Below are 64,627 nucleotides of genomic sequence, written 5' to 3' on the forward strand. Positions count from 1 at the left end.
AATCATCTAAAAACGAAATTTTTTGAAACCATCTTGGATTGATAACCGATGATTCAAATATGGCTGCATTAAATGCAGAGGAAACAGAAAAATTGTAGATGGTCTTAAGGGCCAACAGTTTGATAATAAAGAATGGTACGTTGGAAAAGCTCAAAAGAAAATTTGGAACTGAAAAACGGATTGACCTAACCATGGAGGAGACCAAGGACAAATACAAGGACTAAACCCTATATTCAAAGAATCCAGGTAATTCTGGATCTGATGAAATCTTTAGAGAATATCTTGCTCCGAAGTTATGTTAAAAGCTTGCGGAAAATTTTTCTTCATCAACCTTCGAACTTAAAAATTCCAAAATGTCGTTATAAATATCCTCTATATTTCTGAAGATATTTTCATAACGATTCTTGTCCACAATTAAGTATCTCTTTGCGATATCTTTATAAAGGAAACTATTTTAGTTTCTATATTCAGTAAAATTCAAGTTTAAATTATAAATGTTTTGAAGAAATGTTGGAAATTGAAGCATGAGTTAGTATAATAAAATGACGTCAGGCCAACGTGATTATATTACAGTAAGTCATGCTAAATTTTTAATGGAAGATGATGATTCATAGACTTTATAATCATTATTTGCCATATTACACGACTCTTACATTCTACTTAATCTCTGAACATATCAAGAACATATATTCTTGATAGTTCTATCCTCAGTAATTCTGGTAATTTACCAAATCAAATCGTGATATTACGCTTAGAACATTAGGTTCATTCGAAACTTCATACCTACAAATTCTGGACCATTACTCGCTTAACTTAGAGTCAAGAGCAGAATAAAAAGGTAAAGAGCTCCGACATATAAGGGAAAATACAAAGCCCGATAACAACACGGAAATTACAAATCGTGTATATCAATGCGTATAGCAACATAAAGACACGGGAGAATTAAAAATACTATAACCCCAAGAGCATAGTAGAAGTAAACAGATTCCTCTGGTGGTAAAAGAAAAAAGAAGCATGACTGCATATATGGTCAATATAATAACAAATATCAATACGGGATTGAGCATATTAACAAATCTTTTGGAAGTATGAATCTAGGAAGAAAGTATAGAAGTGGTGAAGATAATGAAACGGAAGAAGCTAATTTATAGCAAAATTTCCAAACACATCAATCGAGGCAATTCATCGCATTTTATCAAAGAAATCCCAAAATTCCGTAAATACCGGATAATCAAATCTTATAGATTACGAAGATTTCCTTTAATCCCTTGAATTCCGGAAATCAATCGTGACTACGTCAAAAGTTAAGGCGAACATTTAATTTACTCATTCACTCTTTTATGATAACTTCATTTATACTCTTCCTATAATCGAATCGTTTTATCCATATTACCCAATATTGATAAAACAATATTTTCAACTCATATTCATCATTCTTGTTGTAAAGAATGACAATCTCTATCAAATTTCACGACTATGATTTTCATGAACTCCTCTCTATTTTGTCTACCCTAGCGTGGTGGCATAAACCCTCAAGGTTTAAATGAGCTCGATATTATTCATAACACATTTTATATATCCAATTTACTGAAATGACTTGTATAACATCATCATTTTGAATGATCTCCGCATTAATAATAAAATGCACTTCGTAGAAGAACTTGTAGAAATTATGGTTAGTATGATTTTAATTCTTGAAACAGAACAATATTCTATCCGTTGGAATTCACGCAAGGCCCCGAGCATACCTGGGAACGTGAAAACCAAATAAAACGTAAATATCCTCGTCTATGTACGAACAACACCGATTAATGGCAACAACTAAATTTCGGGACAAAATTTCTTTTAACGGGTAGGTACTATAACAACCCTCATATTTCCATGCCTGAATTGACTAATTTGACTATAGGGTTGTTATCCATACGTAATATATAATTAAATTCGACGTTGATCAAATATTTATTTTTAGTCGACACGTTCTGTTAACTAAAGTTTACACTAATTATATAAAATAACTTTAGTTAATATTAATGCGTATTATATTTAAAACTATATGTAACATAATTATTAATTAAATGATAAGTTATTTTAATCATTATATATATATTTTTAGCTTATAAAAAAAATAAAAATAAAAAGAAATAAGATTTTTTTATAAATTAAATAATGAGCCCATGAATTTTGACTAAATATTTTCAAAAATAAAAACTTATTAAAAACATTTTTAACTTGTTTTTATTATTTTGTCAAAATTAGCACCTTTATTTTATTATTTTTTTTTTCTTTTCACCAACTATTTTTTACCTATAAATACATGGCTCCTCATTCATTTTTTCTTGCCAAACACAAAAACTTAAGTTATTCTCTCAAAACCTTGAAGAAAATTTGAGGTACTTTCTATTTTTATTAATTTTTTTCAATATTGTCATTTATATTTATATTTATTGTATATTCTTTATAAAATTCGAAATTAATTATGTTTATATGTTATAATTAGTATTATAAGTGTTATGATGCATAAAAATAATTTTGATAATTTATGGAATATTATTTATAATTAAATACGAATTATGTAGTGTTTAAACGTAAAAACAATGTAAAATTCGTAATAAATACTTTTAACCAAAAATAAAATATATATAATTTTTTTCTGAGTTTTTAAAACTTATATAGATCTGAAAAAATTATAAAAATAATTACTTGGGTTGAATTGGTATTTATTATATAATTAAACTCTATTATTATGTAATTTGAAGGTAAATTAAGAATAAATATAAAATAATAAAAAATATTTTTTTAAATATTTTTCTACAGGTTATTAGACTGATATAAACTTATAAAAATTATAAAAATAATTATTTAGGTTTATTTAGTAATTACGTAGAATTAAAATTGTTTTGTGAATACATTAAGGGTAAAAACAAAAATAAATACAAAAATATAATAAAAACGTTTTCTTAAATTTTTCTACTAATCTATATGATTAACTAAGACTATAAAAATTATGTGTGTAATTTTTAGATATTTAATTTATTATTTAGACATTTTTGAATAATGTTCAATTAATAAAACACTATTATTTTTGAAGTAATTTAGGTATTTATTTAAAGGTAATTATATTTAATATATATAAGACATACTAAGGTATAATAACTAAATATTAAATAAAACTTAGGTTATATTATCACATATATAATTATTAAATACATTAATAATTCGTTGTGTGTATACACCTAAAGTGAAGGTTAATCAAAGATAATGTATAATTCATACGAACTTCATCGCTACTCACGGTCGTAAGTGAATGATGTCTAGATTGCCATTTATGGGTAAGCTTGTGGATCTCGAATGCCATGACTTAGATTCTGGTCAAGAATCCTGGGCCCCCGGTTACATCTGGTCATTCCTGACTTATTTGATAGCAACGAAGTTTGAGTAAAGTTATACAACGTCTTGCTAAAGATTAACCCGAACTTTCTAAAATTTGATAATTACTATAAGTGGAAACTTTCCATAAATAGTAACCTTCCGAAAATGGAAATTCTTTAGTGAACCATTACTATCAATATAGTACTATATACTATTGTCTGTTAGGCAATGTCTGATCATACGTTTTATCTCTAGGTTGAGATCTCGGTCACGTCCTTCGGTTCAATTCTTTCGTGGAATACTCTTTTGTGCTACTAAGGTATTTTCATAGCCCCACTTTTACTGTTTACTTAACTATTTATAACTTTTGGGGTGAGACACATGCTTGCTTTATAACTGTTTTACACTTAGACACAAGTACTAAATTGTTAACTATGCTGTCATGCTTTGATTCATGCTAAATCCCTACCGTAATATCGTCAATTGCTACGTTTAAATGCAAACTTAATTATTGTGAGTAGGCCTATTGAGAGTAACGTCTCTAACCATTCGACCGTTGGTCTTTGGTTACATAATAATGATTCCACGACACTGACAGTACAAGGTGTCATAGGGTAAACTTGTTTAGTAGCGATATTACAAACTGCAGCAACACTTTTAGATTGATATGTCTATATCAATCAACTTTAAACTAAATCTTGTGGTCTAAAACTTTGGATATTATTTATAAACCTGTGAATTTCACTCAACCTTTTTGGTTGACACTTTAAGCATGTTTTATCTCAGGTGATGATTGAGCTAGCTGTTTGCAACTTTGTGATGATAGGTTTGATGCTTGCATGGAGTCCACATCGCATATTATATTTTAGTTCATAAATATTTATTTTACGTTTTAATAATAATGTAAACATGTATTACTGCTTCCGCTGTTTTATTAACAAAGGTTTTATTTAAAAAGTCTCATATAGAGTCGTTCTCGTTTATACAACTGTGTTATGATATGATTGGTCACAATTACCCCTGGTCCATTTTGGGGGGTGTGACATAATTCGACCGCGCGTTGCTGCGGTTGTATTCAATGCGCGGTCAAATTTGGATATACGTTGTTTGGTACCTAATATATCTAGTAGGTTGGATTGTTTGTTGGACGTGTATGTATATGTATGAAATATAGCTCGAAATATTTAGTATTTTTTTAATGATGTCCGTTTCGCGTATAGTTAGTCTCATTGTGTTCGTAAAATTATTTCGAGTTGAACGGTGGTCTCGGAAAAATTTAACTCGTACCGAGCGAGAATATAGGGCTCGTTATTTAGTGTTTTTTTAACGATGTCCGTTTCGCGTAGAGTTAGTCCCGTTGGGTCCGTCTGATTTTTTCGAGTTGAACGGTGACCTCGAAAAAATTTAACTCGGACCGAGCGAGAAGATAGGGCCCGTTAAAGATTCGGGTGGATTAATTTTTTTTATTTTAACAAAATTATATATTTACGATTTCTACCTCTGAAAAAGTGGAAACTTAAGGGACCGTTGTGTAAATTAAGCCGAAATTGAGGGATCCTTTGTAAATGAACTCAAACTCAAAACAACAATCAATTTGAACTAAAACTACGTTTTTTTTCATGAGTTTTAGTATGTAGGTAAAAAATAAATAAATAAATGAATCTTAAATCTGAGACCCTAACTACTTGCCCTCCTTCTCAATTTAATAGTTTTATTTTCTTTTTAGAATTTCACAAATTAATATTTTATTTTTATTTTACTTTTATAAATAAACGAATAATAATAAAATGTAAAAATTTTTATACCCTTACTTTATAAATGTAAATAAAATAAATAATAAATAATAATGAAAAACGAAGATGTAAAATTGAAAAATGAATAAAAAGTGATTATGATGACATTTGTGTTCTTTTATGATGACTATTAAATTTGGATGGATAGTATATAATATATATACTTTATATATTTAACCGTCAAAATTTGACTCTATTAATCGAGTTAACAACCAGTGTCGATTTATTGATGAATTTAACCATCGCTTATAGCCTAAATTGAATTCCAGACAGAATTTAAAACCCATGGAAATTTGATTCTACCATTTTCATGACTTCTCATATTATATTATTAATTTTTATATTTTTTATATTTTTTATATTTTTTTATATTTTTTTATATTTTAATATTTATTTTTTAAAATTTTTTCCTACTTATAGGTCGGAGGTCATTTTGAAAGTAATCTCTCTATCCATTGAACATGACTTTCTCTACTCTTGAGAGTGTTTCACTTCCGGTAGAGAAATAACTTGTCTTTATTCTATGATAGGGTAAGGACTGTCTACATCTCAGTTCCCCCTATACCTCGCATATATGAGATTGGATTTGTTGTTGTTGTTGTTATTGTATATTTAACCGTTAAAGCTTAATAATTTAGCAACTAATTGTACATTGTACATTGATACAAAATTAATCGCATATATTTATTTTTTTTTAACATCAATATGAGATCATTCAAGGGGACTAAATCACTCACTGGATAATCTTTTGTAGTTGCATGCAAGGTTGCAAAATTCGCTATTCGGGGATTAATCGGTCGGGCCTTTAGAAGAATTAATCGGCAATTTGGAGATTAATCGGATGGTACTGTATACATTTAAATATTAAATTTAAAAATTATATGTGTAACTATAAGAAAAAATCATAAATATAAAGATAATTTTTAACATAATTGTCTAAAATTGTTCATTTTGCTTCAAACTATAAAATTTTAGTTTAAATTCATGTTAAAATGTTAACCATTTTTACTTCGACCGACTTTGATTATCAAATTCGATTTTGATCCATCAATTGAGGTTGACCGTTTAATTAAACGGATTTTTGAAAATCGGAACGGGCTGCTTCTAAAAATGATTAATCGGGGATTAATTGGCGAGTAATCGAATTTTTTACAACACTGGTTGCATGACCTGCCCCCAACTAATGCCCTGGAAGAAATTCAGACCAATCCGAAGGTATGGCTGATAAAAAGTCCTGATGCCGCCGCAACGCAATGTGCGGAAGGCGATCTTGAGTGGATTGTAAAGTCAGGAGATAACTTTGTGTGCAATTTTGTAGTCTTCAGGAGTCGAACTCCTGACTTACAACAAAAAGTATCAGACAACTAACAATTAAGTTACAACAGATACCGTAGATTCAATTGGATATATTTATGCTCCATACATATTTTATTTATTGAGATTAAACACATGTGTATTTAATTTTTATCATAAGTTTGGCCTACATGGAAGGATACTAGTGGCTACCAACACCACATGTGAAGAGACTCACATGCTTCCACGTCATTTAGCAGAAACCCATTAATTTAATTAACATTACTATTACTATATACGGAGTACTATATATATGTACGTGTTTTTTTAAAATAAAAACAAGCTATTATAAAATAATAGAAAGAATCTGTATATGTATATGTATGGTTTTTTTCATCGTTTTATTTGGTCTTGTTATTTTCTCGCAAATAAATAAATTATAAATGATACTCCATTCGTCTCATATTAATAGTCTTATTTTAATTTAGGATATCTTAAATTAATAATTCACTTTCATAAATAAATAAGAATTATAAGGTAAAGTTCATTTATACCTTTATTTTTGCATATAAGACAAATAGATAGATAAAAAGTAAATGTAAAACCGTAAATTAAAAAAATAAGTACAGTGTAATAATGAAAATTTTTAAATTGTGTACTTTTTTTTTTTATCTATGAATTGTAAAAATGGGAAAAAGGAGTAGGTTGTAATGTTCTCTTATTGTAAAGTTTTTTCATATATATTTTTTTATTTTTTAGTTATATATAAACTGAAAAGAATTTTCACCTTCTTAAAATTCACGAATGAACACATTTAACACAATTGATACATATAAAAATTGAAAAGAATTTTTGCTTATTCACTAACTACGTTTAACAAAACTAACCAAATATCAAACGTGAATGAAACCAACAAATTGAAACTAACTAAATATATTGCAACATTTATATGCATATCACTTATTATAACTCCGCTATTATCACAAGAAATTCCTTAGGCGATTCAACGCTAAAATTCGATGGAAGAGTAAAGGTGTTTGTCAAATTTATTTCAGCCAATCAGATTACGCCACATTTATTTATTTATTACGGAGTATTAATTAATATATATTTTATACCCAACTAACAATAATATTTCACCACATCACACATCGAGACACATCATACATTGAGACGTGCACACATGGGCTCCCAACATCACACATTTGACTCGTTTGGCTCTGATAGCATAAAGAGTTTTAATAGACTTGAGCCAAATTCAACCTCAAAGTAACTCAAGGGAATGAGGAATTCAAGCTATTATAAGCTACTTAATATTTAGTCCCACGGTTGATGTTGGATGACTATCCAACAGCCTTATGTCACCGCCACGGTTAGAAACATTCCCGTTAGTTGCTAAATAATCATTTAATTCTACGTACAAGACAATACATATATTTTCCATGTGACTTCGAGTTAACCATGGGCTAAAATCGTACTCATATATCCAAATGTATCTGTCAACCCGTTCTTTATTACTCCGTACAAGTAAGGTTTATCCATAGATATATACTCTGTAGATAAATATTTTATTAAAATGTTCTTTAGTGGTGTGTTCAAAGAGAAGTCAACAAATATGATTACTTCTTTTCATACCTGTAATTATTGTATTAATTTTCGTTTGATATTTGTACTAGTCCGTATATTGGTGTTACAAGTTTAGAATCGCCATGGTTATTAATAACGATTTTGTACGATTGTGCAATGGTGTTCTATTTCTAATTTCTTAAACTTGTATAAATGTCGTAAACGACAAATGTTTATAAACGAAGAAGGTTCTCTATGTCCAAGCTGTTCAATAATGGCGAATATTGTTTCTTATGTATACACTATAAGAAAATTATCACGTTTTGGACCATTTATATAGTCATTATAAGATGTATTTCGACAATTTATATTGTCATTATAAGATGTATTTCAACAATTTATATGAAAATCATCACAAGATAATCTAGTAGTTGTGGTCTTGAAATCTTTGTAAGAGGTGAAGATTGGAAGTAGTCATAATCCTGCTAAACTGCGTACATCAGAGTATGAGGTCAGATTATCCGCTTTCTCGAATTAGCCCAACAGGTAAACCTTCTACCTTTTTAGTTAGTGATGTTTAAACTTTACTAACAATACATCTTATAATAACCATATATTAATTGTCGGAATATGATGAGGCTAACCAAAACAAAGACTTAAGTGTTATAATTCAGTAGGCTTATAACTACCTTTAGTGGTTTGATTCTTGATGTTATAATTCAGTAGGCTTATAACTAGCTTTAGTGATTTGATTCTTGATTAAGAATACTAATAATGAAGTGTAAGAACAAAGATGATAATGGAGAGAAAGAAAGAAACACTTTGTAAGTGTGAGAAATGGTGCAAGTTTAATGCTTGCATTCATGGCTATTTATAGCAAAAATATCACAAGTTTAGGTAATACAATAATATTACTTTTGTGTATCAATAATTGACTATCCATTTATATATATATATTTATATATTATAACACTCCCCCTTGGATAGCAATTTTGTTTGTTGAAGATCAACTGTAAGTTACTGCCTCGTTAAAAACCTTGCTAAAGAAAACCCAGTGGGAAAAACTTTAGCTAAGGGAAAAAGAGTGCAGCATGGAGTTGACTCCCCCTCAAGTAGACATCGCTTCGGTTGTTACATCTTTTGAACATGTCTCATGCCAATGTTATGAACGTGTGTTCTGAAAATAGCAGTTGGAAGTGCTTTCGTGAAAAGATCAGCAGAGTTTTTGCTGGATTGAACATATCTCATTTCAATCTCGTTGTCCTTAATGAGATTTTGAGTGTATGAGAAGAATCTAGGAGGTATGTGTTTGGTTCGGTCACTTTTGATATACCCTTCTTTCATCTGTGCTATGCAAGCTGCATTATCTTCATAGATAATTGTTGGACTTTTATCGCGTTCTAGTCCACAAGAATCAGTAATGATTTGTGTCATTGATCTCAACCAAAAACATTCCCGAATAGCTTCATGTAATGCAATCACTTCGGCATGATTTGATGATGTAGCAACAAGTGTTTGTTTTTGAGAACGCCATGATATTGCAGTACCTCTATTTAGGAATACATATCCAGTTTGAGATTTAGCTTTATGTGGATCAGATAAATAACCTGCATCAGCATAACCAACCAAATCTTGTTTTGATTCGTTAGAATAAAATAATCCTAAATCAGTAGTTCCTCGAAAGTATCGAAATATGTGTTTGATCCCATTCCAGTGTCTTTTGGTAGGAGCAGAGCTGAACCTTGCCAACAAATTAACTGCAAAAGAAATGTCAGGTCTTGTACAATTTGTAAGATACATAAGAGCTCCAATTGCACTAAGATATGGTACTTCTGGTCCAAGAATATCTTCATGATCTTCACATGGACGAAATGGATCAGTTTCAACATTGAGTGATCTAACAACCATAGGAGTACTTAATGGTTTTGCCTTGTCCATATTGAAACGTTTCAAAATCTTTTCAGTATATGTTGTTTAATGTACAAGTAAACCATTAGGCATATGCTCAATTTGTAAACCAAGGCAATACTTGGTTTTTCCGAGATCTTTCATTTCAAATTCTTTCTTTAGAAGTTGAATGGCTTCATAGATCTCTTTATTTGTACCTATGATGTTAAGATCATCAACATAAACAGCTATGATCACATATCCGGATGGTGTTTTCTTAATGAAAACACAAGGGCAAGTAAGGTTATTTGTATACCCTTTTCTTATCAAGTAATCACTTAATCGGTTATACCACATACGTCCCGATTGTTTTAACCCATATAAAGATCTTTGTAATTTAATCGAATACATTTCTTTGGATTTTGCATTTGATGCTTCTGGTACCTTAAATCCTTCAGGTATCTTCATATATATATCACTATCAAGTGATCCATATAGGTAAGCAGTCACAACATCCATGAGATGCATTTCTAAATTTTTAGAAACTGCCAGGCTGATTAAGTACCTAAAAGTAATTGCATCCATAACAGGGGAATAAGTTTCTTCATAATCAATTCCCAGTCTTTGAGAAAAACCTTGAGCTACAAGTCTAGCTTTATACCTTGTAACTTCATTTTTCTCATTTCTTTTTCGGACAAAAATCCATCTGTATCCTACAGGTTTCACATCTTTAGGAGTGAGAATGATGGATCCGAAAACTTTTCTTTTATTGAGTGATTCTAATTCAGCTCGTATTGCTTCTTTCCATTGAGCCCAATCATGTCTATTTTGACATTCAACCATAGATGTTGGTTCTGGATCATCATCATTATTCATGATGTCATATGCAACATTAAATGAAAATTTCTCATCAAGATTTTTCATTTCATTTCGGTTCCATAATATTTTTGAATATGCATAATTGATTGCAATTTCTGTATTGACATCATCAATCTCCTCTGCAGTAGGAGTACTGATTTGTGGTTCTTCTTGAACACTTTCTTTTACTTCATTATCAGCTGATTTTCTTTTTCGAGGATTTTTATCCTTTGAACCAATTGGTCTTCCACGTTTCTGACGTGGCAAAGATTCATGAGTGACGTTATTGCCAGCTTTTGAAATTTCAATTCGAGCTGGAGTATTTACTGCTGGCATATATGATTTTGTCACCGTTTTTGTATCTGTAAATGCATCAGGCAATTGATTTGCAAGTTCTTGTATATGCATTATCTTTTGAACTTCTGTCTCGCATTCTTTTGTGCGAGGATCAAGATACTTTAATTGAGGTTCACACCATGAAACATCATTTTCTTTATTTTTCATTTCTCCCCCTAATCTAGGGAACAATGTTTCATTAAAATGACAATCATCAAAACGTGCTGTAAAAACGTCACCTGTCATAGGTTCAATATACCTTAATATTGAAGATGTTTCATATCCAACATATATTCCCAACCTCCTTTGAGGACCCATTTTTGTACGTTGTGGTGTCGCAATTGGAACATACACTGCACAACCAAATGTTCTAAGATGGGAAATATTTGGCTCTTGACCAAAAGCAAGTTGTAGGGGGAAATATTTATGACTTGCACTTGGTCTGATGTGAATCAATGCAGCAGCATGTAAAATTGCATGACCCCATATAGATACAGGGAGTTTTGTTCTCATTATCAATGGTCTAGCGATTGACTGTAAACATTTAATCAATGACTCGGCTAAACCATTTTGTGTATGTACATGAGCAACAGAATGTTCAACAACAATTCCTATAGACATGCAATAGTCATTAAATGCTTGAGATGTAAATTCACCAGCATTATCAAGTCTCACCCTTTTAATGGTGTAATCAGGAAAATGAGCTCTCAATTTAATAATTTGGGCAAGAAATTTTGCAAATGCCACATTACAGCTTGATAACAGACAAACATGAGACCATCTGCTAGATGCGTCTATTAGAACCATGAAATATCTAAATGGTCCACATGGTGGATGAATTGGTCCACATATATCACCTTGAATTCTTTCAAGAAACATTGGTGATTCTTTCTCAACCTTAAGTGGTGAGGGTCTAGTTATCAATTTTCCAAGAGAGCAAGATGTACATGGAACCATTGTATCATGATGGATTTTTATATCCTTTAGTGGATGTCCATGAGTACATTCAATAATCCTTTTCATCATTGTTGATCCTGGATGGCCTAATCTATTATGCCATAAACTGAATACACCAGGATCAATATATTTTTCGTTAACTACCATATGTATTTCTGGTACATTTATATGTGTATAATGTAATCCAGAACTAAGTCTTGGCAGTTTTTCAACCACATGACTCTTGTCAGTGATACTTAAATATTTCTCATTTTCTGTTGTCACTGACTGATAATCATACCCGTTAAGGTATATGTCGGAGAAACTCAATAAATTTCTGCTTGACTTGGGAGAAAATAAGGCATCATTTATTAAAAATTTTGTACCATTTGGTAGTATGAAATTTGCCTTTCCTATCCCTTTTATCAAGTTAGCAGGTCCTGATATTGTATGTATAGTTCCTTCCGTTGGTTTTAGATCAATAAAATATTTCTCGGATTTAAGTATAGTGTGTGTAGTTCCACTGTCTGCTATACAGAGATCTCCACCACTTGATTGATGTTGTATTCCAGCAAAATTCATATTGAACTTCATATATAAGAAATAAATAGTGAGTACATTAATATTACACAATATTTTACACGCAAATAGATAGTACTGAATCATTTAGCAAACATAATGACAAAGACAGACGATATTAAATCGTTTATTTTTCGAAAGACACACAACTTAAACATTCAAGAAATCTTCATATAAATCAGATGGTTTCTCAGTGACTGTTGGATCGACGTTATCCACAAAGTTTACTTCCTTTTCTTTATCTTTCAGCGAATCCTGATACATCTTAACAAGATGTTTAGATGTTCGGCAAGTATTAGCCCAGTGGCCCATTCTACCACATCTGTAGCAAGATTCTTCAGAATTTTTAGAAGAATTTTCTTCAACATCTTGTTTAGTGGGCTTGTTTTGTGGTTGATATTTATATTTTCGTGGATTATTATTTCTTTGACCACCACGGCCACGACCCCGACCACGTCCTCGCCCATTACCATTACCATAAGGATGGTTTCTACCATAGTTATGGCTTTTGGCATGATGATGGTGATGGTTATTATAACCACGACCTTGCCCGCGTCCTTGTCCCTGTTTATAATTATTTGCAGTATTTGCTTCAGGGATTGCAAGTGTACCAGTAGGACGGGATTGCTGATTTTTCATTAATAACTCATCATTTTGCTCTGCAACTAAGAGATATGAATTAAGTTCAGGATATGTTTTGAACTTTAGCATTCTCAAATTTCTTTGCACTGTGATGTTTGCAGCATTCATTGTGGAGAAAGTTTTCTCCATCATGTCTGCATCACTTATTTCATGTCCACAGAATTTAAGTTGTGAACATGTATTATACAGAGCTGAGCTATATTCATTTACTTTCTTAAAGTCTTGGAACCTTAATGTTCTCCATTGTTCCATAGCAGCTGGAAGTAAAATTTCTCTTTGATTATTGAATCTGCTTTTGAGACCTTCCCATAAAACATGGGGATCTTCTACAGTCACATAATTATTTTGTAAGCATTCATCAATATGTTGATGAATAAAGCAACATGCCGTTGCTTGTTCTTTTTCAGAACAAGTGTTGTTTTCATTTATGGCTTCAAGAATGCCCATTGATTTAAGATGCATTTTTACTTTTATAACCCATGGCATGTAGTTGTTTCCAGTTGATTCTAAAGGAGTAAATTTAAGCTTTTCCAGATTCGACATTTTCTATTAAAACAAACAACATGATAATATAGTCACTTTATATTCATAAGTATATAAACATTAAACATAAATTTAATATAACATAAATGATAAGTAGGTGACAGTGTCGACCATATGTAAGCAATCATTAATAAATGTTATATAACATAAATATAAATATTAGTAAACATAAATGATAATTAAGCGACAGTGTCGGCCATATAAATGTTAGATAATAGAAATATAAATGTTAGTAACATAAATGATAATTAGGCGACAGTGTCGGCCATATAAATGTTAGATAATAGAAATATAAATGTTAGTAACATAAATGATAATTAGGCGACAGTGTCGGCCATATAAATGTTAGATAATAGAAATATAAATGTTAGTAACATAAATGATAATTAGGCGACAGTGTCGACCATATATTATTCAGGTGGTATAACCGACCATATATCATTTAGGTGGCATAGCCAACCATAATTAGTATTAAGATTATCGTGCTGATAACGTGTTATAATTCAGTAGGCTTATAACTACCTTTAGTGGTTTGATTCTTGATGTTATAATTCAGTAGGCTTATAACTACCTTTAGTGATTTGATTCTTGATTAAGAATACTAATAATGAAGTGTAAGAACGAAGATGATAATGGAGAGAAAGAAAGAAACACTTTGTAAGTGTGAGAAATGGTGCAAGTTTAATGCTTGCATTCATGGCTATTTATAGCAAAAATATCACAAGTTTAGGTAATACAATAATATTACTTTTGTGTATCAATAATTGACTATCCATTTATATATATATATTTATATATTATAACATTAAGAACATATACTCTACTATAAAAATCAAAATTAACCTCAAATACATACTACTCCGTATATTACTATGACACTCGTAAGTTCTTTGGATAATATTGCATCCCAAAAAGCAATTCACCTTTACATATTTCAAGCGATCTTCCCTCAAAACAAGATTGTAGGAAAACTTGTTCAAACTTTTCAATTAACTTCCAAAAAGTTAAAGAACTCGAAGAAAAAGAAGCAGAAAAATTACTCGAGGTAATCGATGCTATCAGGTAATCGATCCAGTTAAACCTATTTTCAATTCTCTCTGATATACCATCCAAATTACTCGAGGTATTCTTCTTACTACATTAAAATGCTATTATTTCTTTTTTATCTGCTTGAATTATGTTCTACGCAATTGATTCGAGTTTGATTCGGGCTTTACTTTCCGTTTCATTGATTTTTATTATTTGAAGTCGTATTCTCGCTTATAACATATAGATCTGCTAGTATATTTGTTAATTATTGTTTATCATACTGATCATAATGTATTACGGAGTATTACATATTCGAATATGATCAATTTGTTTAGATGTAGATGTAGAATTTGCATTCGGATTATTAAAATAGAACTGCTCTAGTGATCAAAAAATAAAAAATAAAAAAAACAAAAAAAAAACACGAAGAACATTTAGGAAGGGCTTGAAGAACATGAACGAACAGGTAGGAGTTACGGGCTTAGATTACGACTGCATTTCCAAGATCAGATCCACGAAAGCTACAATGAATTAAGGAATCTAATCAAAAAAAAAAAAAAAATCGATCTGTGTTTTATTCTAATCAACAAAAAATAGCAATTCATGGCCGCTCGGATGGCGTTTAATATTCCAATCTCGCCTTTTACTCCGGCCACTGTTGGCCGCCGTCGTCGTCTTCATCCACTACCTGCGCAATCATCCCGTCAATATAACCATCAGAATAATCACAATCCATCATCGACTTTTCCTAATCCCTCGGCTGATGAGGTGTGGGTGTTGGTTGAAAGAAGGCAAAAAGCCAACAAAAAACTCTCTACTAATCACTCGTTTGCAAGAAACCTGATCCACCGTTTTGGTAATCCAAACACACATCATCCTGTATACAAACAGAAATGGGTGCCATCTTCATCGGCTAACCCTAAACCTAACCATATAGAGAATACTACAAACCCTAATACCACAAACCCTAAACAAGCAACCAAACCTACAAACCCTAAAAGTGCAGCCACTTTTCCTAACAACATTGCACTGAACCAACAATCTAGCTCTCGTGTTCACGAACCTTTCTCCCCAAAACATGTCCCGGCATCAGCGCCTATCACATCGGTTATGGTTTTCGGATTCCCAGATTCATGGAGCAAGATTGATCTCCGTTGCTTCATTAGCAGGTATGGGAATGTACACGACATCTTCATACCCTTCACGAAAAGATTAAGAAACGGTAATAAATTCGCTTTTGTTAAATTCATTGACGTTACCGACCTTAACTTCTTGCTTAAACGACTAAACTCCATAAATCTTGGTAATGGGTGGCTAAAGGCTTATAAGGCCCTTGATCGAAAAGCTTCTGCCTCGAATGATAAACCTATACAACCCCCTGCTACAAAACCCATTTCATCGTCTTTACCTAATCATCATACCATTCCGAATAAGGGGTTCACTGATGGGCGTCCGTTTAACAAGGTGGTTGGGAATATGGACGGATACTCTAGTTGTGACAACCCGGAAATTTTTGACCAAATTTAAACTTTATCTTTAAATGATTTAACGTTTCCGACACGATAAGCAAAGTCTATGAAGTTGAATCTCAAAATTTTAGAACTGTTTCATTACATTTGACTGCTCTCGACGATTCATGAACAATTATATCTATATATATATATATATATATATATACATGTGTACAAGTAAAAACGACTTTCCTACAGTAAAACACTATTTGCTACAGTAAAATGACTTTGCTACAGTAAAACACTATTTGCTACAGTGAAACCGTATTTTGCTACAGTGCTACAGTGATTTGCTACAGTAACGCTATTTGCTACAGTGAACACTATTTGCTACAGTAAACATTATTTCCTACAGTGAAACACTATTTGATGTCGGCGAACTAGCAAACAAAAACAGGATAAGGCGGCCATGCGATCGCATGGCAAAAACACTGAAAACTCATGCGATCGCATGAGGTACTGTAGCAGGCCACGTACTATAAAAGCTCGATTCATTCCTTCGTATTATTATTTTTTTATATTATTATTATTATTATTATTATTATTATTATTATTATTATTATTATTATTATTATTAAGATTAATATTATTATTATTAATCTTATTATAATATTATTATTAGTAGTATATATACCTAAAATACTACGACGAGGTTATGAGCGTGTCACCTTCAAAATGGGTTTTTGAGCGGGATAGAGCTAAGGAAATTATGGGTTATTGCCAAGGAGGTTATGGGTAATGTTCGAGGGTATATTTGTGAATCAAATCTAGTGTTTATCATCTCTGTTGCGTCTACGTACTTTCCTACAATATTGAATCTCAATATTGATACGTAAGTACTCATATTTTATCTTTTATACATTAATTGTGTATCCATGTCTAGTGCTCGAGTATATATATTTATGCATGCTTGTATGCTAAATTTTGTCGTTAAACAGTTATGATGAATCACAAAGTAAATACATATATTACTGATAAAAGGTATATGATATGCATGTTTTTGGAAAGCTGGCGAAAAATCAATAACTTTTCATTTAGAAATCGCGTAATTTCGGTGAACGAATTAAAAGATATGATCAACTGAATTATGATTGACATTGATTGAAATTGCTTTTGAAACTTGTTTGTAAGAATGATAAATTGGATTTTTGAATATTACCAGCCAATTAAATGAATCCATATATAAGGCACGTCTCGTTTTGTTGAATTATTGTCAAAATTGACTTTTTGAAACGACTTTGGATAACTTTTGTATGTCGATCTCGAGCATTAGGATTGTGATACACTATGACCTGACTTAGCTTGATAGACATTTATTGACCAACATATGTTCTCTAGGTTGAGATCTACGGTTATTTGGTAATCCGAGTTTCAATCACATTTTGGTGAACGACTTTATATGCTGTTAAGGTGAGTTTCATTTACTCCCTTTTTAAATGCTTTTGCAATATATATTTTTGGGCTGAGAATACATGCACTTTATTTTAAACAATGGACACAAGTACATACTAAATTCTATACTGAGTTTGAACCGAAAATCCCTTAGCTTTGGTAACTAGTAACTGCCGGTTATAAGAACTGGTGGGCGCGAGTAGTAGTATATGGATCCATAGGGCTTGATATCCCCGTCCGAGCTAGAGCGCTAGCCTTTTAACGGACGTATGCTATTTGAGAAGCGTACACGTTGGTTTGCGTGTATTATTAAGATGATTATACAAAGGGTACAAATTATATATACGTTAAGTTTAGTTACCAGGGTGCTCAATTTCGTAGAATATTTTGATAAACGTTTCTGGATGAAACAACTGAAATCTTGTGGTCCACCTTTATATACAGATTATGCGAAACACTAAAACTATGAACTCACCAACCTTTTTGTTGACACTTGTTAGCATGTTTATTCTCAGGTTCCTAGAAGTCTTTCGTTGTTTGCTTATATGTTAGACAAGCTATGTGCATGGTGTCTTACATGGCATATTTATCAAGGAAACGTTGCATTCACCAAATCATCACCATGTATCTTATTTTGACTGCATTGTCAATGAAAGTACTATTGTAAACTATTATTTATTGTCTATATGTAGAAATCATCAGATGTCGAACACCTTTGATTTAAATATTCATTTATGGTGTGCCTTTTCAAAAGAATGCAATGATTACAAAACGTATCATATAGAGGTCAAATACCTCGCAATGAAATCGATGAATGACGTGTTCGTCCATATGGATTTGGAGCGATCGTCACACTAGTGATATCACGAAAGAATTAACTAGCATCGGGTGGTTCAATCGTTGGGACTGCAATGGTAAATTTAGAGAAATCTCCGTTGTGGATAAACATAATGACACCGAAATCCTGAATAAAGCTATTATCGGTACCATCCTCAAACTTGAATATCTGGAACATATCTTATTTTTGTGCGAAATGGAGAATCTGGATAATGTTCAGGTAAAGTATCCTGGTGGGATGGAAGTTATGTTCATCTTTGAGTCCGAGGAGCAAGCTTCATCTATTCTTAATGCGAAACACCATTGTATCCACAAATGGATGACCAACATTCGTAAATGGGATGAAAACCACTCATACCAAGGTCGAATTACATGGTTAAAAATCACGGGTATTCCTGTCCAGTTTTGGAACGAAAATACATTTACTGCCATCGCAAAATGGTGGGGCGAACCTATTGACTTCTCGAATTGTTCTTTAAAAGGTAACCAAAATCTCGTTGTAGCAAAAGTATTAGTTAAGTTACGAGATGCACACTTGGTACATGACATTGTGCGTGTCACATCCGATAGTTCCATCTTTTTTGCTTATGTAATGGAAGAAACCAATGGGATTTTCGAAGTTAATGTTAACCCAGATCACGTGGAAAGTGATGGAAGTGATGGGATATCGGAGTCTGAGTTATCAGGTAATGTCAAATATGAAAATTTTGATGATGAATCAAAATCAGACTTCTCTGATGACTTCTTTAGTCATAAACCGAATTTAAAGACTAATGAGGTTGAACCAGGTGATAATAATTCAAAATGTTGGGTGGCTGAAAGCTCATTTGTTGGTCCTATTAAAGAACATGTGAATGGTACATCCTCTGTTAACAATATTGATAATCATTCTGTTAATGAACATTCAAATGAGGTGGACCAAAAAATGAATGATATTGGATTAGCCCAAATGTCTGCTGAAGGGCTGGCCCAGAGGGCTTGCGGTGATATTACAGGTTCGGGAAATGTTACTGTCAACGATAATTTTGTGTTGGAACAAATAATATTCGATAATGTTCCAAAATGTGGCGAGAACATCGCAACTGTCCAGGCCAACAATTCTCACGGGCCTGAACTTCAAGACGGGCCTCCTCCCATTCCTAAGTTCACACCTGACTCACCATATGTGTCGTATGTTGAAAAAAGGACACTTCTATCCCTAATCCTACAGGTGATAACGATAACATTCAAGGTAATGCTGTGGGAGATGTGGATGTTGACTGCCCTCCAGGTTTTCAACCGACCCCACGATATACGCACGAATTACATAAACGAGATAAAGAAAGTGACAACGAGATCAATGACACCATGAATAATAAAGATGTCAACTCCAACACTCCAACTGATACTAATTGTGTTCCAGCCCAGGCTGAGCCGAATGTTTATGTCATGGGTCCTGTTGATCAAAATCTAGTAAACGACTGTAATAGGGGTTCCAATCGGACAGGTTCAATTAATTCTGAGAAGGAATGTAAGGTTTCAAGGATCAGAGCTCCAAAAAATCCTACTTCTAGTAACGAACAATCGCTATCGAATTGTAGCTTGGGCTTAAAAGATTTTGGCTACTGCATTGGACTTGAGTGGATCGGGGCTCCGTCAGGGAAGTAACTTTACCCTTCTTTCGTTTTCTCTTTATTTATGTGTTTAAAATGAAGATAATATCGTTAAACGTACGTGGGCTCGGGAAACTTGAAAAAGAAAAAATTAATTGGATTAAAAAATTAATTCGTTTTCATAATCCGGACATTTTTGCAATTCAAGAATCCAAAAGAAAACGTGTTACTGATTTTATGATTGAGTTGTTATGGGGTAATAAAAATTTTGAATATATCTTTAAACCATCGGTGGGGTTATCGGGCGGGTCAATTTTAATTTGGAACCCTACTAGATTTTGTGTGTCCGGGGTGGTTGAAAGAGAATTTTTCTTGGGTATACGAGGTCGATGGGTGGGCAAAATGGCGGACTCCATTATATTAAACGTTTATGGGCCACATAATGATCAATTGAAACATAAATTTTGGGATAGTCTTGACAATATTATGCAGGTGGATATTGATGATTGGGTTTTCTGTGGCGATTTTAATGAAGTAAGGCGAAGAGTGGAAAGGAAAAATTGTGAATTTATCGAAAGTAGAGCAAAGATGTTCAACGATTTCATTGATAAGGCTAATCTCATTGAAATTCCATTGGGAGGAATGAAGTTTACTAGGATTAGTGACGATGGTTTGAAATATAGTAAACTTGACAGGTTCTTAGTCTCGAAAGCGTGTTATGCATCATGGGATGGAATTTCTGCATGTACTCTCGATAGGGATTACTCCGACCATTGCCCCATCGTTTTGAAGGATATGAACAATGACTTCGGGCCGAAACCTATTAGGATTTTCAACAACTGGTTCGAAGATGATAAATGTGATGATTTGATAAAAGATGCATGGAAAGTTACCATTTGCAATCCAAGGGCTGATTGTGTATTTCGTGATAAACTTAAGAATGTAAAAGGGGTGTTGAAGGAAAAATGTAATCCTAAATATAATAGTCTAAATGCCGAAATTGACTCACTTCATAAAGAAATCTCTAAGTGGGAAAACATCATCGGTACTCGTGACCTTTCGGAAGTTGAAATTGCATCTTGGTTAGATTCGGAAAAAAGCGGCTTAAAAAAGATAAGGAGAAAGTCGATATATTGAAACAAAAGGCAAGGATTAAATGGGTTACGGAAGGGGATGAAAATAGCAAATTTTTTCATTCGTGTATTAACAGGAGGCAAAACAAAAACAACATAAGGGGTATAAATTCAAATGGCTTATGGATCGAGAACCCAGAGGACATCAAAATGGCGGCATGCACATACTTCAAAAATCGTTTTAGTGAACATAACTCTCGTACCTTCAAAATTCGTGGCCCCCTGAGCAAACGACTTAATGATGAGGAGGCGTCGAACCTTGAATCTTCATTTACACTCTCTGAAATCCATGTTGCTATATTAGAATGTGGGGGTGAAAAGGCCCCCGGACCCGATGGTTTTAACATGAAAATTTTCTCAAAATATTGGGACGTTGTCAAAGAAGACCTTCTCACGGTATTCACTCGTTTTTGAGAGGTTGGTGAGATCTCTAAAGGTTGTAATTCCTCTTTTGTTGCATTACTCCCGAAAAAAAATGACCCACAGGGATTTGGTGATTTTCGTCCAATCAGTTTAATCGGAGCCTTTATAAAGTTCTCTCTAAGGTTTTGACCAAAAGGTTACAAAGGGTTATTTCTTCGGTTATCGGTTTCGAACAAAGTGCTTACATTAAAAATCGTTATATTCTTGATGGCGTGTTAATTGCGAATGAAGTCCTTCATGATATCAAAGTAACCAAAAGAAAAGGCTTCTTTTTTAAAGTTGACTTTGAGAAGGCTTTTGATAGCATTAGTTGGGACTTTCTAATGGAAATCATGGAGTTAATGGGATTCGGTCTTCGATGGAGACAATGGATCTTCGCAAGCCTTTCTTCCGCTTCCATTTCGATTTTGGTCAACGGTTCCCCAACTAAAGAATTTTCTCTTCAGAAAGGCGTGAGGCAAGGGATCCCCTCTCCCCTTATCTTTTTATCATGGTAGCCGAAGGTTTGAACCATCTAATTAAATCTGCTGCACTTCATAGCCGATTTTCTGGGATCCCAATTGGGCGGAGGGACTTACGGGTCACGCATTTGCAATACGCGGACGACACTATATTTTTTGGTGAATGGGATAGGCCTAATGTGCAAAATCTTACTAAAATTCTTAAGTGCTTTGAATTGACATCGGGACTAAAAATCAATTTTCATAAGAGCTGTGTTTATGAACTCGGGGTCTCAAAAGTAGAAACGGAAAATATGGTGGCCTGGCTTGGGTGCGCAGCAGGTACACTCCCTATTACCTACCTTGGGCTTCCACTTGGATCGTCGATGAAACTCTCGAAGCCATGAGATCCGGTATTTGACAAGTTTGGTAAGAGGCTGGCGGATTGGAAAGCTAGATCCCTCTCGTATGGTGGTAGACTTACATTAATTAAATCGGTATTATCTAGTCTACCTCTTTATTTCTTTTCGCTTTACATATCCCCGTCTTGTGTTATTGATAAACTTGAGGGGTTGAGACGACGGTTTTTTTGGGGCGGATATTCCGAGGTCTCAAAAATGGCATGGGTTAAATGGGATACTTGTCTTAAGCCTCGTGAATTTGGTGGGTTAGATATTGCCCCTCTTGCGTTTAAAAATCGTGCCTTACTTGCAAAATGGTGGTGGCGGTTTAAACATGAGAATGACTCACTTTGGGTGTCTATTATTAAAAATATTTACGGGGAGGACGGGGGCCTTAGCACTTCTTTTTCTCCCCCTTCCTCACGAGCTTCTTCTACTTGGGCGGGTATCCTTAAGGTGGGTAAAAATATCTTTAATGCAAACTCCGCTTTTGCTAATTCTTTCAAAAAAAGAGTCGTAAATAGGTCTAGTACACGTTTTTGGGAGGATTTATGGCTCGGGGAAATGGTTCTTAAAGAAAAATTTAATAGGCTTTATAGACTTGACACAAATAAATTTGCCACAATTCTAGACCGGGCGAGATGGGAGGGCGGGAACTTTCATGCCACGTGGTGTTGGTCCCGCGATATCTCGGGGAGATTGGCCGGGGACCTCACCACTCTTACTAATCTTTTATCTAGTTTTGTCCCGTGTAGCTCAGGTAAAGAAGAATGGTCATGGTCTTGGAGTAAGGATGGCTCGTTTTCGGTTCACAAGCTTACGGATATTCTGGTCCGGAGCAGCCCTGACATCGCAACCGTGAGCATAAAGTCGCTCCGCAACAAACTGGTCCCCCTCAAAGTTGAGTTGTTTATTTGGCGTACTCGACACAAAAGGTTACCTACAAGAGTTGAACTCGACAAGAGAGGTATGGACTTGGGTACGGTACGTTGTCCGGTTTGTGACAATGGTTTGGAATCAGTAGAGCACTCCATCATCTTATGCACGTTCGCTTTTGACATTTGGAATCGTGTCTATGATTGGTGGAAGCTCGGCCCTTTTACAAACTTGGGTATAAATGAATCTTTTCTTGGAAATGGATATAACTTCACCTCCGACTTGGAAAAACTGTTGTGGCAAGCTACGGAATGGGTTACGGGATACATGATTTGGAAAAGTAGGAACGCTTTCACTTTCACTAAGATAAAACCGACATGCGCAATGGTATTCAAAGACATCCAACTTAAACGCTTCGAATGGTTCTCTAATAGGATCAAAGGTACCAATATTGAATGGGATGTCTGGCTTGCAAATCCACGAGGTTATGATTCGCTAGCTTTATCGTCTAGGAGATCCGGGATAGGTTAATTAATTGTTCTCCACGCAGGTTTTTTGCCCCACTCCTGGAGTATTCGTTTTGGTCGAGAGAATTTGAGGTGGATCAGGGGGCTTTGTCGTTGAATTGCCAACACTGTGCTCTGTCCCCACTCCAGCTTGTTTAGTTAATTCTTCTCAAGTCCAATCTCGACCTTAATGATAATGAACGGACTACGGCGTTTTTCTGCACACTTGTGGAGTCTTACTATCTCGGTTATATATTTGTCGTTTTGTTTTCCTAGATGTAGTTCCGTTTTTGTAAGCGTGACATTATTGTAATTATTTCGTGTTGATATATATAATACATACTTTCTTTGCCGTTAAAAAAAAAAAAATTGCAACCCATATGATACAAACACGTGAATTTCATTTTTAGACACAAATGGATATCAATTAAGTTCTACTTTGGAACACGTCTGACTAGATTATTTAATTACTATTTTCTGATGATCAACTGTAAAATAGAAACAGTGTATCTAAAAATAAAGGCTACAATTGGTTCTTAGGGTTCCATTTTTGTGATTCATCATTAATTAGACATAAAGAAGCTTTAAATCGTAGGTGCTATATTCAATTTGCCCTCTAATTAAAATATCCCATTTGCTTACATTTTTTATAGTTAAATTATATTAAAAGATGATACTTAAAATATCTATATCTATATCTGTTTTTTTTTTCTTTTCAAAAAGGCGAAAAGCATTTAATTAATTGGAACGTTCTTCATCAAAACGATGAAGAAAAGGAAGTTACAAAGACGGAGTAAACACTCGGTCTAACCAAAAGCATACAAATGAAAGAAAAGTTAAAAACAAAGTAACGACTGATAAGGCTAAAAAGGAACATATATTTCATAGCAAAATCCCCCAAGAAAGACAAGATTTTAGTTGCAATTGTTCCATTTTCAAGTAATATTCGTTTATTTTAAATAAGTGCGAAGACAAAAGGCGAAAACGACGAATTGAAGACACAAAGGTCCAAAAAGCTCAAAAGTACAAGATACAATCAAAAAGGTTCAAATTATTGATGAGGAACGTCTAAAAATGACAAGAGTACAAGTTACAAAATGCAAAGTACAAAATATAAAATTGTACGCAAGGACGTTCGAAAATCCGGAACCGGGACCAGAGTCAACTCTCAACGCTCGACGCAACGGTGTAAAAATTACGAGTCAACTATGCACAAGAATAAAATATAATATTTAAATAATTCATAATAAGAATAATATTAAATAATAAAAAGTTGTTAATTGAGCATAGTTCAGGGGTCATAAGTGAAAATTCAATTTCTAAATTCGCCTATAAAAGGCTTTGTAATCGTAATGTAAAAACACACCTTTTTCTATCTTTTTCTTATTTATCAATATCAATTATCAATATCTATATTCTATATCTCTATCATAATGTTAACTTAATAAGATATAACAATAATCTTAATTTTAATTTTAAATTATGATAATAATAAGATTTATGATAGAGATCGTTTGAGTGTGTAAGTCGAAATTCTGTCCGTGTAACGCTACGCTATTTTTAATCATTGTAAGTTATGTTCAACCTTTTTACATTAATGTATCGTAACTAAGTTATTATTATGCTTATTTGAGCCGAAGTAATCGTAATGTTGGGCTAAAATATTAAGAAGGGGTTATTGAACTTTGGACCATAATTAAGGTTTGGGCAAAAGACCGACACTTGTGGAAATTGAACTATTGACTATTAATAGATGGGGGGTATTGTCTAATTGAGTGACAACTCATTGGAGTCTGTCGAACCTATCTTCAAATTAATTAACCTAATAATTAATAATGATTATGGTTGTCCTATTTAGTGATGTTCATATGGAATCTGTTATAATCATTTAATTAATCAATTGGGTTGGGTAATTGATTATTCATTCTGATCAAGTGGATGAATTAATATTCATAAACTAATTAAAACAGGGGTGGATTACATACAGTGATAACTGGTGTAATTGTTGACAGAAGTGATAACTGCGTCACAGTTTAAATCCTTAATCAGTTGGAATATTTGACTTCGGGTATAAGGGTAATTTGACGAGGATACTCGCACTTTATTTTTATGACCGATGGACTATTATGGACAAAAACCAGATAGACGTATCAAATAAACCAGGACAAAGGGCAATTAACCCATGGTAATAAATTAAAATCAACACGTCAAACATCATGATTACGGAAGTTTAAATAAGCATAATTCTTTTATTGTATTTCTCATCGTATCTTTATTTACTGTCATTTTATTACTCGCAATTTTATTTACTGTCATTTTATTTATTGTCATTATTTTACGCACTTTAATTATCGTCATTTATCTTTGCGCTTAAAATATAGAATCGACAAACCGGTCATTAAACGGTAAACCCCCCTTTTATAATAATATTACTACTTAAATAATTATATATATTTTGTATAAATATAGTTTTTAAAAATATAGTAAGTATCACCAGCTCCCTGTGGAACGAACCGGACTTACTAAAAACTACACTACTCTACGATTAGGTACACTGCCTATAGTGTTGTAGCAAGGTTTAGGTATATCCCATCTGTAAATTAATAAAACTTGTGTCATATTTTGTAGTATTTCCTAGTAAAAATAATACTATTTCGTACCCTCACGCTACATCATCAAGTTTTTGGCGCCGCTGCCGGGGAGCGCTAAAACGCTATATTTTTAATTATAATAATATTGAAATAGAATATAATAATATAATAATATTGAAATAGAATATAATAATATAAAAATATTTAAGAATCAAAATTTACGTAAATTTTAAAAAAAAAGTCGTATTTATTAAATACTTCAGGGGTATATTATGTAACTTATAATTAATAATTGCTATCATGTCGCTTTCATGTGAATAGTAAATTAATTAATTTATTTTCATTTACTATTCATGAATAGTAAATGAATTAAAAAAAAAAAGTTTTAAAAAAAAATTATAATTATAAAAAAATTATTAATTTGTAAAAAAAATCGTTTTTAAAAAAAAAAAATAAAAAAATCGTTTAAAAAAAAAAAAAAAAAAAAAAATTTCGTTTTAAAAAAAAAAAAAAAAAATTTGTGTAAAAAAAAAAAAAAAAAAAAATCGTTTTTTTTAAAAGAAAAAAAAAATCGTTTTAAAAAAAAAATTTGTAAAAAAAAAAAAAAATCGTTTTTTTTAAAAATTTAAAAAAAAAACGAAAAAAAAAAAAAAAAAAAAAAAAAAAAAAAAAAAAAACGTAAAAAAAAAAAAAAAACGTAAAAAAAAAAAAAAAAAAAAAAACGTAAAAAAAAAAAAAAAAAAAAAAAAAAAAAAAATTATAAAAAAAAAATATATATATTTTTAAAATTTTGTCTATAAAAAAAAATGTTTTTTTAGTTTTATTACCTTTAGATTTTTAGACTATAGTCGCAACTTTTAGTATTAAGTTTAGTTTTGCCATAGTTATTTTTACTTCTAGAATTTTTAGGCTTTGCCGTAAAATCCCTTAAGTGCTTATTCCTTAGACTAAGATTTAGGTGCTTTAGAATTTTGCGACGCCGTTTTTCGCGTTCTTATTTTTATTTTTCGACGCCTATTTTTCGACCTTTTATTTTTCGACCTTTTTCGACGCGCAATCTTTTTCTCTCTTATTTCTCGCTATTCTAGTTTTAGGATAAGATTTTTATTCTACTTCTTATCTAAATTTCTTAAAATTACGAAAATTTATTTTAAGTGGTTAAATTGATAGACATCAAAATTTTCTGGTTCGTAGTAATAGTTGGATTTGTACGTGGACCGGGTTATTGGAGCCAAACAGTACTCAATTATATTGAGACCAAACGAATCCTGCCCCTCTGCTGCATCTTTTGGCTATTCGAAACGTGGGCAAAATCAGAAAAGTCTATTAATTGGATAACTTATATAATTTTTCTTTCCTTTTAAAAACTAATAGGATATTCTGTGAATGCACCGAGTAAAACGTTCACCACCTTTCATACGTTCACCACCTGTAACTCGATCAAGACATCTAGCAAATATTGTCGCCGTTGATTTTTCTTTAGAATCGTCATCCAGTCGACCAAGTACTTCAGTTCAAATTTCCGATAACCCAGTTTTTGAAACAAACCTCACAATTGAGAATCCGGAGAATACTCAGGGACAATTCCGAGACCCTGATCCACTAATTATTCCTCCAGAACCACCAATCATTCAAACAGAGATTGTTGAGGAAGAAACCATTAAATTAGAAACCTCTAGTGATTCGTATTCAACAAATTCAATTATGGAAGTAACGGAACCTCTAAGTATGGAAGATCGAATGAGAGCCACACGCACGGGCCAAGGTCACGCCATTATTAAGCCAGAAGTTAATGCGCCAGATTATGAAATCAAAGGACAAATTCTACACATGGTAACTAACCAATGCCAATTCAGTGGTGCACCGAATGAAGATCCTAACAAACACCTTCGTACGTTTAAAAGAATTTGTACACTATTCAAAATCCGAGAAGTGGAAGATGAGCAGATCTATCTCATGTTGTTTCCCTGGACTTTAAAGGGAGAAGCCAAAGATTGGTTAGAATCGTTACCTGAAGGGGCGATTGACACATGGGATGTTTTAGTTGAAAAATTTCTTAAACGATTCTTTCCGGCATCCAAAGCCGTGAGACTTCAAGGAGAAATTGTTACGTTCGCGCAAAATCCAAATGAAACATTATATGAGGCGTGGACAAGATTCGGAAGGATGTTGAGAGGATGTCCTCAACACGGATTAGATACTTTTCAAATAGTACAAATCTTCTATAAAGGCGTAGACATCGCCACACGAAAAGACATCGACATAACAGCTGGTGGTTCCATTATGAAGAAAACCGCAACTGAAGCTTACAAAATTATTGATAACACAGCCTCCCACTCGCATGAGTGGCACCAAGAAAAAGATATTTTTCGTTCATCTAAAGTGGCTAGAGCCGATTCTAGCCATGACTTTGATTCCGTTTCAGCAAAAATAGATGCTTTCGAAAGACGAATGGAAAAGATGAATAAAGATATTCACGCAATACGAATCAGTTGTGAGCTATGCGGTGGACCACACTTATTGAAAGATTGTCACATTGAACCAACATTGGAACAACGAGAGAATGTTTCCTATATGAACCAAAGGCCTGGAAATAATTATCAAAATAATTATCAACCGCCAAAGCTAAACTTCAATCGAAATCAAAACATTCTTTACAATCCAAAAGGACCCGAAAATAACTGGTATAACCAACAAGGTCCGAATAACCAACCAACTCAAAACAACACTTTCAATCAACAAAGACCTGGCTTATATAAACCACAACAACAAACCGAAGAGAAAAAGTCAAATATGGAAGACGTGGTATTCAAGCTAGTTGAATCTCAAACACAATTTATTGAAACTCAAACCCAAACGAACGAGAGATTTGATCAGTCATTAAGAACTCAACAAGCTTCCATTTTGAATCTAGAAAAACACGTAGGTACTCTTGCTAGCATGATGAGTGAGAGGGAACAAGGAAAGCTACCGAGTAATACTGAAGTAAATCCTCGAAATGAGAATGTTAATATGGTTTCAACAAATTCTGAAAAACCAGCTCCAGAAGATGGAAAGGTTTTAGATGAGAGTAACAATGAAGAAGTTACACCACCACCACCCGAGTATGTAAAGCCAGTGGTGGCACCATACAAACCACCCATCCCATTTCCAAGAAAAGGAGTTGAGTATGAGCAAGTAATAAGTAATAAAGATTGTGATACCTCTGGAAAGAAGAAGAAGAAAAAGAATAAGAAAGTACAAGAAACAAAAGCCGTAGAAGTAAACCCGGTGAATACAGTTCCACCAAAACCTCCACCTAGGGTAGGTGATCCGGGTGAATTTATTGTTCCTTGTCTACTTAGTGATTGTGTCATGTATGATGCACTAGCAGATTTAGGTGCAAGTGTAAGTGTTATGCCTCTTTCATTATATAAGAGATTAGGTGTAGGTAAGTTAAGTCCAACGGATATGAGTGTTCGACTCTTTGATCAAACCATTAAACACCCAGTTGGAATTGCTGACAACCTACCCGTTCAAGTAGGCAATTTAACCTTTCTAGTCGAATTCATTGTCATTGACATAGAAGAGGACCCAAACATTCCTCTAATTTTAGGTCGGCCATTCTTAGCGTCCACCAAGGCGTTATTTGATGTAGGAAATGGAAGAATGACACTTAAAAGTGGTGACAAATCGATCACCTTTATGATTCGAAAGTCTAAATCTCCACCAACCAAAACCGTTGAACCGACAAAAACGATTGGTAAGTACCATGTTGTTTTACCAACTCCAACGGTAATGCTTAACAATAATAGAACACCTAAGTGTGGGGAAAATGAAGTAACACCTAATGATGACTTGATAATAAAGAACCCCATAGTTGATACGAAATTAAATAACCCCGTTATTAACAGTTCAATGAAGAAACTTTTTAAACGGGTTATTGATGCTAAAAGTAAGGGAAACTTTAGGTTATATAACCGGTTAGTATCCAATCTGTCGCCTAAAGAAAAGGCGAAGCTAGTTGAATTTGTGGATATTACGGAAAAAGCTGGTCACTGGCTTAAAGCAAAAGTCACAAATATGCAAGTTGATTATGGTCCAAGAGAAATTGACGATGAAGTTAATCACAATTTCGACACCACATCTACCTAAGTGTGAGGAGATTCAAATATTCTAAAAAGAAAATGCTGTTTGGAGTTAGTTGTTCTGTTCTCGTGTAGTTCCGAGAATGGAATTCGATTGGTCTTTTCCGCTAGCAGACACTAAAGAACTAGTTTTCTCCCCCCATTCTGAATTTTTTTTGTTTTTTAGGTTTTATATGAAATTAATATGTTTTCTTTTTAAGTTTTGTGTGAATTTAAAAACAAAAATTTACTTTATTTCATTAAGTTGAAAAAAAATGATTTCTAAAATTCGTCGTGAGTTGAAGACTAGGTCATAGAGCCGAAATTACTTTACCCGAGGGCGAGGCGAAAATTTTTTTCATCATTATTTTTAATTTTATTGATTTAAAGTATGCCAAAAAAAAATATATTTGATTTTATAAATTTTTGAACGTGGGGTAATATACCCAACTTTAAAAATATGTATATATGTTCGTATTTTATCATGTAAACAACAGGGTAAAACAACGCACTTTCAAAGACTAACATTAAGTTCAGCAATAGCTACTGATTTTGACGACAAGAAGCAAAATATCAAATGTGATGTAAAATAATATGCTTACAAACTGGGTATTTTTAATCACTTTTCTACACTAATCACCCTCATGAATTTATAATTATAGTCTGATTTCTTGCAAATGAGGGCATTGCATGATCTCAAGTGTGGGGAAGGGTTATAAATTCTCTCGGGTTTACACTTAGTTTATTTGCCAAATTTTGTGAAAATTTGAAAAATTTTCAATTAAATGAAGTCAAAATCATGTTTATATATATTTATGAACGATGAAAACTAGGTGTTAATACCGAAATTATCGTTACCTCGAAAAGGACATAAATTGAGAAACAACCCAAAATGCTTGAATTCATTTAAGAATGGAATAAAGGAGAATAACAAGGCAAAGAAAGAAACTAAGTGTGGGGAGAATATACCAAGTTATTAAAAACTATCTATCATATGTTTCTGTAAAGTTATTGCAGGTGCTTTTGTTTTGAACTAAATTAATAGTTTTACCCGGTTTATTGTGATACTTTTGAAAGAAAGATGGATCTACACGATGAATCAATTCCATAATTAGAAGGAAGTAAAGTCTTCCGAAAAAGACACGCGCTTCTTGATTTAGGTCATGAAGTTGTCGTCCAGACCAGCTGTAGGTTGATGAAAAATCTAGAAAAGTCATCTCTAAAATCAGCAGGAAATCCACGGACCTCAGCATCAAACAGGGTCGCCATGTGGTCAGATTTATCCTAACCATGAGAAGGATTTATCTCGTACAATGGGGGGGCACCGTGCAAATTAGCTTGATAAGACTAATGAATCAGATCCCCAGAAAGGATAATCTCCTTAAAGATTAAAAATCAGCTTTTAAGACTGATATTACTCAATCCTTGAGATTGACCTTAAAGATTGAGAATTCAAACTCATGGAATTCAATGATATCTAAACTCGAGCTTGAACGAGAAAATATTTTGATCAAAAATACAAACCGATTTGTTTTCTGAAAACCCATTTTCAATGCGTTCATTACCATTGAACGTAAAATCCTAGGAATTCACCTGGAATTCATTAGGTCACCTGAACCAAATCGGGTGTCAACCGTAAGAACGGTGGTTGCATAGCATGGTCGGAGACAGGACCTTGTGCCAGACCGAAAAATCATAGGATGATCTTTACTATCGCTCCTACCAAGGATAGTTCTAGCATCCGACACGTTAAAAGACCATAATCATCTGCATGTCACGGGACATTGCCTTAACAGTTTCTTGTTCATCGCTTTCCTTTACAACCGGACGGTAGTTTACCGAAAGATAATATACGGAACAAGTAAACTGGATGTGTACTTTCCGATACCGGGATAGCAGTGGATTACACGAACCTAAAAGTTTTAGCCAAAATATTGATCCACAAATATATTTTGCAACACCGATGATGGATCAAATCAGAAAACTTGTCTAGGGTAAAATCTAGCTTGAATTTTCAAAAGATCAAATGTTTTCATAAAGATCCAATTTCCTTAAAGGATCTAAATTTTTATAGTCATGTGGGACTGTAAACCGCCTTTCAAATGTGCACTTTGCTTTGGAAACCGAAAGTAAATAGGCTATTTGATTGCAAGTGTCGTTGTCCTAAACCCAAGGCAACTGTGGATGACACACCCACCTTTAACCATATCGTTACTATCATTGTTTATACCGCTCTATCAAAATCACTGATGTACAAAGTGTGAAGAATAAAGAAGTGATTCGCGTGATGTATTATATTATTTCAAGACTGTATTGCTTGAGGACAAGCAACGCTCAAGTGTGGGGATATTGATAAGGCTAAAAAGGAACATATATTTCATAGCAAAATCCCCCAAGAAAGACAAGATTTTAGTTGCAATTGTTCCATTTTCAAGTAATATTCGTTTATTTTAAATAAGTGCGAAGACAAAAGGCGAAAACGACGAATTGAAGACACAAAGGTCCAAAAAGCTCAAAAGTACAAGATACAATCAAAAAGGTTCAAATTATTGATGAGGAACGTCTAAAAATGACAAGAGTACAAGTTACAAAATGCAAAGTACAAAATATAAAATTGTACGCAAGGACGTTCGAAAATCCGGAACCGGGACCAGAGTCAACTCTCAACGCTCGACGCAACGGTGTAAAAATTACGAGTCAACTATGCACAAGAATAAAATATAATATTTAAATAATTCATAATAAGAATAATATTAAATAATAAAAAGTTGTTAATTGAGCATAGTTCAGGGGTCATAAGTGAAAATTCAATTTCTAAATTCGCCTATAAAAGGCTTTGTAATCGTAATGTAAAAACACACCTTTTTCTATCTTTTTCTTATTTATCAATATCAATTATCAATATCTATATTCTATATCTCTATCATAATGTTAACTTAATAAGATATAACAATAATCTTAATTTTAATTTTAAATTATGATAATAATAAGATTTATGATAGAGATCGTTTGAGTGTGTAAGTCGAAATTCTGTCCGTGTAACGCTACGCTATTTTTAATCATTGTAAGTTATGTTCAACCTTTTTACATTAATGTATCGTAACTAAGTTATTATTATGCTTATTTGAGCCGAAGTAATCGTAATGTTGGGCTAAAATATTAAGAAGGGGTTATTGAACTTTGGACCATAATTAAGGTTTGGGCAAAAGACCGACACTTGTGGAAATTGAACTATTGACTATTAATAGATGGGGGGTATTGTCTAATTGAGTGACAACTCATTGGAGTCTGTCGAACCTATCTTCAAATTAATTAACCTAATAATTAATAATGATTATGGTTGTCCTATTTAGTGATGTTCATATGGAATCTGTTATAATCATTTAATTAATCAATTGGGTTGGGTAATTGATTATTCATTCTGATCAAGTGGATGAATTAATATTCATAAACTAATTAAAACAGGGGTGGATTACATACAGTGATAACTGGTGTAATTGTTGACAGAAGTGATAACTGCGTCACAGTTTAAATCCTTAATCAGTTGGAATATTTGACTTCGGGTATAAGGGTAATTTGACGAGGATACTCGCACTTTATTTTTATGACCGATGGACTATTATGGACAAAAACCAGATAGACGTATCAAATAAACCAGGACAAAGGGCAATTAACCCATGGTAATAAATTAAAATCAACACGTCAAACATCATGATTACGGAAGTTTAAATAAGCATAATTCTTTTATTGTATTTCTCATCGTATCTTTATTTACTGTCATTTTATTACTCGCAATTTTATTTACTGTCATTTTATTTATTGTCATTATTTTACGCACTTTAATTATCGTCATTTATCTTTGCGCTTAAAATATAGAATCGACAAACCGGTCATTAAACGGTAAACCCCCCTTTTATAATAATATTACTACTTAAATAATTATATATATTTTGTATAAATATAGTTTTTAAAAATATAGTAAGTATCACCAGCTCCCTGTGGAACGAACCGGACTTACTAAAAACTACACTACTCTACGATTAGGTACACTGCCTATAGTGTTGTAGCAAGGTTTAGGTATATCCCATCTGTAAATTAATAAAACTTGTGTCATATTTTGTAGTATTTCCTAGTAAAAATAATACTATTTCGTACCCTCACGCTACATCATCAACGACGGGTTGTTTTCCCAAACGTAGAATTGTGACCCGTTGCAAAGCTTTAAATTTGAAGCCCAAATGAAGGTCTTGAGTTTGATTTTGCGAACCAAAACCGAACGACACATAAATTTCCAATTGAAAATAAAGTCGTTTCTAGCCAACCACATTGCCCAAAAAGTTGCGGGACCTATTAACTTCCAAAACTTGGACGCTTTAATACCCATCCCGTGGAACCAATCTAAAGAGAAATCTTCTATAGAACCCGGAATTACCCAAACCAACTTCCACCATGAAAAGAGATCCGACCAAACCTTGAACGTCCACTTACAATGCAACAAAAAATGATTGACCGTTTCGACTTCCTCCAAACACCAAACACACAAATTGGAATGAGACGAAGGCAAAATATGTCTCTTAATAAGAACATCATACACGGGTATACTATATCGAATAGCAAGCCAATGGAATAACATAACCTTAGACGGAACATTATTACCCCAAACGACTTTTGACCACGTTGGGGGATTAACCGAATTCGAGTAAGCAAGCATTCTAACCGCATCTGAAACAGAGTAAACCCCATCCGGAGCAGCCGACCACAACAAACTGTCTTCCCTCATTAAGTTCAATTGTACAGGAGCTAATAAAAGGGCCATTTCATTTGCTTTTAATGAATTGAAAAGAGACAGAATGTTTTTTTTAACTATATGCTTTTAATGAATCTATATCTGTTTATATGGGTGCACTTCAATTCCTAGCTTGAAACTTTTTTTTTTTTTTTTTGGTTACTCAGGAACCCCCTACGAACGAATCTTTGACTCCCCCGCAGAGGGTAAACCTGGGGGAACGAGCCCGCTGAGTGCCAGACCCGCTACCGGTGAATTGTCTTTCGACATCCCTCCAGTCATCTCCCTTTTTGAACAAGCCGAGGCGGAACTCAAACTCGAACCCGGGTGGATGCTATCATGGGGATAGCTCGAAAGTAACTATTGTATTTAAACTAAAATCATAATTTAATTTAACAATCTCTTGAATAAAGCTAATACATACATAATGTTTTTTTTAAGGCTAGGATTAAAATCAATGACGAGGGTTTTAACCGCTCACCCGATAATTTTCCACGCACACACGCCATTAGGAGGAAATCTAAACCGTAAACCATGAACCCGATCCATCAATCCAAATGGAAATGACGAGTTTTAATTCCTGAATGAAATCGGGTAAAACCCCCCAACGAGACTACTTTGGAAGCACGATAGACAAGAATCGAATTCATGACATCTACCCGTCCAATACACAAGGTATTGGAGTGAATCACTTGGACACGAAAGCGAGTTCAATACATACATAAAATGTTCTAAGGGATGTAGTCAACAACGGTTATAAAAGTTGTCACTACAAATCTATGTGTATTTGGAACTCTCACCAAGAACGGTTAATTTTATAGCACTTTCAACCATCACTTGCTTCTTTCTTATCACTTACGGTCGTCAGTGTCACCTTAGCACTTTCTTCTTATATTTCTTTCTCTATTCGCATTTGCACGTCAACCTTTCTTGAAATGATCTTCGCGGATGGCGAGTCGGGTGGTTATCTTCCTCAAGTCTATAAAATGACGCTCGTTGTCTTCGGTTACTATATTGTATAAGAGTGTGCGTTTATACATGATTCTTCGGATCTTATTGATATAATATAGTATGTCGAGTTTTTAGTTATTGCCCTACGACATTGAAATACTCTGAATGCTTGTTCAATTTTTTTTTGTGTGTGTGTGTGCGGATTTTTGATATTTTTTATGTTGTTGTGGTCTTTGGTTGAATCGTACTTAAAATGATTTGACGATTTAACCATGTAACACTCCATGTTTAGAAATCAACCATCACACATCTTGTGAGTATGATTTTCTCAATATCCGTACGCGCAAATGAAAGACCTCTGATTTAGGTGCACCATATATATATATATATATATATATATATATATATATATATATATATATATATATATATATATATATATATATATATATATATATATATATATATATATATATATATATATATATATATATATATTATTTTTTTTTGTTTCGTATTTGTACGTTAATGAAATTGCTATACATTCACGATGGGGATCACGACATTCCATAGGTGCTTGATTGGCTTTTTGGTGCCATCAACGCCAGTGATTGCATTCACCATTAGCTTGAGATTGGCGTGTTCTATCGTGATTGTTGGAATTCCTCTAATACCATGTATTTTTATCGTGATGACTATGCCATTTTAAATTTTTACAAAGTACTTAATTGTAAAAAAACACTTGAATGATTTTGTCTTATTTGCAGTAGATTTTGCATTACTCGAGTCAATAGTTTTACTATATTTCCTATACTATATATCAAAACTTGAAAACATCCATTTTTTTTCTTCTAATTTTCTTTCACTTTTCTTTCTTTCCCTTCAAAATTAAACTCCTGAAAAGTGTAAAAGTGTACAACCATAAACAATTTAGACTATTCCTAACTATTACATCATTCTTCTAATTAACACATTATCACATCATTATCACGTCAACTATCACTCACTCATCACATATTACCCTAAACCATCACGCACTTCCTAATACACTATAAATTAATTAATCAAACCATAATACATATCTTAAAGTTGTAACAAATGCAAGACTCGTGGTAAATTATTGCAGTATGTTGGGAATTGTCTTGGACTTTGTGTGCCAATATTGGCTTGATGCTGCCAGCAGTGCCAATTAATTGGCATGACTTTAGCGTGAGGTTGGATGGGCCGTTACGAATGCTCTTAAAGATTTCTTCAAGTAATTTTATAACCAAAACCAAAACAACAAATATTATTACAAAAATACCCGTTTTTTTATTGTTAGATTTTCATAAATCATGAAAATTAAATGAATCATTTTTAGTGATGCTACTTGAAGACCTAAATGATAACGATCATTATTACCATCGAATGCTTTAAAATACAATCAACTTTTAATACCAGTTGACAGTTGTTACCTTACATTGCCGTTTTCTATTTAAAAGCGGTTAAGATAAAGAAGAAAATTCGATTGGCTATCATGGATAACAAATCCTTCATACTACCTTAATGTTTCGTGAGTCACTGTAGGGTTATTTTCGTGTTTATTTGGTTAATCTCATTTGTTTAGCTAGGTTGCTCTCTTTGCAACAACCATGTAATTTTATTTGTTTAGTAGGTCTCGTGTCTTTGTGGTTTCGAGTTGTACTTCCAGTTTGTTCGCTTCGTACTTTTATAAAATTTGTTGTCTTTCAAAAAAAAGATATGAAGCACATTATCATTTGTCAAAATGTATCCATTCATAATAAACTTACAAACACGAATATATACTTTCATGTTAGCATCATTTTGATTCAACTATATTCCAGCATCACGAGCTCAACAAAATTGAAGTTAGAAGTTAGAACCAACCAATAGAAATCAATTCAAACACATGCCCCAAGTTCCATCACAATATATGCCTTTAACAAGTCATGGAGACAAACTAAAGAAGACAATAGATTTTGGCCACCAAATGGGGCAATGGGGTCCATGTCATTTCCACTATAATGCAAAACAAACAAAACATGGACTAACAAGTACTTATTCAAAACTTGAAGGACCAAAAGTGAAACTTATATCGAATTTAAAAGACACACAAGAACGGGCTTTTGCAAATTGCAACGCCACCCTGTATTTTTTTCACACTTTATATCCCATCATTTCCCTCCATATCTTCTCTATACAAAACACACAAAACATTCTTGATTTTTCATAATCTGTTAACCAACAACGAATGTCGTCGTTAACATCGAATCTAGTCACGAGTAACACCGAAAGATCACGTGATTCTTTGAAGCAAATCAAGAAGAAGAAAATGCAAAAACAATCTAGTAACGATAAGTATCAGAACACGCAAAACAGTAACAGCAACAGTAACAGCGACGATATAATGTCGTGGAAATCAGAAACCAGACAAGAGGTATACAGATTAAAACTTATGCAAGCTTTAAGCCAGGTTCGGCTCGGCTCAGAATCTGTCTCGGCTCGGCTTCGTGGACAAGCTGTTCGAGAAGCTGCTGATCGTGTTTTGGCAATGTCGTGTAAAGGACGGAGTCGATGGAGTCGTGCAATTCTTACAAACAAATATAAGAATAAATTTGTGAGGAGGAATTTGAGAAGCCGATTAAAGAAGCCGAGAGTCGATATTATGAAGTTGAAATCGAATAATTTAGATCGAAAAGGACGCGATCTAGGACGGTTAGTTCCTGGTTGCCGGAAAGTTTCATTGCCTGTTGTGTTGGAAGAAGCTAGTGATTATATTGCTGCACTTGAAATGCAAGTTAAGGCCATGGCTGATCTAGCCGAGTTTTTCTCGAGCCGCTTTGATTCTGGCTCCGGAGCTCTGAATGTAAGTCGTCTTAATATTAGCCAGCCACCACCGAGATCTTGATTTTGTGTTTGTCTTTTACTTAGTGATTGTCTGATTGGTATTAATAATAAAATAGTAGTGTAGTAATTGTTTCTAGTTATAAATTTGTTTTTATATATATTCGAGTTATTTCTTAGAATACGATGTATTAATGTAGTCGTGTAGGTTATTCTATTGCTATGACTAAAGTCAACAATAACGCAAGGCGGAACTTGAACCCGGATACAGATGGGGCAGGTGTAAAAATTTAATAAATTTTTCATTGTCAGCACAGGTAAATACAAAAAAAAAAAAAAAAAAAAAAAACCTTATCTTTTAGTAAAAAAAAAAAAAAAAAAAAAATTAGTGTAAAATTTTTTCGTTGTTAAATCCAGACCTTCTATAATCCTTGTATTCATGTAAATTGCGTTTGCATTTTTAGGCTTCTTGTATAGTTTTCGTCTGCCCAAATTGCTACTCTGGTGGGCTGTTGATCCTTTGTACATATCCCTCTTGGTTGTTAATATATATGTTTGCTTGCTTTAAAAAAAAAAAAAAACAATAACGCAAGTATAAAAATTTTAAATTTGGAATCTTTTTCATATTCATTATTTTTATGGTGTTATGAAATAGTATTATAGTAACATGCGTTTTCGGATGGTAAAGAAAGGTTGTAAATGATCATAAGGTATCCTAAATAACTTGGGCTAAAAAAATATCATCCGTTTGCCATTTTATTAAAATTATGATAGGATAAATGGACAACGTCCGAAATTTGCATACTCAAGGACATAAGATAATTTGTGGGCCACTTTTTTTTTTTTTTTTTTTTTTTTTTTTTTTTTGGGGATTATAGCCAAAATGCCCATTCCCAGCAAGTTTCTTGCGCTGGAGCCAAAAAAAAAAAAAAAATTTTGCCAGGTTGCCCTCGCAAGACGCAAGGTGCCTTGCGAGTTGCCCTCGCAAGGCGCAAGCTTGCGTCCTTGCGTCTTGCGAACTTGCGACCTTATCTGATCAGAAATACGATTTTGTGGATAAGATTTCGTCAGATATCCTAGATTTTTACGGATAATATTTTGTCCCTATATATAGATTGACCTTGAGACTTTGAAATCACAGTCTCATAAAAATTTCAAAAGTTTTCAATGCAGAGCTTATACCCACGTTAAGGTACTATTTTAACCATTTTTTCACTAATTTTTGTCATTATGAATTGTGTTAATGATGATAAATTTGTTGTTAATATATGTTGTGGGTTTTTTTTTTTAGTACATTAACAACATACCCATATATATGCCACGAGATTGTTTTAGAATTCGGTTAAAACTCCCAATTTCGCCCGTAAAACCAATGAATCGGAGAATATTGTTAAAAAATGTTCTTAAAAAGATTGACTTCCCACCCAATGCAGCTGTTTCAATGAGATACATTTTTAATAATCAAGTTTTTGATATTACTGATGATGATGAAGACTTTCAAGATGGTCCTATTGATATTTATATTGTCGATAGAGTAATAATGCATCAGCCACAATGAAATCCAGAAACAAAATACTCGACAAACCTGCCACTACTACAACAAAACCAAGAAAAAGAGGTACCAAAAAAACTAAAATCACCAAAACCACCAAAACACCAACCACAACAATTCTTACTACAACATGATACCGAAGAAAACCTCGCAAGTAACAATTTGGAAGTGGAAGAACCTGAATTTCCACTTCCAAACACAGAAGAGTTTGATTTGCATAATTATGGTCTTGAAAACGTATGTAAAATTAAAGAATTAGACCACCCGTTTGAGGTACCTCTTGTCGAAGATAGTAATTCAGATGGAGGAAAAGACGGAGACGCAGAATTCCAATATGAAGAAGAAAAGCAAGATCCGTTCTGGAATATGCCAACTCTTTTGAGTCAGCATGAGGAAGAGCGCGAACAGACGACTGAAATACCAACCACGTATAGGGTGTCAGATTTAATTAAAGTCCGTCAAACTTTCTTGAACAAAGAAGAGTTTATAAACACCCTATTTACAAAATGTCTTGAAGAAAACTTCCAAATAAAGCCTGTAAAGTCAGACAATCTCGATACACCGCTAAATGTGTGTTGCCAAACTGTGAGTGGAAATGTAGTGCTTACAGAATACGATTCACTGAAAACTTTATGGTAAAGAAACTGCATGACGTACACACATGCTCACGCACACTAATTATGGAAAACAATAAACATGCAACCAAAAAGGTGTTGGGTAGTATGCTTGTGGATTCATTCAAATCTGCAAACCGGGAATATAAAGCAAACGATATACGTGCGGATATAGGCATCCGATTCGGTGTCAGCATATCTTACAATCAAGCATGGAGACCCAAATTTCATACATTACAGATGCTTCGTGGGAGTAGTGAAAAGTCGTACCAAATGCTTCCAATTTACCTACATAACATTAAGATTCACAACCCCGGAAGCGTAACGAATTTGATCACAGACAAAGAAAATAGATTTCTGATGTGTTATTATTCCCTTGGCGTAGTTGTAAGTATCACTATTACCATTTAATAAAAAATTTAATGTTTGCGTTCCTTGCGTATCGATTAAAAAATTAAAAACATATTTGTTTTAACATTGTTCATTCCTGCAGATTCAATCATTTGTTCAACATTGTCGCCCGAAAATCATCGTCGATGGAGCGCATTTGAAGGCAGGATATTTGGGTACGAATTTAGTTGCTGTTGCGATGGATGGCAATAATGGAATTTTGCCATTGGCTTATGGAATTGCTGGCGGCGAGACAAACGAGTCTTTGGATTGGTTTTTGGGCAACCTACGAGACCATTTGATGACTTGGGGAATGGGTGATCGTATGTCAGAGCTTACTTTTATTTCGGATCGAGGTTTGTCAATAGCACATGGTGTTTCAACCGTGTTCCCCGAAGCGTTTCACTGTTTCTGCGCTCGTCATTTGTTTGCAAGCATTAAAAGTAAATCCAACAAATTCAAATATTTTGAATGGCATTATTGGAAAATGGTCAAAGCTTATCGTGCGTCGGATTTTGAGGATCATCTTAATGTATTTAGAAGAAGATTGAAAGCGTCTTACAAAATTTTAAGTGATGTCGGGTTCCACAAATGGTCTAGAAGTAGAGCGGAACATGTTAGGTATTCATACATTACTAGCAACAGTGTAGAGTCTGTTAATGCACTATCCGTACATGCTCGAAAACTACCTGTTTTCATACAAGATTGGTATTTCAAACATCGCAACCAATCGGTTAGTCTTACTTCAACTGTTACTCCATATGCTGAACATAAACTAGCTAAGAGGACGAAAAAGTCAAGAAGATGGCAAGCAATTCCATCGACAAACAATCTAGTAGAAGTGCGCGATGGACGAAAAAATGGCCTTGTTAATCTAGCAGATAAAGTTTGTTCATGTGGGCAGTGGCAGGGATCAGGCATACCTTGCGGACATGTTATTGCAGCAGCACGACTGTTTGGAGTAGCTGATGTTACTCAATTTGTATCTCATTGGTTCACGACAATAACTTATATAAGTACGTATATGGAATACATCCTTCCTTTGCCCCATCGGTCTGAATGGTCGGATCCGGGGCCCAACGTCCTACCAATTGTAAACCCTCCCATTAAGCCGAAAAGAGCTCCCGGACGCCCAAAATCAACAAAACGTCATCCGTCAACGGGTGAAGACACTGAAAAAACAGTAAGAACATGTACTCGTTGCAAAGAACCAGGTCATGGTAGGGATACGTGCAAATCTTCAGTTGATCGAACTGGTGAACCAACCACGAAAAGGGTAGTAAAAACATCGGCCTCAACTTCAAAGTCGATAAAGGGTAAGGAGAAACTCATTGACAAAGAAGCGTTTCATGCTTATCAGTCTCAGTTTTATGCAACGTGCAATCTAGCGAGCGATAATTAGTAAACCAATCTCCAAGTTTCTGTTTATTTTCTTTTCCTATTGTATTTTTTTTATGTCATATCGATGGTTGTAATAAATTCTCGAAGTTTATCTATGTTATGTGTGATAATCTATATTTTGGTTTATCTATGCTATCATTAAACCTTGAGTCCAACCATGTACAGATACGCAAGGTCTCAAGATAGACCTTGCGACCTCATTAACACGTACGCAAGGTCGCAAGATAGACCGTGCGACTTCATTAACACATACGCAAGGGAGCAAGATAGACCTTGCGACTTCATTAACACATACGCAAGGTCGCAAGATAGACCTTGCGACCAAATCAACACATACGCAAGGTCGCAAGATAGTCCATATTTCTTTCAAACCCTCTACTCTGCTACTCTTACAGTCTATTCTTTCCAACCTACTAGTAAGTACTTGTATCATATAATTACAACCTTCAAAATAGCAGAATTTCATAAAACAACAAGTTCAACAACACATATACATATCAACAAGGGTACAATCATACAACCTGTGCAGCCTTTTTAGCATCCTTTATCGCATCTTTTTCCTCTGGTGGTGGCGGTAGTGTATCAAAATGTGTACAGAAGAATGTCCTTTCCATTCTGTTCCTATATTCCTGTGCAGCCTTTTTTGGATCTCCAATGTCATCAAGCCCCTCCTGTGCAAACACCAGTCTCTCCATATGGATGCACACCCAAACACCACAGTCACCGGTTTCGCCTGCCTGCACTGGCACATTACGCCCAGTTTCAATCATCAACTCTATACTCTCATTGTTTTGGTAGTAATCTTCAAGCTATGATTCTGGTGTCTTGTTATAGTTGTCAATCGCGTGCAAGTAGACGGGCAAGTTTTCACACAACATTGTGACAACATGTTGTAGCTGTTCACTTGCAAGACCGGGTAAACTGTCGTACACATAAACTTTCATTTCTTCTAACTTTAATGATAGCAGCAAGAAATGTTCTGGTTGTCTAAAGTGTACTGGGATCAAGATCTGAAACAGAAAGAATATTTAGTCAGAAAACCATCCATACGCAAGGACGCAAAAAGAACCTTGCGTCCAAATTACACGAAGACGCAAGGTCGCAATACTTACCTTGCGTCCAAGAACATTACGAGACGCAAGGTCGCAAGACTAACCTTACGTCCAAGTACATTTGCAGACGCAAGGTCGCAATATGTACCTTGCGCCTGTTCCAGTTTACAAAAAACATCACTACCATTTTGCTTACTAATTATAAACAACACCAGATTGATAATTAGAATGTTTACCTGATCACATGAAGACCAAGCTGGATACATTTACCATCCCCAAGAGCAATTATATACGTGTAATTTGGTTCCCTAATTTGGTTCCCGCAAGACGCAAAGACGCAAGCACGCAAGATCCAAAAACTTTGCGTCTTGCGTCTAGTCGCAAGGTGTGATTTGCGTCTTTGCGTATGGTATGCTTAATTTTTTATGTTGCTTCTGTTTGAGTTTTTTTTATTTGTTTAACTTCTGTTAATGTGTATGTCCATCTATAAAATTTTTTGGTACTCAATTAAATTTGAGTTTTTTTTATTTGTTACTGCTTAAGTGTAAGTTTATAAAAGTTATTGACCAAATTACTCCCGTCGTCCTTGAACTTGTACTGAAATTAAAATGACCAATAAAACTGATAGGCTAAAATTAAAATACCATTTCATTAACCAGAATGACATACTACAAACACACAAACTAAGTAGTACAAAAGGCCCTACGACCTAATTTATTACATGATCAACCAAGATTAATTAAATTGGAGCAGCATACATAATCTGAGCATTCAACACCTCTCGATCAGAAGGATACACCAACTTGTCTTCATCAGCAAAGAAGTTGTTCAACAACATGCCATAGGGCAATCCACTCCCACCAGCTGCAGGCAATCCTGCCATCCAATTAGCAACCACATATGCCAGATTAATTGGGATTTGTTCGAGCAAAAACATCAAAATCAAAACTTCAGTTACATATAGCTCCACATCAGCATCATCTCAAAACATGACATTCTTCTTGATGACATTCATCATCTGTTGATACTGGTCCTGAATATCTTCCTCCCTGATAATGACAGGACCACTGTTTGGCATGTAAAAACCAGGTTTACATAGTCCCGAAACAAACCCAGAAGCTGAGAATGAATTTCCTGTAGCTGACCTCCTCGGGGCCTTTTTCACATCCTTGCTAAGACTGAAAAACTTGAAATCTCCATCTGGAATATCCAGAATCTCAGCAAACTCCTCCAACATCCAATCGTAGGAATAACCAAACATGTTCACGTGAACACATTTCAATTTACGTGGATCAAACATATAGTTAGCATAGAATTCCCTAACAAGTCTGGGATAGTACTCATTAACTTGACGACATAGAAAAGCTCCAGCATCTATTCCCCGCCAGTACGCGGAAAAACCACCTTGAGCAACAACGTTAATACCAGGAAGAATGGGACGATCGGCTAATAGTCGTCGTCTTTCAGCAACTTGTTGTGATGACTCTCCTTGTGATGGTCGGTGTGAAGCTCTAGCTCTTCTCTCCATGGATATTAACTGAGATTAACTGTAAATAACAAACTAATTAAAAATAATCATCATACAAAAAAAAAAAAAAATACTATAATTAGTGAAGAAAAATGCTTAAATTAGTACCTTAAAGTGCCTTTAATCAATGAATTGCACAAGGATAGAATTTTTATGAGACTGTGAAATCAAAGTTCCAGGGTCATACTATAAATAGGGTAAAATCTTATCCGACAAAAATCTAAGAAATCTTACTAAATCTTATCTGAAAATCTAACATCTGATTAGATAAGGTCGCAAGTTCGCAAGACGCAAGGACGCAAGCTTGCTGAAAGGACCCGTTCATATACATTATAAACGATTCACAATAGTTGATTACATCGCGAGGTATTTGACCTCTATATGATACATTTTACAAACATTGCATTCGTTTTTAAAAGACAAACTTTCTTTACAACGAAAGTTGACGGCATGCACACCATTTCATAATACATCCAACTATAATTGACATAATAATAATCTTGATGAACTCAATGACTCGAATGCAACGTCTTTCAAAATATGCCATGAATGACTCCAAGTAATATCCTTAAAATGAGCTAATGCACAGAGGAAGATTTCTTTAATACCTGAGAATAAACATGCTTTAAAGTGTCAACCAAAAGGTTGGTGAGTTCATAGGTTTATCATAACAATCATTTCAATATATTAATAGACCACAAGATTTCCGTTTATAAATATATGTACACTCGCAATTGTATAAAAGTATTCTATAAATTGTAGGCACCCGGTAACAAGCCTTAACGTTCATGCTTTACCCTCTGAAGTACACCAGATCAGGTGTGTTTAAAATAACCTCGAAGTACTAAAGCATCCCATAGTCAGGATGGGGTTTGTCAGGCCCAATAGATCTATCTTTAGGATTCGCGCCTACCGTACATAGACAAGTAGTTTAATGTTACCAAGCTAAGGGTATATTTCTGGTTTAAACCCACGTAGAATTAGTTTTAGTACTTGTGCCTATTTCGTAAAACATTTATAAAAAACAGCGCATGTATTCTCAGTCCCAAAAATATATATAAAAGGGAGCAAATGAAACTCACCATACTGTATTTCGTAGTAAAAATACATATAACGTCATTTAACAAGTGCAAGGTTGGCCTCGGATTCACAAACCTATATTAATTATATATATTTATATGTTGGTCAATATTTGTCTAACAATTTTTGGTCAAGTCATAGTGTACCACAATCCTAATGCTCGAGACTAATATGCAAAAGTCAACAAAAGTCAACTTGACCCAAAATGACTTCTAAAATTTATACGTGTTTATTATATAACTTAACTATAGTCGTTTTATATATTTAAATATATTTATTAGATTTTATAATAATAAAATTCATTTATTAATAAAAATTTATATTAACGTTTATATATGATAAAATATACTTTTATATATCTTAAGTAGTAAAATTTATAAAGTTCACTTAATATCGTAAAACTATAGTGGTAAGTATTATTAATGTAATTATATTACGCGTGGTGAAAAATATCTTTGTATCCCCTATTTATTTGATAAAATAATATTGATCATAATAATAATAAGTAAAAGTTGTATTATTTTGTAATAATAATTATTATTATTCTATAAAAAAATAACAATATTTATATTTACTAAAAATGGTATTATGATAAAATGATAATACTAACATAATAGTAATAATGATATTTTATAATAACAATGATATTTCTATTAAAATAATAACGACGATAGTAATAATAATCATTTTAACAATAATACTAAAATTCAGTTGACTATAACTTCTAATCCGTTCATCGAAACCATTCGATATCTAAATGAAAAGTTCTTAATTTTTCGCTAGCTTTCCAATGACATGCATATCATATACCTTATCTTAGTAGCATATGTATCTAATTCAGGATTCAACAAACCTATCTAAGGACAATATCGAATGTACAAGCATGCATAATCCTATATACTCGAGCACTAGTCAGAGATACACTATTGATATATAAAAGTAAAGTTATGAGTGCTCACGTATCAATATTGAGATTCAATATTGTAGGAAAGTACGTAGTCGCAACGGAGATGATAAACACTAGATTGACCTCACGAGCATACCCATGAACCATACCCATCACCTCCATAGCTATAACCCATAATTTCCTTAGCTTCGACTCATTCAAAAAACTATTTTTAAATCACTCGGACATCACTCTGTCGTAATATTTTATGTATACTAATAATATCTTGAAATAATACAGAGCAAATATATATATATATATATATATATATATATATATATATATATATATATATATATATATATATATATATATATATATATATATAAATCGATTGAGAGAGTTTAGAGAAATATATTTTCAAGTTTCTATGAAATAATGAAACCTATTGAATTCTATCTATAATAGATTTTTGAATTATTAAAGTGAATTATTAAAGTGAATTATTAAAGTATGAATTATTAAAGTGAATTATTAAAGTGAATTATTAAAGTTAAAGTAAAGTAAAAGTAAAGTAAAGGTAAAGTTAAAGTATAGTAAAAGTATAAAAACTATGTATGTATAATACGCGTATAAATATATATAATATTAATTTAAATCGTTATATATATTTAATGAAATAAAATATAAATATCGTTATATTTATTATACTGGTTAAGTAATGAGTTGTCAAAAGTGATTCTAGATATTTAGAAAAGTTATATACGTTTTAATAATAAAGTTCTTTTTAAACTGAAAACGTTTTTGTACGTTTGAAAATAGATTAATAGAATATTATGGAAACCAATTCTCCACTAGCTTTTGTCTAACTTTCGTAAATGACACTTTTTATTTTTATTTATAAATAGCTTTACAAATTATTCTGAATATCGTTAAGAGGAATAGATTTTCTCAAATCATAGTGGACCTCTCAACAGAGACTTGTAATCATAATTCAATGTTTCTGATAATCCAATCATTTAATATATTTTTTTTTAATTTCGTCGATAATCATATTGAAACAAATACGTTCATATAAAGCATTATACGTTTAAATACTTTGTTGACATTTTCAATTTATAACATATACACATATACATACATATTCATATATGTTCATTTAATGGTTCGTGAATCATTGGAATTTGGTCGAGGTTTAAATGAATGTATAAACATAGTTAAAATCCTTGAGATTTAACTTAACAAACATTGCTTATCGTGTCAGAATAATATAAAGATAAAGTTTAAATTTAGTCGGAAATTTCCGGGTCGTCACAGTACCTACCCGTTAAAGAAATTTCGTCCCCGAAATTTGATAGAGGTCGTTATGGCTAACAATGAGAATGTTATTATGACGATTATGAAGTTTTATCATGTCTAAGAAGTATGGATAAAATAATTCGATTACTCAAAGCGTATGAGGGAAGTTATCGCAAATGAAGGAAATAAGATTATAATGATTCGTCATATCTTTTGACGTCATCACAATTGATCTCCGAATTTAAAGAAAATCTTTGTAATCTATGTTGGATTTGATGCTTCGGTGATTAAGGAGATTATGATTCTCTTCGAATTAATACGATAATCCATCTTGATTTCTCTGTCGGGTATTTCACTATAAATCCACCTCCTTCGTTTCCTTACAACTCACACCTTCTATTCTTTCTCCCTCAACTCATATTTTAAAGTATTTGTCAATATGCTTCATCCAGTACTGATTCTCGATATACTCCTCACTTTCATATCTGTTGTTCTTCTTTTTCATCTGCCTCCGGAAGAATCTATTTACTTCTACTATACTCTCGATTTTATAGTGTTTTTAGTTCTTCCGTGTCTTTATATTGCTATATGCATCGATATATACGGTTTATAATTTTTGGGTGATTGTTGGGTTTTATATCTTCCCTTATATTTCAAAGCCCCTGCTTTTGTCTTCTATAATCATTGACATCCACAGTTAATGCTCCCTTCTATTTGCTGCGATTTATACTCCAATTTCTATTTTGGAGTTTTGTCCTTTCGTTTCTTCTTCTTGCGATTAAGCAACGTTTGTGATGGTCCAGTATTCGCAGATATGAATTTCAGAATGAACATAGTTAATGTTCTAAGAAGGAAATGGTAATGGCACGATCTTGATTTGTTAATTTACCAGAATTCCCTGAAAAGACCGAATCATCAAGAAAATATATTCTTGATATTTTTAGAGATTAAATAGAATACAAGAGTCGTGTAACATGGAACATGATGACGGCATGGTCTGTGAATCGTCATGTCCCATTAGAAACTCAGCATGACTTACTGTAATATAATCGCGTTGATCAAGTGTCATTATATTATACTAACTCATGCTTCAGTTCCCAACACTACTTCAAAACATTCATAATTTAAACTCGAAAGTTTATAGAATATAGAAACTAATAGTTTCTTATACGATGTAACACTGATAGCGCAAAGAGATAAATGACTTCAGATAAGATTAGTTGTGAAAATATCTTCAGAAATATCGCGGATATTTATAATGAAAGATATGATAATATCTTAGAATTTTTAATATTGATGGATGATGATGAAGATTTTTCTGTAAAGGTTTAGAATAAAGAGTAAGGTATTCGTTAATGACTTTAGCAGGCACTGAATCATTTGGATTCTTTGAAGGCAGATTTAGTCTTTGTGATTTGTCCACAGCCTCCTTCATAGTCTGTTCAATTCGTTTTCCAGTTCCAAACCTTCTCTTTTTCTCAGCTTTACCACCTTACTATTCTTTGTCATCAAACTTTTTAGTGTAAAGATCGTTTACAGTTTTTGATGCTTCGTCAGCATTTTAAGAACTAGTTTGCAGTTCAAAATATTTTTCAGAACTTCACATTCAAAGAATGTAAGTCCAGGAGATAGACGTTTTACGTACACATATAACTGTTGGCGTAGACATGCTGCGAGATTTCAAAATACTGGTTACTGTTTTCCGATGATTCGTATGACAATTCTCGTTACAAGATGCGAATGAGTAAATGATGTGATTTCAATAAATATAATGATTTTTCGAAAAGTCAAAGATAATTGAAGTTGTTGGTAAGTTTATTGCTAAGGTGGCGAGATATGAAAGGTCCCCAGTAACGATGACGAAAGGGCAACGTATCTATCGAGGTTATAATAAGACTAGTCCAACTGAAAAGTCAAAGTTGACTTGCTGGAGCTGTGACAAAACTGTCTACTTTGAAAAGGAATTGAAAAGTCATTTTAGCTAATAAATGCCAAAGGGTCAGACACGGATACGCGTCGAAATATGACTTTGGCTTCGAGAGCTTTTTAGGTACATAAATGTGGGTAATATGTGGTTGGATCATCATCTCGATTGTTCATTGTTTGAAGTGTCTTCGAAAACTTCGGAGAGTTTGAACACAGTTTGTAATCGTTAATATACATATGATGTTACACAGTTTTGAAGTCAAAGTATAGCTTTGAAAGATGTAGGAATCTAAGAGTGATGTCTTCTGTTAAATCATGACTTGGATTTTGATTTGTCAAAATCAGAATGCGTAATCAAATTTGGGTGAGAATGGTTGTTTTGATTACTATACAAGAATGTATATTGTTGTGAGATTTTGGGAGTATAGTTGATGATTTGCTTAATCAGATTCGAAAAATGTAACATATTAATTGTGAATTTATATATCTCTCGGGTATTACCTACCCGTTAAAAAAAAATTTCACAATTAATATTTTGTACAACAGAATTTTATTACAGTCTTTATGAAAATATATATGTGCATATTTTCTTCAGATGTAACATAGATTTAATGAGTTAATATTAAATTAAACTCATTTGATTTACGGTTGAAACTAGAACTGAATAATCCCTAAAGACTTTAGAAATTACATAACTTTTACGGAGTATTTATTCAATAAAATTGAAATTATGAATTAATACTTCGTTATTTGTTGGTGTTTGTAACCCTTGCACCATATTCTCGAAAGCCACTACTCGAACACGAAGCGCGTTGACTTCTTCTATTACACCGGGGTGATTGTCGGTTCGAACGAGCGGATAAATAAAATCTAGAATTTGATGTAGTATATAATCGTGACGAGATACTCTGGAAATGAGAGAGAAAATGGTGTTTCGAACCGATTCGCTGGTAAGTGCTTCAGGTTCATCGCCAAGAGGGCAATGTGGTGGATGGAAGGGATCACCTTCTTCTTGTCTCCAATTATTGAAGAGACTACGAACCTATCCCCAATTCATCCAGAATAGATGATGGCTAATTGGTTGATCCATTCCGGTCACACTGCTTTCGGAGCTTGAGTGGGATTCCATATCGGAATTCGAGGGACTTGAACTAATGACGAATTCCATTTCGTTCGAGTGAATAAAGGATTTTTCGATATGAAATGATTTTTCGCCTATCGGGTGGTATTCTAATTACATAGAATATCTATATATATAGTGCAAAAGATTTCGTAGATTACGGAGGAATTTACGTGATATGTCAGGCAAAGTTTACAGTAACAGATACGCTAAGATATGGATTAGCAGATACGCTAAGATATGAATTTTGTCTATACACTATTCATGAAATCAATGCAGTAAGACGTGTCTAGACTAAGAATGATAAGAAGGCAGTTTACGACAAAAATTATAAGCAAAACTTTTGACATGCAGACACGGTCGAAGTCCAGGCTCACTAATGCATCCTAACAATTATCAGTTAGACACACTAATGCAGACCAGGTTCGCTAAGACCACCGCTCTGATACCAACTGAAAGGACCCGTTCATATACATTATAAACGATTCACAATAGTTAATTACATCGCGAGGTATTTGACCTCTATATGATACATTTTACAAACATTGCATTCATTTTTAAAAGACAAACTTTCTTTACAACGAAAGTTGACGGCATGCACACCATTTCATAATACATCCAACTATAATTGACATAATAATAATCTTGATGAACTCAATGACTCGAATGCAACGTCTTTCAAAATATGCCATGAATGACTCCAAGTAATATCCTTAAAATGAGCTAATGTACAGCGGAATATTTCTTTAATACCTGAGAATAAACATGCTTTAAAGTGTCAACCAAAAGGTTGGTGAGTTCATAGGTTTATCATAACAATCATTTCAATATATTAATAGACCACAAGATTTTCGTTTATAAATATATGTACACTCGCAATTGTATAAAAGTATTCTATAAATTGTAGGCACCCGGTAACAAGCCTTAACGTTCATGCTTTACCCTCTGAAGTACACCAGATTAGGTGTGTTTAAAATAACCTCGAAGTACTAAAGCATCCCATAGTCAGGATGGGGTTTGTCAGGCCCAATAGATCTATCTTTAGGATTCGCGCCTACCGTACATAGACAAGTAGTTTAATGTTACCAAGCTAAGGGTATATTTCTGGTTTAAACCCACGTAGAATTAGTTTTAGTACTTGTGCCTATTTCGTAAAACATTTATAAAAAACAGCGCATGTATTCTCAGTCCCAAAAATATATATAAAAGGGAGCAAATGAAACTCACCATACTGTATTTATTAGTAAAAATACATATAACGTCATTTAACAAGTGCAAGGTTGGCCTCGGATTCACGAACCTATATTAATTATATATATTTATATGTTGGTCAATATTTGTCTAAAAATTTTTGGTCAAGTCATAGTGTACCACAATCCTAATGCTCGAGACTAATATGCAAAAGTCAACAAAAGTCAACATGACCCAAAATGACTTCTAAAATTTATACGTGTTTATTATATAACTTAACTATAGTCGTTTTATATATTTAAATATATTTATTAGATTTTATAATAATAAAATTCATTTATTAATAAAAATTTATATTAACGTTTATATATGATAAAATATACTTTTATATATCTTAAGTAGTAAAATTTATAAAGTTCACTTAATATCGTAAAACTATAGTGGTAAGTATTATTAATGTAATTATATTACGCGTGGTGAAAAATATCTTTGTATCCCCTATTTATTTGATAAAATAATATTGATCATAATAATAATAAGTAAAAGTTGTATTATTTTGTAATAATAATTATTATTATTCTATAAAAAAAAATAACAATATTTATATTTACTAAAAATGGTATTATGATAAAATGATAATACTAACATAATAGTAATAATGATATTTTATAATAACAATGATATTTCTATTAAAATAATAACGACGATAGTAATAATAATCATTTTAACAATAATACTAAAATTCAGCTGACTATAACTTCTAATCCGTTCATCGAAACCATTCGATATCTAAATGAAAAGTTCTTAATTTTTCGCTAGCTTTCCAATGACATGCATATCATATACCTTATCTTAGTAGCATATGTATCTAATTCAGGATTCAACAAACCTATCTAAGGACAATATCGAATGTACAAGCATGCATAATCCTATATACTCGAGCACTAGTCAGAGATACACTATTGATATATAAAAGTAAAGTTATGAGTGCTCACGTATCAATATTGAGATTCAATATTGTAGGAAAGTACGTAGTCGCAACGGAGATGATAAACACTAGATTGACCTCACGAGCATACCCATGAACCATACCCATCACCTCCATAGCTATAACCCATAATTTCCTTAGCTTCGACTCATTCAAAAAAACTATTTTGAAATCACTCGGACATCACTCTGTCGTAATATTTTATGTATACTAATAATATCTTGAAATAATACAGAGCAAATATATATATATATATATATATATATATATATATATATATATATATATATATATATATATATATATATATATATATATATATATATATATATATATATATATATATATATCGATTGAGAGAGTTTAGAGAAATATATTTTCAAGTTTCTATGAAATAATGAAACCTATTGAATTCTATCTATAATAGATTTTTGAATTATTAAAGTGAATTATTAAAGTGAATTATTAAAGTATGAATTATTAAAGTATGAATTATTAAAGTGAATTATTAAAGTTAAAGTAAAGTAAAAGTAAAGTAAAGGTAAAGTTAAAGTATAGTAAAAGTATAAAAACTATGTATGTATAATACGCGTATAAATATATATAATATTAATTTAAATCGTTATATATATTTAATGAAATAAAATATAAATATCGTTATATTTATTATACTGGTTAAGTAATGAGTTGTCAAAAGTGATTCTAGATATTTAGAAAAGTTATATACGTTTTAATAATAAAGTTCTTTTTAAACTGAAAACGTTTTTGTACGTTTGAAAATAGATTAATAGAATATTATGGAAACCAATTCTCCACTAGCTTTTGTCTAACTTTCGTAAATGACACTTTTTATTTTTATTTATAAAAAGCTTTACAAATTATTCCGAATATCGTTAAGAGGAATAGATTTTCTCAAATCATAGTGGACCTCTCAACAGAGACTTGTAATCATAATTCAATGTTTCTGATAATCCAATCATTTAATATATATTTTTTAATTTCGTCGATAATCATATTGAAACAAATACGTTCATATAAAGCATTATACGTTTAAATACTTTGTTGACATTTTCAATTTATAACATATACACATATACATACATATTCATATATGTTCATTTAATGGTTCGTGAATCATTGGAATTTGGTCGAGGTTTAAATGAATGTATAAACATAGTTAAAATCCTTGAGATTTAACTTAACAAACATTGCTTATCGTGTCAGAATAATATAAAGATAAAGTTTAAATTTAGTCGGAAATTTCCGAGTCATCACACTTGCGCCTTGCATCTTGCGAGGGCAACCTGGCAAAAAAAAATTTTTTGGGTTCCAGCGCAAGAAACTTGCTGGGAATGGGCATTTTGGCTATAATCCCCTTTTTTTGTTACCCGAAAGTATATATTTTCACTGATTGATTTAGTATGAATAAAACCACTTACATATGTGGATGGGCTTTAAAATAGTTTCAAACAACATGTATGTAGTAAACTATACTAGACATTGAATTCAATATATGGATGGAGGCTAAATTCATGTGAAACAAACTAAGTTGTAATTCGAATCTAAATCAAAATTCTCACTTAATTCACGAATCCCAATCACTAAGGTGGTGTTTGGTTCACGGATTTGAAATCCAAGATTTTCAAATCCCATGGGATTTTAAATCCTATAGGATTTAAAATGCTAGTATTTGAAATCCTATGTTATGTTTGGTTCATAGTTTTAATTCAAAGGATTTTAAACAGATATCGAAAATATCTCATCTTCTTTCTTTCTTCTGACTTCTGCATTCTTTCTTTCAAATGCTAGTATTTGAAATCTTATGTTATGTTTGGTTCATAGTTTTAATTCAAAGGATTTTAAACAGATATCGAAAATATCTCATCTTCTGTCTTTCTTCTGACTTCTGCATTCTTTCTTTCAAATGCTAGTATTTGAAATCCTATGTTATGTTTGGTTCATAGTTTTAATTCAAAGGATTTTAAACAGATATCGAAAATATCTCATCTTCTTTCTTTCTTCTCACTTCTACAATTAAATTTATATAATGACTTAATGAGCACCGCCATGGCCAATATCTTCAACCACCACCATCGCCATGGTCGAGATCTTCAACAACCACCACCATGGCCGAGATCTTCAGACCCATATGAATTTGATTTGTAAAATATGAAGTTATTAAGGTTTTGATTTGTAATATATAATGATATGATATATGTTACAACTGAGCATCAATTGATGTTGTTGTTTATATGATATATGTTAGGTAAAAATAAAATATTGAAAAAATAGAACTTAGCATGAACATGGGTTTGATAAGCACGAAGGTGGATTTTGTATAGAACTTTGTGAGGAAGAAGAAAAAAAGGTGGGTGAGTTTTGTAGAAGTTTGTGGGGAAGAAGAAAATATTGGTGGGTTTTATCTAATTTTTGGTACAGAGAGATTTGGGAATTGAAATCCCACCCTCACCCTTTGGATTTAAGAATCCCTAATTAAATTACAAATCTCTCTTCAAAATCCTTTAACCAAACATATCATTTCATGAGATTTCAAATGCAAATTCCATGAAATCTCACCAACCAAACGCACCCTAAGGAATTTAGTTTGATGGTCTACATGCACATATAAGATAAAAAATATCTGTAACAAATGAATAAAATAATAAATTTAATTCAAACAATAACTGATATTCATTGTGACGACCCGAAAATTTCCGACCAAATTTAAACTTAATCTTTATATGTTTCCGACACGATGAGCAAAGTCTATAACATTGAAATCTCCAAAAACTTTGAGCTATGTTCATGTATTCATTTACCCTTCGATTGCTCTCGATGATTCACGAACAATTAATTGTAAATAGATATGTGTTTATGTATATATAAATAACAATTCAAAATATAATTTGAAGTATTATATGTTGTTGTTATTAAAAATTAATAAAATAAAAATAGTATATTTAATTATTATTTAAAATATATCTCTATATATAAATAAAGTATATTAAATATAAATATTAAATGATTGTAATACTCGTTTAATGTTTCGATTGATATTAAACAAGTTAAATTCAAACTTATGTAATTTTAAAATAAACGGTGATACGAAAATGGGTTCTATAAATTTTAGGCTTATTAAAAATATTTTTAGGAACTATTTGTTAAGTTTTAACACTTTTTATATTTTACCCAGAATTGAGAGAGACAGTTGATGTAATTTTTATTTAATAAATTAATGATCAAATTTTATACCATAATGACAAAAATAAATAAAGATACTTAAATTAAAAATTTGGGACTTTTCTGAAAACTTTTATCCGCCATTGATTAACCATGGAGCACGATATAGCAATCCGTGAAAACTGTCGATAGAAATAAATCCAATTACTCGGTCGCTACACTATTCTTTTAGTTGATTTACTTATTCCCTGTCATTGTCTTGTTTTCATTCACTCACCACTTAATCTATATATATTTACATATATGTATATAACATACTTACACTTGCACATGGGATTTAAATCACAGACAACTATTTTCACCTTTATATATATGTGAAAGATACTTGTAACAAACACAATCAATAAACCAAATTACTTATTTCCTGGTCACTGTTTTTTTCCTTTTCTTGATTTTTCCTGATTACTAGTAGATCATATTAGCATATATATATATATATATATATATATATATATATATATATATATATATATATATATATATATATATATATATATATATATATATATATATATATATATATATATATATTCGGACCAATTAACATACATACATACATATCAATATTATATATATAATTATAGGAATAGACACCTACTTATAATTTTATCTCTTGTCTTTTGAGTCACCAAACAAAGAAGTGTCACGAGATATTTTTATATTCTGTCGATACTTTATTAATTTTATCAATCAACCACAGTAATCTTTTCTTATATACCATACCCTTTAATAACTTAAACACACTTACACTAACTCAAAATCATCGACCACCATTACCATCTTTTAACTTATCAACCCAAGAACTAAAAACCATTCCTGCTAGTTATTTCTATTCCTACTTTGATCATCAACGATCAACCCTTATAACCACCTTTAGGGTTATTTGAGTTAAATCAAACCATCACCAAAACTTCACTTTCGACCTCCAACTAAGTATCGAAAGCTGCAACTGCAACCTGCTCGATATGTTGCTACTATGCTGTCCGAAGACCACTATGGTTTTCTGTTCGTTGTTGATGACGAAGCAAGATCAAATAAACATCATCGAACCACCATCCTTGTTCTTCTATTCGACCAAATCCCTCTGAAACCATCATCCACTTGTTCTTCTTTCAATCACCATTCACCACCTTCATTATTATTTTTTTTCTTTTCCTCACCAACACCAACATCTACAACCCGCCATCATCACAGTGATCGAGCAAACTACTACCCCATTTGTTTCTGCTTCTTTTCTACGGACATTATGAACAACTGCCATTAACCACTTTATCGAAAGACCTACAACACCCATTTAATATTGTTGTTTAACTGATGCTATGCTTAAACTTTCCTGTTTCCTATTTCTTCGTGACACCACTAAACCCAAATACCACCATCACCAATCGATAAACCCATCGCCTTCTTCTTCCTTCACTTCCCTCACATCATGGATCATCTAGAGTCACCACCACGAACCACCAACAAATAATTCTGCTATTGTCTTCCCTTCAATTTCACGGTTATTATTTGACAAGATACCTCAAACTACAACCCACCGTTCACCTGCAAACACTACGAAACGATTCTGCTGCAATACATTTTTTTTCTATCTTTTCTTCTAAACCGCTGTTGCTGCAGTACTTTTCTTTCTATTTCATGGTTAAATGTAAATGATGATAATGGCTAGCAATACTATGATGATTCAGAGATGATGATTAAATGGTTTTCTTGATGGCCAACCAAAAACAAAAAGGGCAAATAAAGGGACGTGTTATTTTCTTTGTGATTAGGTAAAGTTTATGATGATGATGATGCGTTTGTATTTATGTTAACAGCTAGATCAAACCCCACACAAAAATTAACTTTACAGTTGTATTAACTTGTACGATACCTAAATGAAATTAGTAATTTAGTTGTTGGGCCGTAACGAAATTAGTCATAATTGTTGGGCCTTAAACTAGTTTAAGTCATTGGGCTGAGAATTTGTTCTAGTTATCGAGCCTAGTTTGTTAGTTGCTCGCATACTGCTGCGTCCTACCTTTCCAGATCTAATTCCACTTCTACTACAACATGATGATGATGTAAGAAAAACTATGATGGTGTATGATAGATTATATTAGATGAAATTGATTAGATGATATGGTTATAATAATAAGCATGGTGATATACATAGTAAAACGAGTATAATGATAAGATTGATGATGGTATGTTGATGTTAATAAGGATGATGAGAGAAATCGTGATGTTATATGATGGTCTCAAGATGTTGATGATGCGGTAGTGATGATAAGTCGATGCGGTTAGATGATAAGTATCGTGATTAGATGATAAGATGGTAATGATATAAAAGAAAGGATGATGATGAAGATGTTGAAATGGTTTTTATACATATAAATAATTAGGAACACGAATCTTACCAGAAAGTAACAAGCGGAGGAGTGGTTTTAGAGTGTGTCGGAACCTGGGCAATGGCGTTTTATTTTTTTGGAAAGCTTGATTCTTAAGGTAGTAATATTAGTAATTTTATTATTATTATTGTTATTGTTATCATTATTATTATTATTTTTATTATTATTATTATTGATATTATTATCACATCATTATTATTATTAAAGATAAGTATTAGTATTATCGTCACTATTAAAAATTATCATTTTTAAAAACTAACATTAGTATTATTATTATTAGAATTATCATTATTTTTATCATTATTATCTTTATTATTATTTTTATGATTATAAATATTAGTTTTATGAATATTATAATTATTATTATAATTATTATTATTATTATTATTATAATCTTTAACATTAATATTATTATTAGAATTAATATCATTACTATCTTTTTTACTATTACTAGTAACATTATTATTATTATAAGAACTATATAATTATTTTTACAAAATTACTATTATTATTATTATTATTATTATTATTATTATTATTATTATTATTATTATTATTATTATTATTATTATTATTATTATTATTATTGTAACATCCTTAATCGGGCCTAGATGTAAGATTACTAGATTGCCCTTAAGTTTGTATTGCGTTATTATATGTTTTTATTTTTATTTAATATTTACTATTAAATAATGATGTGGTTAGGACCATTTTGTGACAAGGGTTACAGAACAGGTTTGTTTATTTAATTTGGACTCCGTTTGGGTTGCCAAATGATCTACGAAAGATATCAGATAACTGATAAATACCCGTGCGCTGCACAGTGTGAGATTTTAACCCACTTTAGATGACTAGTGCTTCTAATTTCTTCATTTGGTTTCCAGATTATTCACACACACAAACACATACCTTACCTTCATCTCCTTCACCTAACAAACCCTAAATTCTAATCCTTGTTCTTGAGCTCAAATCGTTTACATCTTTGTGTTCCTTGTGATTTACTGATTCTATCAAGGTAAGAATCACAAGTTTTCATGCTTTAATCTTTGAGGAAATTGAGTTTTTGTATTAGTTTTTACAAAGTGAGCAATTTGGGTCAAAGTGGTTAAATTTGATGTTGTTTGAGTCTAAATCTTGTGGGTTTATGTTTCTACATGTTTAGTGTCTTTGATTTGGTCAGTTTTGAGGTCGTAATCGAGCTCTAGAGCAAGAATTGGTTGATTTTGGGTGAAACCCGTCACTTTGTGTTCAGCTTCTACAGATGAACTACCCTCGGCCGATGGTCTTTGACCATCGACCGATGGTGAGGGACGATCGGCCGGTGGACAAGACCATCGACCGATAGTGTATGACTTCTGACCAACGGATGTAATTTTGACGATCGACCGATTGGGGGAGACCATCGACCGATTGGGGGAGACCATCGACCGATGGTGTGTTGACGATCGGCCGATGGATGGGACCATCGACCGATGGTCTTAGGCAGTGAAAATTTTACTAAGTGTTGAGTTTTAGCCGTTATGCTGCCCGTTTGTATTTTGATGTAAATTTTGAAAGTGCATAAAGTGTTAAGGAGAAAATTTTTAGCGGATACTTTTTCTGACAAAAATTTCTGTATTGTGTTATTTGATGTTAATGGATAGTAACTAACTTGGTTTGCCTTATGTTCACGTGATAAAGATAAGGAAGCCGCTCAGTAGTAGATTATCTGAGCTGGTTACTGGTAATTGGTGAGTGGGACTAACTGGAGAATATAGTATATAGAAGCATGTTATATTATGATTGCCATGCTTGTTAGATATACTTATTGTTGTGGTTAGTTAGTTCTTGTGAGGACTGCATGTTAGTTGATGCTTTTCTGCTGGAGCCCAGTGCATCCCTATTGTGTGGTAGCCTCGGTAGGAGAGATCAACCTGCGGGTTGGGTTCCTCTGTGGTAGCCTAGACAGCCGTGGTGTATATATATGTGAATGACGCGTCCGTCGCGTGTGGATTATGTATATACATACGGTGGTGGAGGAACTTCTGGTAAGCCCCAGTCCGATCAGCTGGTGGTTAATGGTTTGGCCGAGCCGCCAGAGTCTCTGTAGACGGCACTTGGGTGATGTTTGTGTGTTAGACTATGTGACATGATTAGTATAACAGTTATGTATGCTATGGCCTGTAGTTAGTCGTACTCACTTAGCTTCGTGCTAATTCCCCTCCATCTCCTCCCTGCAGGTTATTAGCTTTTGTAAATGTCGCATTTTGGGGAGAAGACGGGCATGACGATGTTATGTTTGACAGGGTTAACTCTGATGTGGTCTTTTGGAATATGAACCGTGTACTTTTGATAACAGAATGTATATACATCTTTTCATGTTAATATGTAATTTGTTTTAATGACACGTGACATCGGTTTGTACAATTGTTAATATCGTATTTAATTAATGCTAATGCTTCCGCCACGTATTAAAAAAAAAAAAATTTAGCGGTGTCACAATTATTATTATTATTATTATTATTATTATTATTATTATTATTATTATTATTATTATTATTTAAACAAACAAATGATATCTATATATTACAAGTATACTAATATTACATAGTAATATGTTTTAAAATATTAACTAATATATTATTATTTATATTAATATAAAATTTATTAAATTATATATATATATATATATATACACAATATAACATATATCTATATATATAACACTTGAAATAACAAAAATATTATTAAAATAAATAAGTAATATATTATATAATTTAAAATATATAAAAACTTGTTTGATGGTGATTATATGTGTTAATATATATACTTGATATAGGTTCGTGAATCCGAGGTCAACCCTGCATTGTTCAGTATCGTCGTATGAATATTTTTACTACAAAATATTGTATTGTGAGTTTCATTACTCCATTTTTAAATGCTTTTGCAATATATATTTTTGGGACTGAGAATACATGCGCTATTTTTATAACTGTTTTACGAAATAGACACAAGTAATTGAAACTACATTATATGGTTGAATGATCGAAGCCGAATATGCCCCTTTTGCTTGGTAACCTAAGAATTAGTAAACCGATCTACTAATTGACGCGAATCCTAAAGATAGATCTATTGGGCCTAACGAACCCCATCCAAAGTACCGGATGCTTTAGTACTTTGAATTCATTTTTATCATGTCCGAAGGATTTCTCGGAATGATAGGGGATATTCTTATATGCATCTTGTTAATGTCGGTTACCAGGTGTTCACTATATGAATGATTATTTTTGTCTCTATGCATGGGACTTATATTTATGAGAAATGGAAATGAAAATCTTGTGGTCTATTAAAATGATGAAAATGATTGATTATGATAAACTAATGAACTCACCAACCTTTTGGTTGACACTTTAAAGCATGTTTATTCTCAGGTATGAAAGAAATCTTCCGCTATGCATTTGCTCATTTTAGAGATATTACTTGGAGTCATTCATGACATATTTCAAAAGACGTTGCATTTGAGTCGTTGAATTCATCAAGATTATTATTAAGTCAATTATAGTTGGATATATTATGAAATGGTATGCATGCCGTCAACTTTCGATGAAATAAAAGTTTGTCTTTTAAAAACGAATACAATGTTTGTAAAATGTATCATATAGAGGTCAAGTACCTCGCGATGTAACCAAATGTAATGTATTCGTCCAGATGGATTAGGACGGGTCTCTACAGGTGGTATCAGAGCTGGTTTAAGCTGTGTCATCGGATTAATCATAGAGGGGGTTCTCACAGTGTTACCTGTAACGAACCATTGGCTCTTACTCCTCGCGGTCCGAATATGGTTGGCTTTGCCGAGAGGCATGGCCATAAAATCAATGTCTGAGGTACGCTCAGTGGTCACTAGGCGGTTAGCTGGGAAGGCACTGAGTGGGATGCGTCCCCACTGTATCTACAGGTGGTATCAGAGCGGTGGTCTTAGCGAACCAGGTCTTGAATTAGTGTGTCTAACTGATAGTTGTTTAGACGCATTAGTGATTCTGGACTTCGACCGTGTCTGCATGTCAAAAGTTTTGCTTATCATTTAGTTTCGAAAATTACCTACTTATCATCCTTAGGAAACTATCTGCTTATCATTCTTAGTCTAGACACATCTTACTGTATTGATTGCCTGAATAGTGTATAGACAAAATTTATATCTTAGCGTATCTGCTAATTTATATCTTAGCGTATCTATTACGGTAAACTTTGCCTGATATCTTCTGTAAATTTCTCCGTAACTTAAGGGATCCTGGTACTATATTGATAGTTTGAGCAGAGGGGCATAAAATACTATTAAATTTTACAAGAAAATACTATTAAATACGATACAATTTTACACAAGATATTTATTTATTTAGAGAATGGATATACTTACACCTTGCTACAACACTTATAGGCAGTGTACCTAATCGTACAGTAGTGTAGTTTTTAGTAAGTCCGGTTCGTTCCACAGGGATAATCTTTAAACAAAGCTTAACGCTATATTAGTTTACTTTTATAAAAATACAAATATATATATAAGTAATATTATTATTATAAAGGGGGGTTTTTACCATTTAATGACCGGTTTATCGATTTTAAAACTTTAGTCGCAGTTAAAACCAGATGTAAAATAATAAATAAATACAAGACTTAATTTAAAGCGTAAAGTAAATAACGATAATGAAATTGCGAATAATAAAAGTGCGATAAAATAAACTTGCGATAATTAAAAAGTACGATAATTAAAAGT

The 64,627-nt window shown here is 32.7% G+C and overlaps 2 protein-coding genes across 2 annotated transcripts; one reads left to right on the forward strand and one right to left on the reverse strand.

The window, feature by feature from the left end:
* Window positions 1-34,801: 34,801 nt before the first annotated feature.
* Window positions 34,802-35,455, reverse strand: LOC139859282 (uncharacterized). Its single transcript, XM_071848079.1, has one exon. The coding sequence runs from the start codon at window positions 35,453-35,455 to the stop codon at window positions 34,802-34,804; it is 654 nt and encodes a 217-aa protein (XP_071704180.1).
* Window positions 35,456-38,627: 3,172 nt separating this feature from the next.
* LOC139858853 (transcription factor bHLH148-like) lies at window positions 38,628-39,284 on the forward strand. The gene has a single exon (XM_071847688.1). It carries the CDS (start codon window positions 38,628-38,630, stop codon window positions 39,282-39,284), a length of 657 nt encoding a protein of 218 aa, XP_071703789.1.
* The last annotated feature ends 25,343 nt before the right edge of the window (window positions 39,285-64,627 follow it).

This window comes from Rutidosis leptorrhynchoides, chromosome 7, assembly GCF_046630445.1.
Source record: "Rutidosis leptorrhynchoides isolate AG116_Rl617_1_P2 chromosome 7, CSIRO_AGI_Rlap_v1, whole genome shotgun sequence".
Taxonomy (NCBI): domain Eukaryota; kingdom Viridiplantae; phylum Streptophyta; class Magnoliopsida; order Asterales; family Asteraceae; genus Rutidosis; species Rutidosis leptorrhynchoides.

Excerpts from the sequence above, each read along its gene's own strand:
- LOC139859282 (XM_071848079.1), bottom strand. The coding sequence starts at position 35,455 with ATGGCCCTTTTATTAGCTCCTGTACAATTGAACTTAATGAGGGAAGAC.
- LOC139858853 (XM_071847688.1), top strand. The coding sequence starts at position 38,628 with ATGTCGTCGTTAACATCGAATCTAGTCACGAGTAACACCGAAAGATCA.